General features: G+C 32.6%; 3 protein-coding genes across 5 annotated transcripts; 2 read left to right on the forward strand and 1 right to left on the reverse strand.

Moving 5' to 3' along the window:
• The first annotated feature begins 12,674 nt into the window (after positions 1-12,674).
• LOC127255686 (membrane-bound transcription factor site-2 protease homolog) lies at positions 12,675-31,336 on the forward strand. 3 transcript variants are annotated; one of them, XM_051281356.1, is made up of 10 exons: positions 12,675-12,907; positions 13,008-13,073; positions 13,186-13,252; positions 13,354-13,440; positions 13,866-13,969; positions 27,471-27,618; positions 27,701-27,781; positions 27,871-28,332; positions 29,084-29,398; positions 30,892-31,336. In XM_051281356.1, exons 1-10 carry the CDS (start codon positions 12,816-12,818, stop codon positions 31,051-31,053), a joined length of 1,584 nt encoding a protein of 527 aa, XP_051137313.1. In that variant the 5' UTR covers positions 12,675-12,815; the 3' UTR covers positions 31,054-31,336. The 3 variants fall into 3 exon arrangements, with proteins under 3 accessions (XP_051137313.1, XP_051137314.1, XP_051137315.1); XM_051281357.1 differs by lacking the exon at positions 27,701-27,781; XM_051281358.1 differs by lacking the exons at positions 12,675-12,907; positions 13,008-13,073 and having other exon boundaries at positions 13,873-13,969.
• Positions 31,337-46,015: 14,679 nt separating this feature from the next.
• Positions 46,016-46,588, forward strand: LOC127255756 (uncharacterized). The gene has a single exon (XM_051281475.1). The coding sequence runs from the start codon at positions 46,127-46,129 to the stop codon at positions 46,349-46,351; it is 225 nt and encodes a 74-aa protein (XP_051137432.1). The 5' UTR covers positions 46,016-46,126; the 3' UTR covers positions 46,352-46,588.
• Positions 46,589-58,048: 11,460 nt separating this feature from the next.
• LOC127255846 (uncharacterized mitochondrial protein AtMg00860-like) lies at positions 58,049-58,666 on the reverse strand. The gene has a single exon (XM_051281597.1). The coding sequence runs from the start codon at positions 58,664-58,666 to the stop codon at positions 58,049-58,051; it is 618 nt and encodes a 205-aa protein (XP_051137554.1).
• Positions 58,667-72,089: the final 13,423 nt, after the last annotated feature.

The raw sequence follows: 72,089 nt of genomic DNA on the forward strand, positions 1-72,089 counted from the left end.
TGTCGACTACAGTGAACAACAGTGTCATTGGCAAGACACTCTTCTCCATCTCACGTATCTAATTGGTATAGTTAGAAATATTATTCATGTAACGTATAATTCAGTATAATTTTTGTTGGAATGAATTATGTTAAGTACTTTTTGTGAATGAATGAATCTTGGTGTTTACAAGTACTAAATTTTTTTGTGAATGACATATATTGACAAATACTGATTTTGAGATATTATTGATCATCTGAATTAGTTTTTCTATAAAATATTTAATTATTGAATTATGGTTAGATTATACAGCTGGATGATTTTTATTTTTATTTTTAAAATTTAATTAATCTCATTTCCTTTCACTATCATAGAGATTTTTTTTTTTTCTGCAAAATAGCACACAGGTCTCCTGCTTAAGTCGTACATTACCATAATAATGAAATCTTCATATAATTCTAAATTATGTTCTAGAATTAAATCTTTAGAAACATTAAAATGAAGCCATGTTGTGATCTCGGATTACAACGACAATAAAGTGGTACGTAGAATGTAAAAACAATCAAGTACCAGCAGCACAATACTTTTATCCTGTTACAAAAGTAAAATAGCACCAACATGGTGTGAAAGCGAATGACAAAGATGTACATGAAGATTTAGGCACATTCCTTGGCATTATCATTTTAGATAAACCAAGAAATAAACTTTCTTGTTAGACGGACATCAAATTTTAAAATTTCAAGATCTAATAAAGAATGCAATTACTACTTTCTTCAATCAAAATACCTTTCAAACCATTGCATGACCAAATAAGTTCCATATTATTCCAGGATAGGAGCAATTACCTGTGCACTAAAATATTAAAGGATCCTAATTGGACATCACAATTGCACATTTCCATAGATAGAATTCATGCTAGGACCTATGCCAAGAAATATCTAGCACATATCGAAATGGCCAACCACTATTATATCAAGAATTGATTCCTTCACAAGAAGTATGCATATGTCTCTATAACAATTGGGAGTGTGTTTTTGCAAAAATGATAAAAGTTATACTAACTCAACATATAGACTCACAGAAACTTAATATCTGCTCAGTTTTAGCATAAACTTCATAATGGACATCATTCATTGACAATGCTTTCTTTGTAGTAATGAATGATTGAACCTTAAGATACCAAACAAATTTACTAGAATGTTAAAAACCGATGGCTCTTATAAATTAAGTAGTTAACAAAACCCAAATACTAAAAAACCATCAACCCAAAGGAAATAGGATTGCTACCTTCTTAACAATAAAGGCAAGCTTGAAAGTTAAGTACAATCCAAACATTAAATATGAGAAGAGGCTACCATATTCTTTGTTAAAAAATAAAAAATAAAAAAATACCATACTAGAGCATGCAACAGTGCATGGTAAAGCAACAACAGGTATTCAATCAAAGTTAGCATCTGAACTTGTAAATCAATGTTAGCTTCATCAGATGGTAAGTGCTAGTAGTTCTTCATCTCATTTTCCTACAAAATAGCTAGAAATTTGTAAGAAAGAAATGTATAAGTTATTAAAACTACTATTTGTATGTCTTCAATAATCAATTTTACAAATGATTATAATAAAATCGATACTTTTGATACAAAAATATGAAGGTAACCATCATATTAATGTTAGAAGTCCTAAAGAGATCGTTGCATGGACAAAAATGCTTGCAACCTAAGATTGAGAACATAACAAACAAAAACAATTTTAAAGATTATATACAAAGCTCATATCCTAAACAATAATAACAAACAAAAAACCATACACATAGTCAACAAACTTTTGAATAGGTGCTTTAGGCATCTGTGAATTTTTTTTCAACTAGAGAAATTATTTGGCTTGCCTAATTTGATTTGACAAAAAATTTGTACTTCAGCAGAATATCCAACCTGAAAAACAATTAAAAAAATAAAATAAAAATACATCATGATTCAAATGTAAACAAAACATAAATACATGCTTCTAATCAAAAGAACTTGACAACAATTCAATAAAAATATAAGAAACAAGAAACTATGATAAACTACAAAATATATACCTAACTTTACTAACCAAATTTTCTAAAATAAAATCAAGGATCATTGTTTCCGGATCAAGTTCAACCATTGCAACATCAGAATTTTTTGAGACAAATTATTGTTGCATGACGGCAAATTTTGACTATTTTTGGCCTCTTTAACCACCATTTCTACAATAATAAAAATAACATAAAAAATAATAATAATGAATCAAAATATTGAATACATGTTCGAGTAATAAAGCTTACTGGATGTGCCAACTTTTCATTTTCCTTTCTTACTTTTATCATCCCAATGTCATTTGTGGATATTGACAATTGATCCTCGTCCTCTTTAAAATTGGCGGATTGCGTACAAGAATTCCAGTTTGACTATTGTCTATATTGTCTGAAAAGTTTGCATCAGTCAAATTCATATGTTTAAACCAAACTTCCAGCTTTTCTTCAATGCCCTTTTTACCATCAATCATAATTGATCTAGACTCAACATGAGCTTTGCTTCATATGGCAAGATCATACACCTTCTTTGTTGTGACATTTAGGAATGCCAATTCAGAAAGTGAACCACTACCATTATTTATACTTGAGTCACCAAGTGCTTTTATAAATATCTCAGCTTTTGCATTCTTAGTCTAACGCTTCAAAATATATTTATTAGGTATGCTTATTTGACAAGTATAAGGATACACACTCAAAATATACTTACAAACATACTAGTAGTTTCAAATTTGTGACATGTGTATTGAACTTTAGCTGTTTGACTGTCAATATGAACAATATTACCATTTAAGTCACCGCTAAAAGGTCTCACTTTAAAAATCCTCAAGCAAGAATTTGAATTTTGAGGTTCTTCAATGCATCTAACCGATAATTGTCATGGTATCTCGTTGTCAAAAGTTTTAAAACTTTGATGCGTATACAACATAGTAGCTTGTTTTAGTAATAAATTGTGTGGACTGAAAAGTGGAGGCTTCTTATGACGAGATTCAATATCACCTGTCTTCTCATTTGCGCTCCAATGCTTCAACCTTCACTTCGAGATGTTGTCATAAGTCTGCAGAAACTATATCAACACTAAAAGTTGTTGACCATTTTTGCCTTATTTTATACATCATAGAAAATCAATATTTCTTTCCAACACTATAATCATCCACAAGTATCTTCCTCCATGTTGCTTCAAACTCATCTTCAGATTTAAAAAAATTCATGCATTTTTTTCCCAAAAAAATTGAATTTCACATCACTCTTTCCATTTCCAAAGTGCGAATGTGCATTTTGTCCAATTTGTCATTGATATAATCTATGAAAAACATCAGGAAACTTACAATGTATTGCATTCATCATTACTTAAAAGTAATGACGTCCCAAAGTAAGAATAATCACCTAAACATTGAGAATTTCTAAAAAAAATAATAAGTTTAACATAGTAATTTCATCATCATCTACTTCCATATTCCAATAAAAATTTTGCTATTGAATTGATATTTTCCTATAATATTGAACCACTGAAATTGAATCTTCACCATCAATTTTTTGTCCTTTTTTCTCCTTTCTCGTATAGCTTCATCAATTGCATCTCTTTCAGTGAACCCAAGATATTCTCTCAATGAGCTATGGATTCATTAACTTGTAAGCTTTAGTGGGTTGCATACCGATATTTAATAAAGTACTATACACAAATCTATACTCTTCTGTTAATCCACGTTGTGATCGCAACAAATGAACCTCATTAGGATTATACAAAACATGATTATGCTCCTAATTAAATATTCCAATGCTCAATAAGTTTCCCTCAGTTTGAGAAAATTTTGATTTTGCACTACATCCACATCAAAAACTTATTTTTTCATAATTACTTACTTTTTTTGTGGATATTTTATCGTCCTTTACACCTTCACAATAACAATACACTACAAAAAAATAGTATATCTGTAACGGAATTCTGTTCCTAAAGTTCACGTAGCTAACGTAATTCCATCCCTAATTCCGTCTCTAATATCATTAGTAACGGAAAAAGTTGATTTAAGAACGAAAAAATCTTGTTACAAAATTGATATTTTTTTGTATTGATAGTAATATTTTCTAATTAAAATTGAATTACTTTATGTTATAAACACTTTTTTTTTCCTTTTTCACGTTAAATCATTTTATACGAGCATATTTTGAATATAAAACATACGCTATAATATCATCTTCTACAATTTGTCCAAGAAAGAATATATGATATATTTTTTCAATTGAAAAATATTCTGCTTTTACGTTCTTTATAATGTTAGCATCCATATAATCTAAATCCAACTTAGCATCAGCTTCATTTATAACATCCAAGTTTATATTCATTTATGAAATAAAATGCAATAATCTCGAATCAATTTTAGGCGAGAAGCATAGCCACCCGATTATCACATAATATAATATTGGCTTGTATAGTAAGACCAAATACTTGTCTGGAAGCTTCCTTGCACTGCAAAAAAATTAGGAAAGTAGTGGAATTTTACATTATTTTGAAAATCATACGGAAAATTTCAAAAAAAATAAACAGAAAAAAAAATTAAGAATAATGAATAGATTCTTTATTAACCGATAACTTTTTTTGATAATTTCTTGCGTCATTTCTATCTATGGAAAGGAATACAAATCCACTGAGCCCATGAAGAAATTAAGAACGAGAAATTGAAAAATAAAAAATAAAAAAAATGGATAAAGAATTGCGTGAGATTAGAGCGAAACAAAGTGAGAAAGAAGAAAAGTGAAGGATTTGAGATTTTTTTAACGGATAATTGGTCTGCCCTCCCTACAGGTAGTGTTCAGTTATAATTCAGTCTCCATTTTAAAATAATTGGTCTGCACTCCCTCTTTTACTTATTTAGTTTAATATTAGTCCATCTTTTATATTTTCTCTCGTAAAAATTGAATGTGCATCTAGAATATTTTTAAATGCTTTCAAATTTATTTTATATACTTATAACACATTCGGCTTAAATTTGTCTATGTAGTTTCGAATTTCCGGTTTACTAGTTTTCGAATCGTTTGTTACGGTTTATATATTTGTCAAAGTGCGAACTACTGGTTCAGACTGCTGGTTTACGATTTCAACCGGCATTCGACCATTGTTTTTTTTTTTTAATTTTAAACTTGCACGCCGGTTGCGATCGGTTGATTGACGACTGTAGATTATGGAATGTTAGGGGCGGGCGACGACAGTGAAAAGAAGTAGAAAGAAAGAAGAAAAAAAATTGAAAATGAAAAAAAATGAAAAACAAAAAAAAAAAAACTAAAAATGAGCCTTTGCAACTGCTGAATGTGGAGAGTAGATTTTTAGAACTAAAATTGTATATTACAATATACTTGTAATTAAAATTACTATATATAATTAAATTTTTATAAAAATAAAGAAATATTAATATTAATAAAAATAAATAATTATTAATTATATAATAATAATATACATTATTTTGTATATTTATATTTTAGATTTTGTATTTCTTATCATACAATTATATTTAATTTAAATTATCTTATTATCTAATACACATCAATTTCTTAAAATTTAATTTTTTTATTTTAATTGAAAATTTAATTTAATTTAATCACTTAGTAAATTTATTATTTTAATTACTTTTATATTGTAATAATCTTAGCAATTATTATTTATATGATTTTACATGATAAATAAATAATAAATATATTTGAATAGAATTAAAATAAAAAATAATTATTTTGAATAAATTTTAAATTTAGAAAAATTATACGGTTTGAACCGTTTTGACATATTTGATATAATATAATATTGTTTGTAAATATACAACAACAAAACCACACTTGGATGTATTGTGGTACATGAACACCAACAATGGGTATTTAACAGTCCCCTTTTGTGTATAATAATTCAATTACATACATATCAGAAAACGTAATAGAGGCACACAAATTATCAGTTGGGTCTATAGTTGATCTCCTAAAGCACAATGTCGTAGTATGGTGTTATTGTGCTATCAATGTCAATGAAGTTTCAAAAAATAATAATCGAATTGGTATAAAGTAATCGGAGCTTATTGTGTTATCCATTAGACACATATATAATTGATTGTAAATAATACACTAAGACAAAAGGGAGAATATTCTAACGTATATAGACACGAACAACAAATATGTGATAGTGTTCATTTTTATATGATACTTTAAAGTCATAGGTTTCTAAAAACGTATCAGAACCATAGGAATCATTTTTTAGAGTTTACAATGGATGTATCTAAGCACATGCGCGTGGCAGCGTAGGTTCCAATCTATCAATGTCACTTTTGGTCATATGATAAATCATAACAAGTATTAACATGAGCTATGAAGTTACACAGTTAGAAAACTCTGTCACGAGATTATGATGTTCAGTTACATAAAAGAGTGCAGTAGGTACACAACTAGTAGAATTCCGTACACGAAACCAGGTTGGGGGTACCACATAGCTGCTCTAGAGTACTCACTTGCTTAGCCGAGTCAGACCCTAGCTTAGATGCCCTTGACCAAAAGTTGTTATATGCGCCACGGTGTGAATTAATATGTAATAGATTTAAAGATTTTCAATTTGTGGTAGCTATCATGTAATCTAACAACCAATATAATTCAACTTAGTCACTTATGACTTTGTTAGACATCTACTAGTTGAGGTTGGACTATAATAGTACATATATCATACAACTTATCCAAGTCACTTTTGACTTGGTTAATCATTCATAATAAATATGTGTTGTTTACGTTTTTTGACAATTTGGGGTGTCACATGAAGACTATCATAATGAACGCATCCTTAGTTACCGTCAACAAGTGAATATTTTAAACAAAAAACGATTGTTCTCTAACCACATGTTATCAGAGCATATATACTCTTTACATGCGAGGTATAAATAATGGTTTCTTAGGTATTATTTGTGTATTATCGAGTATCTTCAAGTGTAGTTAATTTCAGTCATTTCCATGGAGATTGGTCAATTCGCGTATTCGGTGAGAACACTTCCCCTCTCAGTCTTTGTGAATTAAATGTTGTTGTGTGTGCTACGGTGTGGATTACTACGCAATATGTCTAGAAAACAATCAATTTGTGAGAATAGTGATGCATGAGTAATAACCAACAAACTTATCAACGTCATTTCTTACTTGTTTAGCCATGTATAGTAAACATGTGTTCTTTTCTTTACTTACATGTCAGGGAGTCGTGAGAACACAATAATGATGAATTTATCTCTGGTTACTAAGAGCAGTTGAATATGTTGAACCAAACACGACCAAACACGAGCAATTGAATTGTATATTTATATTTTAGATTTTGTATTTCTTATCATACAATTATATTTAATTTAAACTATCTTATTATCTAATACACATCAATTTCTTAAAATTTAATTTTGTTTATTTTAATTTAAAATTTAATTTGATTTAATTACTTAGTAAATTTATTATTTTATACTTTTATATTGTAACAATCTTAGCAATTATTATTTATATAATTTTACATAATAAATAAATAATACATATATCTGAATGAAATTAAAATCGAAAATAATAATTTTGAATAAATTTTTAAATTTAAAAAAACTTAAAAAGGAAAAATAAAAATATTAAAAATGAATGTACATAAATCGGCGGTTCAAATCGTAATCGTCAGTTTTTTAAACCACAAACGAAATCGTCATTCAGAAGGTTCGATTTCGGTTTGACATTTTGATTAATCGTAACCAACGGTTTGAACTGTTTTGGTGTACCTGATATAACCAGGTTGGAGGTACAACATAGCTGCTCTAGAATACTCACCTTCTTAGCCGAGTCAGACCCTATGCTTAGATGCCCTTGACCAAAAGTTGTTGCATGCGCTACGGTGTTAATTAATATGTAATAAATCTAAAGATTTTTAATTTGTGATAGCAATCATGTGCTCTAACAACCAATATAATTCAATTTAGTCACTTATGATTTTATTAGACATCTACTAGTTGAGGTTGGACTATAATAGTACATATATCATACAGCCTACCTAAGTAATTTTTTACTTGGTTAACCATTCATAATAAATATGTGTTGTTTACCTTTTCTGACAATTTGAGGTGTCACAGGAAGACTATGATAATGAACGCATCCTTAGTTACCGTTAACAAGTGAATATTTTGAACGAAAAACGATTTTTCTCCAACCACATGTTATTGGAGCATATATACTCTTTACTGAAGCATATGAGACTATTATTATAAGTAGTTAAGATCCGCCCTAGGGTATGTCAATATTTTATGTAGGTACATAAGAATGTGATTTGGGTACAAACACCTACATGCGAGGTATAAATAATGGTTTCTTATGTATTATTTGTATATTATCAGGTATCTTCAAGTGTAGTTAATTTTAGTCATTTTCATAGAGAGGGCCAATTTGTATACTTGGTGAGAACACTTCCTCTCTCAGCCTTGGTGAACTAAATATTGTTGTGTGTGTTACGGTGTGGATTACTACGCAATATGTCTAAGAAATAATCAATTTGTTAGAGTAGTGATGCATGAGTAACAACCAACAAACTTAACAACGTCATTTCTTACTTGTTTGGCCATCTATAGTAAACATGTGTTCTTTTCTTTACTTACATGTCAGGGAGTCGTGAGAACACAATAATGATGAATTTATCTTTGGTTACTAAGAGCAATTGAATATGTTGAACCAAACATTATCAATTTTTCCAACCATATATAACTAGAGCATATATACACTTTAGCGGAGCACATGACTTTATATTGCATGCACATAACAATTACATTAGGTTATATTTTAAGTGCACATATGCAACAATATCCTCGGGGTACAAATATTGGTAGTCAATGTATAATTGGTGGTTATTTAAATATTATATATAGCTGCATGTATTTTAAAATGTAATTGATATCAATCAGTTTTCCAACGAAAAAGACAATTAAAGCACTCCGTGAGATCACTACCTCTATCAGTGGGATATATGCATGAATGTTAAACTGGTATATGCATAAATGTTAAAATGGTATATGCATAAATGTTTAGGATGTGTATTTGAATAATTTATTTTTTATATATTTACTTTTTAGGTGTGTTGTTATAATTAGAATTGTTGAATAAGAAAAAAAAATTGACTCTATTTATTTTTATTGGTTCTTTTAAAAAATTAATTTACTTTTTTTAATAAAATTATATTTATATTTATTATTTTCACATTTTAAAATAAAAAAATAAAAATATTAGTAAAGATTAAAAAAAAATTATACAAAATTGTGACCTGTATATTTAATACTCCCTCCGTCCCAAAAAGAAGTATCAATTTGCTTTTTGCACGTAGTTTTAGAAATATTGGTATTATATTAGGATATAGTATGAATAAAGAAGAAATGACTAAAATAACATTGTTAGTATGTGTGTTATAAAGGTAATGACATTTGTGTAATATATTGTAAGTTGTAAGGGCATTTGTAATGTTAGGTAGATAGTACAGTTACTAAAAAAGGAAATGGATACTTTGTTATGGGACGGACTAAAATAGAAAAATGGATACTTTGTTATGAGACGGAGGGAGTATAAATCTTTGATAGGAAAAATTATTTAATTTTATTTTTTTGTAAATTTTATTTTCTATAGAACAAGGATTTGTTTCTTTTTTGAAAAAAATTCAACATATTTTTCTACAGAAATTAGTATATTTACTCATACTCATGATGTTTATATTATCTATACATTTTTTTTATATTTCACATAAAAAAAAATTCCTTCAAATTAAAACACAAAACAAACAAACCCTAACCTTTATACATAGTAAGTATTTAAAATATATAAAATACTATAAATAAATTTTTATTACTAGTATTAATATTTCAAAAAAATTGTATCTTATATATACAATTTTAAATATTTGATAGAATAATTATATATATAGATAGATATTTATTGTGCTAATATTATATTGACATATAATAAAGTTTATATTATGTATAATATTTTTATAATATTTACGTAATATTTTATACTTCTTCCGTCCCAAAAAAATTGTCTTGTTTTTCCATTTTCGTCCGTCCTAAAACAATTGTCTTGTTCCTTATTTAGTAATCGTAGTCCACACTTTATAACAAAATTATTTCTATTTTTCCAAACTACCCTTAATTATTACTCTAACCTACTTTTTAAAATCCTTAAAAAAGCAAAGGCTTTTGAGTCTTTTACATTCTACTTTATACACCACTTTTAATTAAATACTATTATTCCTTAATTCTTGTGTCAACACCCAATAAGACGTCTCTTTTGGGACGGAGGGAGTATTATATTAAATATAATTATGAATTTTGTACAAAAATAATATAAATTATTAATATCAATTTTTTTCATTTTATAGGTAGAATTAGAAGAGTAAGTAAACTAATATTATAAAATGATGTATATTGTAGACAAAAAAAATTGTGTTATATTTTTATAAACACAAAATCGTACAAATTACATATGATTTAAATATATGCGGGTCCTATTCTCTATTCGGATCCTTTGATTCTCTCTCTGGGTCGATCCATTTTTCCAATTTGAATTTGGGTGGCTTCTTTGATCCGAAGGGATTTTGGTCTTCGGTTTGACTTCGCCGGCTTTTGAAAGACTTTGGTATCCATGTTGGTGATTTTGATCGTCGACTTTGGATTGATGCCTCATTTGGATGATCCGACGGAATTTGATCCTTGAGGGAGGGATTTGGTGCTCCATAACGCTTTTGGCGGCGTGTCCCTTTGACTTTTGGATCGAAGAGGGCATGGTTTGCGCCTTTTATGAAGAACGCGACGAACATCTTGAAGCTTTGGGAGCGACTTTGGAGGCTCTTCCTTGGTTTTGATGGATTCCTCGATGACTTTGAGAGCTTTGATCCTTTCTCCGGCTCGGACATACGACGAAGAACGTTAACTCCATCGGTTCGTCAACCAATATTGAATCATTTGTCCAAATCGGTGACTTTTCGACGAAGAACGCTTCGAAGGACACGAAGAACAATGAAGAACATTGCAGAGAATCTAGAGAGACTTACCCTTGCGCGAGTCTTCAAATGAACTTCGATATATAAATGAATTGGCCAAGGCTCCTATTTATAGGGAGGGTGGCCTTGGCTTCCTTTTCGGATGGTGCCACGTGGATGGAAATATTTTATAATATTTCCTTTTCCATCGGATGCCGTTTTTCATTTTTGACGGATTTAATTATGCACATTCCTTTCTCGCCAAAATCTTTATATCATTGTCTTTTTTGGAAGATATTAATTTATATACTTCATTTATTGACAAGATCTTTATATCATTGCCTTGTTTGGAATATATTAATTTATATACTTCCTTTATTGACAAGATTAATTTATTTTGCTGCCAAATTTATTATGGCTCTATTTATGCACGTAATATTTGTACGATATCTTCCATTTTAAGCAGATTTTTGCATTAATGGTTGATATTTATTGTACAAAAATTAACATATATGCATAATTAAATATCATATATTTATTTTATTGGAATTTTATTTTCTTCCAAAATATATGATATCTAATTGATTTTAGACATATATTTTTAGTGTCTACATATATAATCATTGTTGTATTTAAAATCTATATATTTAATTTTCTATTGCAATTTTTTTTAAAATATAAATTTGTAACTTATATTGATTGAATGAATATATATATACATATATATATATACATATCATGATTTTATTTAAATTCTACGTACCAATTTTGGATTGTATTTCAATAAATTAGTCACATTGTAATTTTTACATTATGTATATTTTATTTTACAATTAGATTTCGATAATACAATAATGTTAGTGCAAATTTAAAAATCTCAATGAATATGAATAAATTTGAGGGGAAATAAGAGCGATCGATTGCATGAAGGAGGAAAAATTTCAATATATTATGGTACATGAACGAGAATGACGGACATAAGATTTTCTTTGAGATATGAGAAGTATGTAGTTGTTTTTTTTTGTTTCATTCCATAATAAAACGTAATTATAATTATTTATTATTATTATTTTTAAATACACATACAAAAGTACACAAAAAATAAATAAAGGTATATCAGTAGAACAATTTAGGTAGAGCGAGACTTAGTATAGATAGGGCGAAATGTGCTATAAGTATATAAAAAAATGTTAAAAGTATTTAAATATATTTTAAAGGTACATCATATTTATATTATACTATTTAATAAAAAAATAAAAAAATAGGAATTAAATTTAAATCAATAGTGAAAAAGAGGGAGTGCAGATCAACTTTTTAATAATAGAGACTGAATGTAAATTCTACACTACTGACATGACATGGATTGCCGACCAAGTTTCCCTTTTTTTTAATTATGAGTTAAATTATTTATTAATATAAAAACAATATATTAAGCCTTATATCATCTAAGTCAGACCAACTCAATATTGACAAACTAATAAAAATATGTGATTTTCTTTTATAGCCAGGGGAGAATTTTGTCTTCAATTTTATTATTTATTCAAATTTTTACTCCTAAAATGATTTAATCAAATATTTTTTATATAATATTAAAAATTAATTTTATTAATATCGTTTACAACGTCACACAAATATTCAAAACCTAAACCAAAGCTCCACACAACATAGGGATTGGCACACTAAACGGTCTCGTTAAACCATCTTACCGTCTTCCGGTTGGGGAAGGGGATGGAGCGGGAGAGGGTTCTTGTTTGTTTAAATTTCAGGCTCTAACCCTTGGTTACGCTCGGGATCATGGCTGGCAGGCGTGGGAGAAGACGATGGAGCCCTCAGACGCTTCTGCCCCTGCGCCGCACCAGACAATTGTCTAACACTGTCTCTTGCTGGTTCGTTGCACTATAAATTGCTTCCATAAATGTTTCCCATGTGTAAAAAATTCATAATTTGGCATTGAAATATCCATAAATGCAATCACGATTCTCGTAGGTATTGCGATTGCAAGTTTTTGGCCCTCAATGAACCGTTGTTTCGTTTTGGTCGCAAGCATGCTAGGTCAGTGTGCTTTCCTTCTTGTTTGGTTTCTCGTATCATCTTGTTTTAAGACAGACGAGGATGGAGAGTGTTTAAACTTGTTCCTATTGTTATTACTTGGATTTTCTTGAAGGTACTTGAGAGGTTGGTTTTCCATGGGGGTAGGGTTCAGTTTGTCTGCCGTGGTTGGACTGATGGTGGTCAGTTGTTTATCAGCATTGTTATTTGTATATACACAACGCAGATAATTTTTTCCTGAATGATGGTTGGTGATATTTTTTTCATTGTTCGCTGTTGTTAGTTTGTTCTTTGTCAATTGGTCCAAGCGGCACTTGTTCATATGGGATATGTGCAACCTGATAGCTCCTTAAGATGGCTCTCCTTTTTGGTCAGTATTCCATCCTCTCCTCTCATCTTTGCTGATCCATAGTTCGATGATCTTTTGCTGTTTGTGTATCCTCCACTTAATAACCATATTTATAGTATTTGCATCCGATGCCAGATGAATCAGTCATTTCTCTTCGGTAAATTATTGCCTTAAATTACATGTGGTACATGTTACAACATCTAGTGAGTATTGAGTGATTATGTTTTGAGACTATTGAACCTCTTAATTATTAGTTTCCTTTTAATATGTCTGCTGCTGTGGTTGTTGATTTTAGACTTACATAAAATTTATATCTACTTGTTTAGATTTACCTGCTCGTACGTTATAACTCACTGAAGATTGCAAGTGGCTATGTTTAAGATGTATCTAGTTTGTGAATTACACTTCTACTTCTTGACAGCTATGAAAGTCTTATACTTCTGCAGAATGCAGGGCTCAACATCTCACCTTCCAGTATTGGATACGTGTGCATATCCACTGTCATAAGTGTAATGGTTCATGAGTTTGGACATGCCCTTGCAGCATCAAGGTTATGATTCTCCCTCTTCTTTTTACAGCTATAGATGCCTAGTAACCTAGAAAGTTTGTACAGGTTCTCAAATTTTCCATTCTCCCTTAGAATAGTATATTTTAGTTTAACTAAGCTCATTCAATTTATGTCTCAAAGTCAACTGGAAGACTTTTCTAGTCATAAAAGATCTTTGTTAAATTGCAACTATAAAACCTTAGGCTTACTATGGAGTTTGTTTGCACTTTGCTCATTTTGTAAACATTTGGTTTATGGGAATTTCGTTTTAAAACTGCAAAATTATCTACTAATCCTCTTTAGTATCCCCTAGTATGCACCATGCTGATACAATACATCCGCATCTGATAATTTGAGATAACATGATGGGGTTGAGTAAGTAAAATAGAAGTCCCGCACTTTAAGGCTTAAGTACCGAGATTTTATTTAAGAGTACTAGCTAATAATGTGCTGAAGGAATGTGGTGCTTTATTGAGTTAGTGGTGGTTGCAGCACAGTGCGGTGTGGTGGTTTGGGATGGAGCAGGACCCCTAAAGACTGTACAGTTTGAGGTCAACTAAACTGTCTCTGTGCATAGACTGCTCAGCAGGATATTATTCAGCTTTTGGTCTAGTGAACAATTTCTTGCAGAGTCTTCATGACATGTTTTCGACTTCAATTTTACTCTAAAAGAGTTAAAAATGTAGGTTTAGACTATGAAATTAAAATAAACAGAACCCTTGCTGGTTCCTTTGCTTGATATTGTTGTCTCTGTCTTTTCTTCCATCCCCCTCTTTTCATTTTTCAACCAGATGTTTTGTGTGCTAATCACCTTCTTTGTTTTGTCGAGAATGAAAAGCTCTAAATGATTCTTCTCATTTTCCCTACTATTTACAGCCTAAAATTTCCTACAATCAATCTTCATTTCTTTCATATTTTCTTCAACTTGAATCAATCACCTTATGCTTTCCCTCTTCACCACTTTATTTTTGTTCTTCCCTTTCCACCATTTCCCTTAAGCCTCTTCTGTTTTCAGCCATCATGTCATTTTTCGACAAAAGTGGCAGTAATGTCATTGTTTCTACTTATGTTATACCTATAGTATTATATCTAATAGACATTCTTGTTATCAAACCACCTTGGTATCTCTTGAGAATATCCCTTGAAAGTACATGCTCGGAAAGGTAATAACCTTAAACTATCTGTGAAGGAGTAGCTGAGCTGTAAATAGCTTATGTTAGGAGAATCAAATTAGTTAGTTAGTTTACTTTTTTCCTCTTTGCAATCTCAATCTCCTATATAACACCGTGTATTATCAATTCAAAGCAATGTGGAAATACATAATCTTCTTTCTCTCATCTCTGATTTCCCACATGGTATTAGAGCTCTAGGAATTTTTTCTAGGGTTTCGTCTTCAAGCAACCTTCATTGCCGTGTTTCTATTCCAATTTTAATTACTTTGAGTTTCTCTTCTTTACCAAGTCAATGTTTGAAACCACCGTCTCCAACAATTCCATCCGTTCCCAAGAATCGAATTCTGTTCAGAAAATTGGAGAATTGCATAATATCCGGGCATCCAATAGGTTCAATAGGGAGAACTATCTCAAATGGTCCTAAATTGTCCGCACATACCAAAAGGGCAAATGGAGGCTTAATCACCTCCTTGGAACCGGACCAGAAAGGAAAGGATCCAGCATTTGAAGCATGGGATGAAGAGGATTCCATGATTATGTCCTGGCTATGGGATTCCATGGACCCAACGATCAGTGACACTTTCATGTTCTTAAATGCTGCACAGGAAATTTGGGACAATATCAACCGCACATAGTTGGAGGGCTGTGATGCTGCCTTTGTGAATGAAATCAAAGAAAAAACCGGAGCCACCAAGCAAGGAGACAAATATGATGCTGCCACTTTGAAGTAGTTCATTGAGAAGGATCGGAAATATGATTTTTTGACCGGATTGAATTCTGAATTTGATCAGGTTAGGATCTAAATCCTCGGCAAGGAAGATACACTGACTGTAGAAGAGACAATCTCATTAATCTGAGTAGAAGAAAGTCATAGGAGTGTTATGCTAGAGCCACATATTGTAACACCCCGGCAGGCTCAAACCGGAGCGTCATCGCCACGCCACACCGGAAGGCTCGTTCATCAACCAACAAGTCCTATGCTGTGGCGCTAAGGCTAAAATAATAAATACCAATAACTAATAGGGACTTAGAATTAAAGCACACCGGTTTATCAATTAAGTAAATAAAGTTCAATTCAAAAGCATAAATTGGAAATAGTTCAAAAGACATTAGTCTTTAAACATGATTAATGACTTTCAAAAGCTTCTTAGAAGGTAAAGTAGTTTTAATTCCCCCAATGGATCATATGACGTGAATGCATCATTTAGGTATGACGGAAGCATGATCACACACATTAGTCTTTTAGCGTCTCCTTTATATCTCTTTTTCATTCTCAAATAATAGTGATGAGCACATTACGAAGAAAACTCCACTAGGCCTTAATCAGGGCCGACTCGACCCGGTTTTCCAACCTTATTACTTCGTATGACACGTCACATAGTTTCACATAACAAACATAGGGTCACAACCCTCAAAGAAAACTCCACAATGTGTGCATAAGGGTTCGAAACCCAAAGTATACGTAAATCAATTTATTATTAGTTTGCGAGGGGCGCCATACGGCCCACAACCCTCTAGTCTCCAATATAACATACCAAGAGGGGATTGTATGCAATCCATCCCTCCATCACAGATGACGGTCTAAAGACCTTTTCATCGTGAATGACGTGCACCTCGGAATCACCCAAAAAGGGAATCCGCCATCTCGATCCCTCGACCTAGCCCATTCGGGATCTAGTTCAAGGTTAGCTAGTTATCCTAAAATACCGGTATACCCTCACGTGTTTGCAAGGCACAGAGGTGGAAGGCTATGCCTTATCATCCAAACAATTGACGAGCTGATCGGACTCGACGGTAGTTTCAATTACCAATTTGACCAAATACTCAACATGCTCTTAGGCAAATTTCAAAAAGAGTGTTTTAAACTCAAAATATTCCAATTGTCAACATTTAACCATGCAAAAGTAGGATATTAGACCCAACAAGTTCGTTATAATCTCACTTTATTTTGCCAAATAAATATTCGAAAAATATGTCAATCACAATAGACATGGTTTAACTCCAAAAATCATAATATTTAAATATAATCGTAAATCTTTTTCCAAAAACCCTAACTAGGTTAGGGCAAAACTAGGGTTTCAAACTCATCCCATAAATTCTACGATTTTCAATTTAAAATCAAATAATAATCTTCACATAAGCCTTAGATGACATTATAATCAACTTTCCAGAAAAAATTGACAAAACCTAACACTTTTAAGGCAAACCCATTTGACAATAATTTTGAAAAATATCAATAGAAGGGTCTAGGATTAGAATATATCATCTATCTAAGATTAATCTCACTTACCTCAACAGAATAGACCAAAAAGAAGAATTTTGGAGAAGAAGAACTCCAAGAAGAAGAAGGGCTGGCGGCGGCGTGCGTGATGGCTGCTGCTGCTGTTCCTTTTTTTTTTTTTTTTAATTTTATTTTATTTTATTCTTTTATTAAACATAAAATACTTAGCCATTTATTAATTATTTTATACTACTTTGGCCTAAACTCAATCTTTACTTCTATTTTAAACCCAACTCTTTAATTTATTACACTAAAAGACCAAAATAAATTATGCCCAAAATGAAATTTGTCCGACTCCGGCAAACTTCCGGCGATTATTTTACGGGCTATTACAAATATTATGGACGGGTCAGCCTTGGCAGCAAAAACAAATCAGGAGTTGTCCAAGAATGATCTGCCGGGTAGAGATAACCAAGGGAAGGAGAATAAAATCAATGTTGTAGTTATTGCAAGAAACCTAGGTGTACAAGGGAGAAGTCTTGGAAGTTGAATGGTAAACCATCAAGCCGAGAATGGGGCAACCGTGGGGCCAGCAACAAAGGCCTCAAGCGCATATGGCAGAGCAGGAAATCCAACAATAGGGGGTTTCAACGATGAAGAAATTGAGACGTTGAGAATTTTGTTGGGGTCACTTGAGAAGCCTTCTGGAGCATGTTCAATGGCGCTTTCAGGTAAACCTGTTTGCATTAATGTCTTAGACAAATTCTATACCAACTTTTGGATCATAGACTTCGGTGCTACAGACCATATGATCTCCACATCTCAACTTTTCCACACCAATACCCCATGTCCAAGTAATACAAAAATTGTCGTGGCCAATGGCTCTTTAGCTACTGTTGCAGGATTGGAGATATTCATATGATAGGCTTATCCTTAAAAACGTTCTCTATGTACTCAAAGTGTCAACGAGCCTTATGTCCATTCAAAAGTTAACTCATGGTCTCAAATGCTATGTTATTTTTTTGCTTTTCTTATTGTGTTTTTTAGGGCCAGGAGGAGGGTTGGACTTGCTAAGGAATGGAATGGTCTTTACCACCTCGAACCATCTAAAAAACACAAGAGTAACTTGTCTTCTTCTTTCGTTAGTTCCTTGAATAAAGATGTCATTGGCTACATCACCTACGTCTTGGTCATCCCTCGTTTAGGGTTTTAAAAATAATGTTTCCTCATTTGTTCTAAGGATAAGATATTTCTGAATTTCATTTTAACATTTGTGAATCGGCAAAACATACTTGTGCATTTTTTCCTATTAGCAATAAAAGTTCTCATGCTTTTCATTTGCTTCATTGTGATATATGGATTCCTTCCATTATACCTAATGATTTTGGGGCTCATTGGTTTGTGTCCTTAATTGATGATTGCACTTGAGTTACATGGATCTTTTTTCTTAACCAACAATATGATGTTAGCATTGTTAATACTTAATTTTCATTCGATGGTTCAAAATTAAATTGGGGTCAAAATAAAAAAGCGTTACGACATACAATGCTAGAGAGTATTTCAATCAGATTTTATCACCTTACTTTCAATCAAAAGGGATTATCAACGATTCACAGCAAAATGGGGTATAGCTAAAAGAAAAAATGGGCATTTACTTAACACCACCCGAGCCTTACTATTTCAATTGAATTTTCTTAAGTCTTATTGAGGAGAAGCTGTTTTTATTGCCATAAATTTGGTAAATAGACTTCCATCCCATGTGTTAGAAAAGAAAAGCAATAGCTTCTACTCTTACTTCACAACCTCAAATGGCCTCATTCCTTGGGTATTTGGGTGAACTGCCTTTGTTCATGTTCGCAAACAACATAGAGGTAAGCTAGACCTTAGAGCCATCAAATGTGTTTTTCTTGGTTACTCATCCACTCAAACGGGATACAAGTGTTACAACCCCTCTACCAGAAAATTTTACATCTACTTTCACATAAAATAAACCTTTTTTTTTTTTTTTTTTCTTTCAATTCCTCTCTTTAGGGGAGATTTCAATGATGGAAGATAGTACTTCTGAGTTCTTCGGACCATTCAAAATCCTTGACCTTTTGCATGTGCCAGCCCGTGTTAACCTGTATCATCAGGGACCTTAGAGCCAAACTCTCATCATGTTCCAACTGACTAAAGCAAGGTTAGTAGCCAAAGGGTACACTCAAACTTATGGGTGGATTATCTAGAAACCTTTGCTCCAGCTACAAAAATAAACATGGTGATTATTTTGTTATTATTGGCTGCTCACTTCAATTATCAATGCCTACAATATGACGTTAAAAATGCATTCCTTCATGGTAACTGAAATGAGGAAATCTACATGAACATTCCACCAAGATTTGAAGAGAACACAATAACAAGGTGTGCAACCTGAAAAAAAAAACCCTTTATGGCTTAAAACAATCTCCTAGAGCAAGGTTTGGCAGATATGTGGAAGTTATGAAGGAATTTGGGTACAAGCAAGGCCAAGGTGACCACACTCTTTTCATTAGGCATTCGCCTGTATAAGGAGTGACTGCTCTTTCAGTCTATGTGGACGACATCATAGTGACTGGAAATGATGAGAAAAAGAAGCATGAATTGAAGATGAGACTAATAAAAGAATTTGAAATAAAGGAACAAGGGAAATTGAAGTACTTCCTCAGCATTGAGGTGGCATATTCCACACAAGGGATCTTCGGGTCTGTTTGTTGTCTTTTAGTTTGAAGACAACTTTGGGAATTGTGTAGATAATATAAAAATAATGAGTGTGTAGTATATTATTTTTTTTTTTTTGGAGAAATGTGATGGTTTGTTTTGAGTAAAAGAAAACACCCTTCATATCTCAGCAAAAGTGTGATTTATTGGCAGAAACATAGAAGATTAGGTGTAAGCCGATATCTACTCCAATAGATTCAAACTATAAGTTGGGAGAAGCTAAAGAAGAACCAGAACCCATTGTGGATAAAAGAATGTACCAGGCATAGCATATTCTATAAGTATAATTAGTCAATTCATGCATGATCCAAGAGAACCTCATCTTTAGGCTGCTTACAGGGTACTGTATTACTTGAAAGACAATCATGGGAAACAAATCTTGTTCAAAACGAATGACACTTGCTTTGGAAGCCTACGCCAACGCTGATTATGCTGGCTCCTTAGTGGATAGAAAATCAACTATAGGGTACTTTTCTTAAGAGGAGCCTAGTGACATGGAAGAGCAAGAAGCAGAATGTAGTGGCAAGGATTCAAATTCATGGCTATTGCTCAAGGATTATGAACTATAAGTTCATCAAAGAGACAATACTACTTAATTTTTTGGCAAGTGTGTCACATCTACTGTGACAACAAGTCTACTATTAATATAGCTCATAATCGTATACAATATGATAAGACAAAGCATATTGAAATTGATAGGCATTTCATCAAAAAATCTGGAGGAAGGGTTAGTTTGTATGTCCTAAGTTCCATTAGAGAGACAATTAGCCGATGTTCTAACAAAATGGCTGAATGGTTCTGAGTTTCCATGTTCTTGTATCCAAGTTGGGACTGGAAGACATCTATTCCTAAGCTTGAGGGGGAGTGTCAATGAGTAGCTAGCTCTGTAAATATGTAGGAGAATCAATTTGTAATCCAAATATTTTAGGAAAATTAGTTTGTTATCCTATCCCTTTGAAGAATATCGCATTTTCCATTGACGTAAAACTGAATAATACAAAATACAACACAAAACCCTATATAATACAACTACCAAAATACATAGAATGTCTATACTATTATAAATACATAAATACTCCTATACATAATATATCTAACACTTCCCCTCAAACTGGAGAATACAAATCGTATGATCCAAGTTTTAGACAGAAATTTAATTCGAGGGCCTCTGAGAGATTTAGTAAGAATGTCTGCAAGTTGATCATTCGAAGCAACACAACATCTTCTCCAGAATAAAATAACAATCAATCTTTATATGTTTAGTCATCTCGTGAAACACCGGATTAGAAGCAATATGCAAAGCAGCTTGATTGTCACGAAAGAGTTCTATTTCTGAAACTTCCATTATCTTAAGTTCATGAAGTTGTTTTATCCAAATAAGTTCACATGTCGCTAATGCCATCACCCGATATTCTGCTTATGTACTTGATCAAGCAACAATATTTTGTTTTTTACTTTTCCATGAGATAAGATTACCTCCCACAAATATGCAATACCCCGAAATAGAGTGTCTGTCAACGGGGATCCTGCCTAATCAGCATTTGAATAGCCAATTGATTCAGTGACCTTGATTAGTGTACAATAATCCTCTACCAGGAGACCTTTTGATGTACTTAAATATTTGAATGACAACATCCAAGTGACTATCGCTTGGAGACTGAAAAAATTGACTCACAACACTCACAGCAAAAGAGATATCAGGTCGAGTGTGAGATAGTTAAGCTTACCAACCATTCTACAATATCTAATGGCTCCTCTAATCCCAGAAGAAGCTTCATATTTGAATCCATGGAAAAGTCTACTGGCTTGCAGTCCGACAAGCCAGTTTCTTCAATAATATCCAATGCGTATTTCCGTTGTGAAAGAACAATACCATCTCGTGATTGAGCAACCTTAATACCAAGAAAGTACTTCAATGGTTCCATATCTTTAGTTTGAAAATGCTTAAATAAACTGAGTAACCTATTCTTGATCATTTCAAGTGATAACAATATCATCAACGTACACAAGAAAGTATAAACACTTACCACGTGATGAGTGCTTATAAAAGACAGAATGATCTAATGCACTTCATATCATACCAAACTCTTGTATCACACTGCTGAATTGACCGAACCAAGCACGCAGAGATTGTTTCAATCTATATAGCGAACGGCGTAGTTTGCAAACAAGACCAGACTCTCCCTGAGCAACAAATCTAGGTGGTTGCTCCATATAAATTTCCTCCTAAGTTCGCCATGAAGAAATGCACTTAATATCATGGAGAGGCCATGTGTACATAGAAAGACGGATCCAAGACATTTTGGCAACAGGCGAGAAGGTTTTTGTATAATCCTCACCAAAGACACGTGTGAATCCCTTAGCCACTAAACGGGCCTTAAGACGAGCAACTTGACCATCCGAACCAACCGTAACTGCATAGACCCAACGGCAAGCTACGGGAGACTTAACTAAAGGCAAAGGCACCAAGTCCCAAGTACCATTAGCATGTAAAGCAGCCATTTCATCTACCATTGCCTGTCACCAACTTGGATAAGAAAGCTTAACGAAGGGATTTAGGAAGGGAGACAAAAGATAAGTTTGACATAAAGGTATAGTATGTGGGAGACAGACGATTAAAACTAAGAAAATTGTAAATGGGATGGATTACGAGAAGAACGAGTACCTCGGCGTAACAGTGCAGGATCCAGCAGGGTAGTAGCCGCAGGAGAAAAAGACGATGGCAAGTCTTGAGAGCCAGGACAGTCAATAGACGCTAGAGGAACAAAAGTGGTAGAACCATCGGAAGGAGACACTAGCGGGCGAGGATGACGACTATACACCGGAAGAGGTGGACGCAAAAGAAAATGAGAATAGACACGTGGTTGACAGATGGGATCGAAGATAACGTAGGAAAATAAGGTATGGACTCAAAAAAGGTAACATCGGCTGAAAAGTAATAACTACGAATATTTGGAGAAAAACACTTATAACCTCTTTTCACCCTAGAATAGCCAAGAAAAACACAGTTCAGCGCCCGTGGGGCTAACTTATCCCGACCCAATAAGTGATCATGAACAAATGCTGTACACCCAAAGACACGGAGGAGTAAATGATATAAAGGATCGTAAGGGAACAAATTTTGATGAGGAATTTTATTATGGAGGACCGAACGGTTAATAAGATAATAGACAATAAGTACATCATCAGCCCCGAACCGGAAATGAACATGATGATGGACAAGCAGAGTACGAGCAGTCTTAATAAGGTGGCGGTTTTTGCGTTCAGCCAACCGATTTTTTTGAGGAGTATAAGCACAAGAGGACTGATGTCAAATACCATGAGATAACATAAACCGAGTCATAGGAGTAGAGAAATATTCAGTGACATTGTTAGTTCGAAGTATTTTAAGTTACACACTAAAAAGATTTTGAATTTCAGCGTAAAATGTTTCAAAGATAGAAAATAGTTTAGAACGAGCTTTCATCAAATAAAGCTAAGTACATCTTTAGAAATCATCAACAAAAGTAACAAAGAACTGAAACCCATAGACATAAGTAGTTCGACATGGACCCTATATATCATAAAAGACTAAAGCAAAAGACATATCAACCCTGTTATTAACCTTCCGGGGAAACAAAACACGAGATTGGTTTTCTAGCTGACAAGATCACAAGACAATGACGATAAACTAGAAAGACGAACAAGCCAACACAACATAGAAAGACTCGGGTGACCCAACCGTTGGTGCAGTAGTTGAGGAGAACTTACGATGGAACATGCAATTGGGAGTAAAGGTGGTGGAGGATGGTTAAGGTGATACAGTCCATGGAGCTCAAGTCCTTTGCCAATCCCTCGTGCTGCGGTCCTAAATAAAGAAGGAATCAGAATCAAATGGTATTGAGCAGTTCAAAGTTTAAACAAGATTAAACGGGCAACGAGGAACAAAAAGAACGGAAGATAAAAGAACACATGGCAATGGTTTAGCATCATCGACAACCTTAACAGAAACACGTGACCCATTAGCTAAAGTAATATCAGGTAATGAGGTAGACTTATAAAATTAGGAAAACAGTTTTGGATTACCAGATAGGTGATGAGAGACACCAAAAATCAAGGACCCATGGTCCAAGAAAGGTACCAGTGTGAAATGACTGCTTTAAAGCTTGGTATGCAAGATACGCCTCATAATCGGAACCAATCAAAGTGATAAAATTGCACGATGAATGAGGAGTTTCAACCCGCGCAACATTAGCCCGAGGTGGTCGGCCATACAGTTGAAAACATTTATCACGAGTATAGCCCCACCTATTGTAATAAATGTAGCGTGGACAAGAGGTCCCACGAGAGCTAGGATCACTTTGCAGAGGCAAAAAAGTGAAGCTAGTAGACAGACTTGTCTCCGGAATTAATAATCGGATGGGCCACGGAGGAGACACTTAATAAGCGAGAATAAACATCATCAAGAGTCGGAATTGTCGAGCTGGAAAGAAGCTGATCGCAAACTTGACTTAGATCTGGACCAAGACCAACTAGTGCACACATCGTATAAAATATATCACGCTGATCAAGCTTCTCTGCAGCTGTTTTCCCCGGAGGCAAAACTGAATTGAGATTAGCCTTGATGGATGAAAATTTACCAAGATATTCAGGAATTGTCAATACGTATTGACGAAGATTAACCAAATTAGATATCACACTATAGAGGCGCTGAATATCATTGGTATATATAGTCTTTGCATGTCTCTAGAGATCATAACAGTTTGTAAAATTGGTAAAAATTGGATGAAGACTTGGATCAATAGACTCCACAAACTGCATAATGAAGCATCAGCCTTCAGCCATGCTGCTTTCTCTGTGCAAAAATCTGAGCGGATGGAGTAACATGATTTGCCAAACCTTGATCTATACACCACATTGGAACAGCTTTAGACCAAGAGCCATTGTTAGAATCTCCAACCAATCGTTCGGTAGCAATAACCGGGGTTAGAGAAAGAACACCCGTAAAAGAAGTAGAAATAGACATGTTTGGGGTAATATTTGAATTGAAGAGAGCTCTAACAATTCAGGATAACAAAAGTGACTTAAATCCTAAACAACAATCCAACAACCCAACCCAGGAGGAAGAACAACCTCAATACTGGACGCAGATCGTAGATGACAGAAGGAAGCAGGCCGCAGATGACAGAATAGCCTCGCAGACCGCAGATGACAGCGCGACAGTGCGGAGGCGGGCGGTGCAACGCGGTCGGTGCAGCAACAGGCGGTGGGTGGGTGACGGGACTAGAGCTACGAGAGTGGCTCTGATACCATGAAGAATATCGCATTTTTCATTGATGTAAAACTCAATAATACAAAATACGACACAAACCTATATAATACAACTAGCAAAATACCTAGAATGCCTTTATACTATTATAAATACAAAAGTACCCCTATTCATAATATATCTAATACCTATAAATGATGAAAAAGAGAAAATGGAGCTAAAATGCATATTACCAAAGGAGTTTGAAATAAAAGAGTTGGAAAAGCTGAAATATTTTCTTGGCATTTAAGTTGCATAGTCATCCCAAGGAATCTTTATATCAAAGCAAAAATATGTCATTGATTTATTGATGGAACCTGTAAGAGGAGGATGCAAGCCCGTCTTTTCTCCATGGACCCGAATCTCAAATTAAGTGAAGCTAAGGAAGACACAGTTCTCTTACTCTAGAAGCTTACACGGATGCAGACTATGCTGGATTTCTAGTGGATAGAAGATCAACTTCCAGGCATTTGCACTTTTCTTGCAGGAAAGTTTGTAACATGGAAAAACATGCTACAAAATGTTGTAGCAAGGTCATCAGAAGAGTCTGAATCAGAGCTATTGGCCAAGGAATATATGAATTACTTTGGCTAGACATAATTTTAGATGACTTGAAAGTTAAACATAAAAGGCCCTATGAAGTTGTACACAGACAACAAGTCTGGTATCAATATTGCTCATAACCAAGTGCAACGTGAGAAGACAAAGCACATTGAAATAGATAGACATTTCATCATAGAAAAGCTGGATGCTGAATTGGTGTGCATGTCTTGCATTCCTTCTGACTTACAGCTTGCAATTCATGAGGCTACTATTCAAGCTGGGAATGGAAGACATTTATTCACCTCAAGCTTGAGGGGGTGTCAAAATACATGGCTTGATTTATGTAATATAATTAATATAGATTTACAAATTTATGTAGTGTAATTAATGTAGATTTACTAATAATTAATTTGAAATCTTAAATCTAGGGATTACGATAGGCTGGTTATTGCCTAGGATTTTGGAATTAGATTAGATTGTCTTTTTTATTTTATTTATTTATTTTTTCTTTTATTTATGTATTCCTATATATGTATCTTGTGGAACAACAAAAATGAGTCATTTTTCCGATTCATTTCTTCACAATACTATCTAACATACGGCATTTTACCAAGGATAAAGTGGTAAATCAACCCAAAATTTAGAAATGAGAGGAGTAGTAAAACTTTGAATTGATTTGATGTGATATAAATAAGTGTTGAATGTGATATTTTAATAAAAAATATCTTGAAGCTAATATTTTAAATTAAAATTGGTGGTTGATGTTATGTTTTCTATAAAAAAATAATAATTAATAAAAAAGGCGATTATAGAGGAATAGTGTTGAAAACAAGAGAAAACACAATCAAACACACTGAGATCTCTCCCATCCCGTACCCAACATCAGAATTATAGTTGAAGTTGAGTATTAATTCTAAAGTATCGTTATATCTCACTAATATTGAGTTGTGAGTGGGTACTAATGCATGCAAGAGTGGTATATGCTAATGGGAGTATAGATGAACAACTGAGTAAAATTACTACAAAAAATTATCCGAAGTGTTGCTTGAGTCTCAAATATAACCTCTAGAAAAATCACCCAAATCTAAATCTTCTCTACTCAAATTCATTGGTGTCCCTGCTAAGGCAATTCCACTTAAGTTCGCCTATATCCTATTCCATTTAACTACTATTTGCTATTCCCATCTCTTTAATTATGATGCTCTTTCTTAACTCCAATCCCACGTAATGCAGTTTCAGCTCACCTGGAACACTGAGCTACTTTCTTTAGGCTATTATGCGCAAATTATCTGATCTTTTACTCTCCGGCCACACCATCTCAAATGGCAGTTTCTTTGCCTTTTCTGACAGACACTACTAAAACTGATCCAGTTAAACCGGGTCCTTTTCACTCAAAAAATTTTCAGGAGCACTTTGCCAATATGTTCTGTTCAGTCCAATGATAAATGGTATCACAACTTCCATATAAACACTAATTTAAGTGTATCACACTCAGAACTGAGAGGAGCAAGTTTTAGACGCTAATATCACTTCTATTGATTGTAGTGAGGGTGTAAAAATGGAGTATCTTGCTATCTTTTTGGCTGGATTATTTCCAGGAGCTTTGGTGGCCTTTAATCACACATCATTACTGGCATTACCGAGGATGGCTTCTCTCCGCATATACTGTGCTGGTGTTTGGCACAATGCCGTTGTAAGTGTCTATACTACTTCCTCCATTAGAAATGCAACCTTATTATGCTGGAAGTGATTTGATTTTCGGTTACTTGTTACAGTTTTGTGCAGTATGCGCTTTGGCTTTGTTCCTTCTTCCCTTCTTGTTGAGTCCATTTTATATCTACGGTGAAACCCCCTTGGTATAAAACAAAGTATTTTATGGTGCTATATCATTCCCCAAAGCTTTGTAGCTGCAGATAAATCTTGGATTATTTGCCCTCTTCCGCAGGTTTTGGATGTGCCCTCTGTCTCACCATTATCAGGTTATCTGTCACCTCATGATATTATACATTCATTGAATAACTTCAGGATCCATAACTCTGAGGAGTGGAAGCAGATAATTAATGACTTGACCAAGCAGACCCTCTCGCATAGCTCTGGCCTATCTAGTGGGTTAGGAACACTGGAGGAAGGCTATTGCATTCCTCATTCTTTAATTGAAGAGAGTACACTCACACACTTTGAAGGGAATCAGACATATTGTCCTAGTGACCTTACAGCATTTACACCTGCTTCCTGTCTTGTTGTGAGTGGGGCCGATGATGTTAGTTATATGAACAAGCAGCAGTCAGCTGACTCAGCTCAAGAAAATGTTCATTGTTTGGATGCTAATAATGTTGTAAAGCTTAGGAGATGCGCCTGTAATCATGAGAAAACTCCACAAAATCAAAGTGGCAGCATCTGTTCGCAGGTAATTTTCCTTTGTCAGGATACTAAGCATGCTAAAATATGATGACTTATGGACTGCTATTATGATCACTTGTGTACTGCTATGTTAGATAGACATTAACTGTATTGGTAAATTATGTCTATAGTATTTGTGGTTTTATGTAAACAAATAAAGGGTGTGTTTGTTTGTTTGAGATATTTATTTGATATGAGGTATAGGAAATTGTGTCAGTAATATAAAGAATAATATTTTGTATTGAATATTGAGTTTTGTAAGAGAATAAAATATATATTTTATATATTGAAAATCGTGTTGGGAGAAATTTGGTTGGGCAATCAAATCTAAAATATCTTATGTAAAAGTTTATTGCATATCAGCCCCCTGTTAACCAAAACAGCGCACAGAATCTCAGATGTTTCTGTTAACGTTCCCATCTTTACATTATGGAATCTATAGAGAAATATTTCTTCTCCCATCACATCCAAAAGTTATTCTGCAGAAAAGTATTTCTTCTCCTTAAAATGAAACACTTCCAAAATCTATTCTTCCATTAGGGAAAATTCAAATTCCGACAATCCAGAGTATTTGCACACAATTCCTAATATAATAAAGATTCTGTACAGATTTTCCCTGACTTGAGATGATTGTGATGTATGTACTAAATTTTATAAACTAAATTTCGTGCATTATGTAAAAACACAAGGAGCATATATTTTACCCGTGAAAATACTGTCTGCTATATGGCCAATGACAGTGACATTTATGGATACAGGTTGAATCATGCATGATGCCAGTGCAGCTTTCTGGTCAAGGATGGGCTGAGATAACATATTCGAGACTAAAATGTCTCTCCCGCGACACTGAAAGTTTATACCCAGATGAAGGAAACTCTAGCAGCAGAGGGAAAGGCTGCCTTCAAACTTTTGTCTTTGTTGGGGATCTGATCTCTATGTCACATTCAATCCATATGACTTCGTATCTCCCTCGGTCAATTCACTTTGCCACATGGATTCCAAATAAATTGGAGAAGATTCTTACGTGTGCCTTCCATGTCTCCTTATTAGTTGCGCTTCTGAACAGCCTTCCGGTATGTCGTAAAACTATTTACTGCTAACCCAATTGATAACTGATTAATATGTGTAACATATGTTTGCTTTTAAATTCTATGAAACTTGCTTGATCTTTTACTGGAAGATATTTGTTAGTGTTTTTCTTATTGTAGAGTTTGAGTGACTCCATATAGAACGTCTTTCTCCTTGACTTCAAACTGTTTCATCTTGCTTTGCTTTCTGATTGGTTTGTCGCTTAATGTCTTACAATCTTTGTTTATTGTTATTTCTATATTTATTTTTAAATATTATAAGATACTATTACTTGGAAGATATATATGTTTCAACAGTTTCCAACATGAACGCATTATGCTTTGTGTTTTTAACATTGTCTAATTGCAGCAGGATTTTGTAGTGTCTTTTTTGCCATTATCTGTAAAGTTGAATGCCTTCAAATTAGGGAAATAGGCAGTTGAAAATTGTCGTATGACCTGACAGCACTTTAATGCTGCATCACCTTTTGTTCATTTTCTTCTAGGATCATAAATTTCGTTGAAGAAGTAAATGTCTTGTATTAACATTAATGCAAAATAAATAGCTTCGATTCTCTATACTTAGATTAAAAACTGCTTAATTTTCAAGTTTTAAAACTTACTGTCAACGCCCTTATTGAACTATTGGAACTTACAATCAAGTTCAACTGCATATTCTCTTACTACATTAGCATTTTGGAGACAGTCAAAGTTTGTTCTTCCATAGGCCTGGTGAAAAGTTATATTTGAAAATTGATATATTTTTAGTACTAGTCTCTGTTAAGTTGGCAAATACTAGTATATTATATTACGGAGAGATAGCATTTCCTGTTAACATATTGTCTGTTCTTTGTGAACGAACCTTTTAACTTACTGTGAACACTTTTAAGCTATTGAATGTTATTGTTTATTACATAACAGTGCAAGGAATCCTTAGTCATGATTTATGATGCTAATTGTGTGCCGCCACTTCAGAAATGTGTTTGTTTAAATTGCATACTTGGTTTTGTCTGCATTTTGTGCAAGGATTCATTGATGGCAGGGAAATTTAATCTTCTTGTATGATTTGTGTCTTTGTGTTCTAATCTTTACTTAGAGGTTTACTTGTAGTTAAATTTGAGTTTCACTGAAATTCTCTTCTTTGCTTTGTACATCTATTCCTTCCGACCTTTTCTATCACGTCATTGTTCTCGATATGAAAAGCTAATGTTGCAAAAGGACATGCGAGTAGGATTTGTTGTGATGGGATTATTGGTTGTTCTAACATGGTTTGATCTGGGTATTAGAATGTAAAGGCTTTCCATTCATTGGTTCACTTTTTTGCTTGCTGTGGTAATTCACTTATTATAAGGGGGGATTTGTGCATTCTATAATTATCTGTTTAACCTATGTAAATTATTTAATTGCCATTTATGCAACTATCTATATCATTTGTGAATTTAAATAACAGGTCAATGTATTATTATCCATTCTTCCTTTAACTTTGTAAGCATTATCAGGTATATTATCTTGACGGTGAATCCATCTTGGAAGCAGCTTTGAACTCGTTTGATTCTATAAGCTCTAGGACAAGGCAATTGGTTCTTCGCAGTTGCCTGCTTGTGGGGACCTTTGTTTCTGCTTGCCGCATCCTGCAGACAGCCTATTTTGCTTTAAGTTAAGTCGTTTCTCATTAAATTATCTTTTGATCAGTTTACTTTCATTTTTACCCTAAACTTATATATTTATGTCATGTATACATATTAGGCTAGATGGTGTGAAATGTTTCTATATGGGGAGTTGAAACTAGAATTTATTATGGAAATGTCTCTAATTTTGTGCACAAGAATGATCCTAAAAGTTGTTCTTGTAACTCATTTGCCAAGCAAATAGAGGGAATGATTGAATGCTTTCTCATTCACAGTTAGGGTTGGGATCAGATAATGATATTTTAACTTTTGGATAGTTCATATTTGAATAGTGTTAGGTTTGAATTTTACTTGAAATATCATTGATTATGATTTAAGTTGAAATAATAAAACAATCATATTGCTGTTTGGCCGTTGGGAAGATTATTATATTTGCTTTTGTCAAATTTGCTATAAAGAATTAAGAGCAAAAATCAAATGTTAGTCCCAATCAAATTACTCTCATTCAAGAATAATTATCAAAATTAGTTTCATAGACAAACAAATAAATAAATGAATGAATGAGCGAATAAATCATCATTGTTGTGCCCATATGGTTGAATGCAATATTATTTTTTATAAGAAAAAAATGAGAGATTGTATATTAGAAAAATTGAAAACAATTGTGAAGTGAACAAAAGCATTGATAGAATTATTACTGTGATTTTAAGTTATGTTTGACTTTATTCGGAAATTGTCAAATTGTCCAAATCACAATTCCTGTTGGAAGTGATGCCTGAAATAAATACATCTGGGCATTTTTCTTTGTTGCAATTGTGATATTGATAGAGTTGTTAGACGAGTGACCAAGTTGAGTATATGATGTTCGAGCTCGACTTAAATATGTTATCGAACAATCTCGATTTAGTTCGCTTATAAGTTCGAGCTCAGCTTGCAAGACTTGAGCTCGACTTGAATTATAAATGTTTTTTTAATATATTTATTTTAATAAAATATTAATATTTTTACCAACGATACAAATTTTTATGAAAAAATAATTACAATAAAACAATGAGTAAAAAAATTATGAATAAACATTTAAATATTTACAATAAAACAATGAGGAAAAAATTTATGAATAAACATTTAAATATTTTAATGTTATAAAAATTTTAAAAGAAATTTGATTCCGCTAGTACCATGAGTGATTATATATAAAATAAAACAAAGCTATTGACAGTGTCTGACCTTCGTATATAAGACTTTTGTAAATTTTTTGAGCACTTCTTATATGTAATAAAAACAGAAACAAAAAAATATATGTTAAAACTTGAATCAATTCATTTATTTAAGTATGATATAATGCATAAATTTTTTATTCAAATTTACGAGTAATGTATTATTGTTGAATCAACACTGATAGTGTATAATTGCATGAATAAAGTGTGATTTTCTAAAGCTGTAAATAATCTAACAAATATATTACATAAATTTTTAATATGAATCAATAAATTTGCCAAATTTCATATAAAAGAACATCCGAAGTTGCATTTGCATTACAAATATATCTACTTTCTTCCAAATAAATATCCAAATCTGATTGTTGTAGATTTTTGTCAATTTCATTCAAAAGCATATGAAACTTTTTTTTACCAGTACCTTGTTGATCAGATTGATAACATGTGACTATTCACATATTCATTATACAATTCATAATTTTTCTTTTGCATTTTCACAAAAAATCATTAGATAAGTATGATTAATAAGAACTATTTTGTACTTTGGATCTAAAATTGCTTCCAGTGATAACAAAATATTGATATCCTTTCAATACTTATCAAACTTTGTAAACGTAATTGTCATTGAACACGATCTTTCTTTTTATTTAGCAACTCTTTAAACCCATACAACTCCACAAGAAAAATGTTAGCCGATGGATATTCATATCCATAAATCATATTACTAATTTTATGAAATATCACTGTAAATTCAGATACTTCTTCCACCTTTTTCTTTGCTAATTCAGATGGATTATAACAAAATCTATGATATATTTTTGCACATTTAGGAAAAACATCATTTAACTCTAAACTTGAAGTCAACATAAAAAATTTGCTATTCCATCTTGTTGAACAATCCAAAATGAGCTTCTTAAATGACAATTGTAATTGCTTTTAAACTTGACAAATTGGATAAGTTAGATTTAGAATTATTAAAATATTTATGACATTTCTAACAACATAAATTATATTACTAAGCTGATCAAGACCATTTTGTACCAAAAGATTAAGTATGTGCACACAACATTGAATATGAAAATTATCAATACTTAATCTTTTTTAAGAGGAAAATCATACTTAAGACTTCTGATGCATACATCATTATATAAAAGCATTATTTACAATAATACTTGTAACTTTATTCTCAATTCCCTTATCAATATAACATTTGGTTAAACATCAACTGTAATAATTCCTGTGTGGGGAGGAGAGACATTAAAATAATTTAGCACTCGCTTTTGAAGCACCAATTGGAATCAATAAAGTGTGCAGTCAAAATCATATATTGAATTTTTTGACAGATTTCCATATATAAATAGTAATACTAATCCCACTTGCACCATTCAACAACAATTTCAATTTTTTTGTTATTTCATAAGTACCAAGTACTAATACAGTCTTTCTTAACCATTTATTGGAAGATTTTTTTTTTTAATAAAATGGAGACATAGCTTTAAAAACAATATAATCCATCATAGAAAATAAACACTAATGAGTGAGCACCATATGAGATACAAGTTCTCGAACCTTTGGCATGACCATAACAAAAGTTAGTAATAATCATACCATTAGTTGATTATTCAGTGAACAACAATATTTTTTGTACTATTAGAAAAAATGACATTTTCAATGATTATAGATTATATTGCACTTTGTTTTCCTATCTTCGAGTGATTTTATTCCAAACTAAATTTTTTTTCTTTGTTTTTACTTAAAAGGAACAACTTTATTATCTATATTTTTATCTTTTGAATTATTCTTATCTTTCGAAATTTCCAACTGTTCTTGACTCATTTCATCATTCATTTCTTAAATCAAATTAAAGTGTTTCATATGTTCATTGTTTTGTTTCATTGTAGGAGTTGATGATGACCTATAGAATGAAAAATTGTGCATACTTTAAAAAGAAAATAATAAATAAAAATTAAATTTTAATTAATCATAAATAAATATATAGAGCCAATAGTAATATATAAAAAATACAAATATAAAATATATTTTCAATGGTCAACAAAATTATATGTTTCTGAGTTGAAAATATAACAAATAATAAAAAATTCTTAAATTTGTATGGATATGCCACAATTTAATTGAAAAATATCATATGCCATGAAAATTTAATTAAAATTTTTGAAAATAATAAAAATATATAAATATTATCTTTATTATTTCTAATTATGATACCGTATATAACCAAATAAATATTCAATAAAATACTTCTAAATTATCATTTATTTTAAGTATTAAACTACTTTTTTAAATCCATTCCTAATAAAGCATTATATATCTAAATATAGATAATAACTTTAATTAGAAAATAAAAAAGACTCCATAACAAAACAAAACAAATAAAAAAGATCATACTAACTAAATCACCTATTTTATAGAAGATAAACAATAGAGTAGAAAAATAATTAGAAAAACCTAAACAAACTGCAAATATATTAATATAGATAAATATATACACGAATAATAATAATAATAATAATAATAATAATAATAATAATAATAATAATAATAATAAATCTATCAATAAATAAAAAGGGTAAGAACTAAAAAGTAATACCAATATAAGATTTATTAAGTAGTTTGTGGTCTCTGGTGTTTTGGTTCAACCTCCTTTAAAAATAGAACTAAAAAATTATATTTGTGAAAGTTTCAAATATGGTGGAAGAATTTTAGAAAATTACGAAAGAAAACTATTTTGACGTCGGTGATGGCTTCATGAAAATTGAGGAAGAAAAAAAAAGAAAAAAAATAAGGGTTAGCACTATCCATATGAATTAGGATGTGGTGGGAAGTTAGAGTACCGGAAAACTAAAATTTTAGAAATGAAAATTAAAAAAGTTAAAAATAAAATTAATATATGAAATGACAAAAATATCCCATTACTAATAAGCTTACTTAACTATTCGCAAGCTGAGCTCGAGCTCGTTTAAAAAATTAAGAATTTGAGAACTTGAACTCAGCTTGTTTATCTCTATAAATAACTTGAGTTGAGTCATAAACAAATTGAGTCGAGCTTGGCTCACAAGCTACTCGGTCCATTTAACAACTCTAGATATTAATAATTACTAGAGAAAAAATACCAGTAAAATATTTATGAGACTTTTTTATTCTTTTGTTTATGAACCACGGAGTAATCTTATGTTGTATAGTATCTTATTGAGCAATATTGTTTCGATATGGTTTTTGAGCAATCTTTGTGCGTTGAAAATAACAAATTGAATTGAAATCAATTTTTAATTTGATATAAACAAAGATTTATTGTAATACTTTGAAGAAAATATAAAATTTTAATATAATATTTAAAATAAAAATACGGCAGTCGTGTTGATTAAATAAAGCACATCATTTACATTACTTCATTTGTTGATCTTTCGGTTCATTTGATCGGAAAGAAATAACTCAAAGCTTATAGCTATTAAGTTTTCTTGTAACAAGGCTATTTGAAAGTTAAAAATCACCTGGAGTTGCTCTATACTTCTAGTAAACTTGATATGAATAATTGAAAGGGCAATTTACGTATGTCACATGGGTGGGTTAAGACAGGTAGTGTGGTTTTGACTACCATGGAAATCTGGTCATCGGCTTCTAAAATAGGATTGGCACTTGCACGAACACTTTTGCCAACCTCCATGCCATTCTTCATGATATTACATTGGCCACCAATTAAAAAAGATTGCACGACATCTTCTTTAAAAATATTGGAGTTTACAATGTTTATTCACTAAAACTAAGGTGGCTTCTGGTCACATCAAAAAGAAAATTTCCTAAATTTGTTGTAAACACAATAGGGTTGTGGAATGTCTTGCCAACCAAACATGCAACATGGACGTTTCATGCATATTAAAGCTTATATTCTGGGACATTTCAATGGTATGATAGGTATCGACACCGTGGAACTCCCCAACTTCAAATTTAAGTAATTAGATTTTGACATTGATAGAAGATGTTGGTTTTTGGTTATTATTAGTACAAGGTATTTCATTTTGTCAATTTTGTTGTTGGACTAACATTTTTTTGTTGGTCATTTTGTACATAACTTTTATTAATTATATATATATATAAATAGGGGGTCTTGCCTCAATCCCCAACTTTAGATATTTTATTATTAGATGATCATGTGAAGACGAGGGTTTATGCTAATCTATTTTTAGCCCTAATAAATACCCTATGGTGCGGCCAAATTAAATAGGCAAAGAGTGTTTTTTCTGGCTATAATGATAGAAATTCATAAAAGAACTTCAAAGAATCATATTTGGGAAACTTTTCATATGGCATGTGACATCAATGGATTGAATAGTACTTACATTAGACCTACTCGGCGACCCAAAAAAATATCTGAAGAAGTTAGAGAGTGGATTAGCTAGGCTTGGGGAGCCCCAAGCCCTTGTCATGATCTAAAAAGTAGAGAATGCAACGCCAATGCTGAAGAAAAAATACTGGAACATAAGGCTTTACATAAAAAATCATACACTTGATGGAATCATGGACCTATGAAATTAGCAAAAAGGAACCTAGCTATGAAACAAACTAAATATTTACATGGAATGGAGGGCTAAGAGTCAATTCTCTAGAGTTGAGTCTTCCAACCTCTAGAGATTTGACTCTTAGCCCTCATTTCCTCCAAGGTGACATAATAATATATGACTTTAGCCCTATGGTATGGACGAATGGAGCATAAATTCAGCTTGAAAAGAAGGTGAAGAAGATGATGTTTCAGTAACCTCCTTAAGAGAGCACTCAACATTTAGAAACTCTCATTTTTATTGTATTATAGTATGGACGGACAATAGGAAATGTCCTCATTGATGAAGGTGTGCTTTAGTGAACATTATACCTAATTTACTTTATGGAAGATTGGGATGATAAGGAATTATTTTATCCGGATGGCCATGAAGGCCATTAACTTAATGAAAAATGTCTATAATTGATAAAATTGTGGTAGCTGATGTCAAAATGGAAACTCGAAAGGATTAGGTGGCTTCTTTGTTTATTCTTCTTCTGTTTTTTTTTTTTTTTTTTTTTTTAAGGAAAACCTACCTTTGTGGCTTGGGAAAATTTTAGATCTATTCCAATATGGACAAATGGAAATAATGAAAGTTGGAGAGGATCCATTAATGGAGATACATGCTTTATAATCCATTGATTATTCTCCCATTATATTTTGGAAAAATTGCAAAAAATAGCCTGTATGTAGATCTAATTATCAATTTCGAACATTTTTTTTTCACTTTCGCAATTTAAAAAATTATGTGTACTCCGGGCATTATTTTTGCGCTCCGATGCCAGGAAAACGCATGTGACCGTCATGTGTGCCTTCGTGGCATGGCCGGCGCATACATGGACATCATCGTTGTTGTGTTGTCGTCCGCGTGGTCGTCGGACATATGACATTGAATTATTTTATTTTTTTCACTTTTGCAATTTAGGACATTATGTGTATTTCAAGTATTATTTTTGCCCTCTGGTTCCGAAAAAGTAATTTGTTCTAGGATCATCAGACATGTAACATGAAATTATTTATTTATTTAAAAAAATATATTTTTTAAAAATTTTAATGGCCCAATTGGACTAAATTACAAATAACATATTTGCAATTTGGTCTAATTGGACCAAATTGAAACAAAAGAAAAAACCAAGAACAAATTGTTTTTCCGGCGCCGAAAGACAAAAATAATACCTGAAGTACATATAATGTCCTAAATTGCGAAAATGAAAAAAAAAATTCCATGTCACCTGCCCAACAACCATGCGGACAATAGCACAATGACGACATCCACATATGCGCCGACCATGCCACGAAGGCCCACGTGACGATCACGTGCGTTTTTCCAGTGCCGGAGGACAAAAATGATGCCCGGAGTACATAATGTCCAAAATTGCGAAAGTGAAAAAAAAAATGTTCAAAAATGATAATTGAACCTATATATAGTGCATTTTTTGAAAATTTCCCTTATATTTATATTATATTTATTTTGTTATTTTTCTAGTTCTCTTCATTTTTTTTTTCAATTGAGTTTTTCTTTATCTATTGCAATTTTTTATCCTCTCAATATGTTCCAAAATTCAAACACGAGAGCTCGTCTAGGATAGGATCTTCATAATCCTCAAGCTCGTCATTCTCGATTAAGAGCATATACTCCGTGAATAAATACCTAATGTATGGTTATCTATCCTGGATAGACCTTCTCACTGAACTTTTTAGCATATCTATAGAACTCTCAGAATAATCCAGACCAACATCAACATCATCAATGGCATCATGGTCTACAACTATATTTTCATCAACATCTACTTTTGGTGTCAGAACGTGATCTAAATGAATCAATTTCTCATTGTGAACCTTTAAGCTTATGGGCTATGTCACTATTCTCAATTGTTTGATTTTCCATGAATACAACATCACAAATTCTAACAAGCTTTTTCAAACGGGATCATAACATCTAAGCCAAATTCATCATCACATTGTCTCGTCTTGGCATGGATTGCTCATCCTTAGGTACATGAACAAAGTATTTGCATTCGAAAACTCTGAGATAATCATAATTTTATAATATGAAACTGAAATTTTTTATTTCAATCATAAGAATATGTATATATTTATAGTGATATACAAATCATCTAAATAAGACGAGAATCCTACGAATCTCTTAAATAAGACAACTATCATAAATATAATATATTGCTTCTAAATATATTTTAACACCCCTCCTCAAACTCAAGATATGATCGAACAAACTTGAGTTTGTCAGAAGTGACCGAAAAAGATATAGTCGAGATCTTCCATGTACGAATTTGAATTCACTAAGACTGACGGAAGGTGATGTAGCCGTCCACTTGATCAAAGTCAGAAGCAAAACTCTCAACACTTTTAGAGTTGGAAATAGGACTCGCTCGCTCACAACGTAACTAGAGCCGAAAACAAGGCTCGCTCACTCTATGGAGCTAGAGTCGGAAACAGGACTCGCTTACTCACAACAGAGCTAGAGTCGGAAACAGGACTCCCTCGCTCTCGATAGAGTTAGAGTAAAAAACAGGACTCTCAACGACGTTAGAGTCAAAAGTAGAATATGTCAGTGGAGTAGTAGAGACGGAGACGACATGAAAATAACAGCATGATCGTGGATAGAAGCAAATATATTAATAACATATAAAAATATATACGGGATATAACGGGTCATGGAGGTACCCGGAGAGAATTTTGGCTCTGATACTATGTTAGAATATGAAACTGAAATTTTCTATTCAATCATAAGAATACATATATATTTATAGTGATATACAAATCGTCTGAATAAGACGATAATCCTACAAATCTCTTAAATAAGACAACTACCATAAATATAATATATTGCTTCTAAATATATTTTAACACATAAGAAACTTCTTTTTCCATACCAAACTCTATTAGGAACATCCATTTGTAATGCCACTATAGGAGTCAATTTAATAATACGAGCAACTGCATATAGAGCATCACCCCAAAAGTGTTGAGGTAGTTTCACATCTGAAAGTAAGCATCTAACTCTCTTTATAGAATTCTAATTCCTTTCTGCAATGTCATTTAATTGTGGAGTCTTAGGAGACAACTTCTAATGTCGAATATTATGCTTTCGACAATAGCCATCAAACAGTCCACGATATTCACCACCATTATTTGTTCTGATGCACTTCAACTTTTTCCTTGTTTCTTTCTCAACTGAAATATGAAACTCAAGAAAAATATCAAGAACTTAATCATTCTATTTCAACACTCGAACTCATAATTTTCTAGAGTGATCATCAATAAATGTCACAAAATAAGATGCACCTTCAAACAATTTTACGATCTCATTTCCTCATAGGAGAGTGATGAACAAAAGAAACTCATTTTTGCTTTCCAGCAAGGAAATATGCATACTTGTCAAGCTTCACACATCTAACACTAGGGAGTAAATTCTTCTTTGCCAGAGTATCGAGTCATTTCTTACTAATATGACTCAATCTCATGTGTCAAGGCTCGAAGAACTTCCATTTTGAACTACACTAACACTATTTGCATAAATAATAGCATGAAACCAATATAAATTATAGTTGTTCTTACCCTGAGCTATCACCATAGAACCTTTGGTAATATTCCATTTACCAACACCAAAGTGGAAAAAATGTCAATCGTAGTCCAACTTGCTAGTTGAAACACGATGCAATTGAATATCAGAAACATGCCTCACATCCTTCGACACTAGTGTGTGTCCACTATTGGTATCTAAACACATTGTCCTTGTGCCACTACTTTTTCCAAGCTATCATTCTCATCTTCAAAATTCTAAAGTCTCCTGGAGTATATAATGTAAAGAACTCCTTGTTGGCAGTCACAAAAAATACTGCTCCACTATCCACAACTCAATTGGTCTTATTTTGGATATGATTGATTCCATCTTTTTCATACACAATGACGAGATCATTTGGAGTTGTTGTATTTGGACTATCATTGATTTTATCATCATTTTTTTGCTCATACTTGGTGTCATATAATTTTTTCTTCATTTCAACTTGAAACAATACATTTTGACGTTTTCCAATTTTCCACAATGATGACATTTCAAGATCTTTGTACTTTGGTCTTGATTGACTTCTTCCTCAGCTCTTTCCCTATTCTTATTATCTCGTCCTATATTTCGGCTTCTCTCTTACTATCCGTAAGTAAGATATCAAAATGAGAAAATGAAATGCCATGTGTCTTTCTCCCCACATCTTCATTCAAAACAATATTTTTTTTTTTTTATAAATTTTGAAGTGATCTTTTCATCAGAGGCTGAATTAAGTAAGGAGACTTTACAATATTTTTTATGAACCTTGTCACGAAGCAAAAAGAGTATTAAGTAACCATAGACCAAGTACCTCGTAATCAAACTTAACACGCATGTTTGAAAATTGATCAAAGCATCCTTGAAACTCATTTATGTGGTTTGAAATGGGTTTGCTCTTATGATAACTCAAGTGCATACCTTGCTTGAGTAAAAATAGTTTATTGTTGTCAGCCTTTGAAGAGAATATACTACTTAGTCTTGGTCATTGTCAGATGTTGAATGACCTTCTCACCTAAAAGTTCGAATTATTAAGGAAACTCAACCATTATTCATATATCCGCAAACATGAATCCTAACAGTCATATTGGCAAAAAAATTCTGCAGGGGTTGTGCATGATCACGCCTAATCAAGGTATTTTGTGCTGTCCCATCAAAACTTCTTCACCAAATTCAAGTATTCCTTTCACCAAATTGACGAGAGATGATAAACGACAATAAACAACAAAAATAACAATACGAGATATAAAAAAAATTAACATAGAAAACTTCTTCAATATAAAGGATAAAATCACGAGGCCTATCACCCGACCTAAGGTAAAAATCCACTATATCAAAAGTGTCTGTACAATCAAAGGTAACCACAACCAAAACCTATCAAAACCACATCCAATTACAAGAATCAAACTTCAATAGCAAAATATCTCCCAACCATAAAATAACTCATTCCAAAACACCAACCAACATGATTAGTACTCTACTGTTGAGTTAGCAACCAGATAGAAAATCCAAGATGATGAAATAGTTGATCGAAACCGAATTGAAGAAATCATTTCTTATTGGTCGATTCTCTTGTATACATTGATGATGATTGTGTCTTTCTTAATTTCACTTATCTACAAAGTCCACCCCAAATTGAAACTAAGACCCACTAATTTTGAGATATGAGCTCCAACAAATTTGAGCTCAAAATAAATTGACAAACTATTGTAATTTAATTTTTTTTTAATATAAAAGTATATTATATAATCTTACAAAATATCGTATTCAAATTAGGGGTAATTCTCTTAATACCCATAGTTTTAAACATATAGTTTTATACTATTTTCGTCTCACAACTATAGTATTAGTTGTATTTGGCACAAGATTTAAAAATATTGATAATTGATAAAATGTATGAGTAAAAGATTTTTTTGTCCTTATAAGTGTATTAGTGTAAAAAATGGTGACATTTGAGCAATGATAGTAAAAAAATAAAAATAGTTTTATGATGATATGATTATTTACGAAAATGGGTTATTGTTTTGATTGAGACGAATGAAGTATTATATTAATAAATTAATTATATATTCAAAATATTATATCAATATTTATTTATATCATATAATAATATAATATAATTAAAAAAATTCCTTTTATTACATTTTTCCAAAACCTATCACATTACACATTTCATTTTCATTTTATATACTCCCTCCGTCTATTTACAGGTTACATTTACTTTTGGCGCGATGTTTAAAAAATAATAATATTTTAATTATAGTGAGTAGTTAAAAGTAGTGTAATGACATTTTTGCCCTTACTTTTTTTTGTAAAAGTAATTATGTGATGTAAAGTAAGAGTATTTGTGAAAAAAAATAGGGTATTTAATGAAATGTAAACTTTGTAATTGGACGTCCCAAAATAGAAACATGTAAACTTTGTAAGCGGACGGAGGGAGTATTATGTAATTAAAAAAATTCTTTTTATTACGTTTTTTTCCAAAACCTATCACATTACACATTTCATTTTCATTTTATATATTATGTAGAATGGGTTGTGTTTGTTCACGGGATTTTCTAATATAATGTGTTTGTTTGGGAGTTTGAATTTTGGATTGGGTTTTGAATAGTAAAAAATTTGAATAGTTGTATGATGTGATATAAATATGTATTAATGTAATATTTTGAATGTAAAATAGATTTTTAGTATAATATAAAAAATAAAAAATAAGTGTTTAATTTGATATTTTTGAAGAAAAAATTTGTTTGAATACTAGAAATCCACACAATCCTTCAAACAAACACATAGAAAAAAAAAATTATTAAAAATATTACTCTATCTATCATTTAAATTTATTTTTAATTTTTTTTTGTTGTCACGAAAATTTATTCTTTTTTTTCTCTTTTATTAAAAAATAACAACTTTTTTATTTTTTTTACCCTAAAAAGTAAAAAAAATTCTTTTTACCTATTTTTCTTATAAAACAACTTGTACACGATCAAATGAGTACACAATTGCATGATGGGAGGAATAATTTTAAATACATAGTTTTATTAAAACTACTATATCAATATCTATTTATATCATATTAAATAATTAACTATTATTTAAAGTTATTTATTTTTATTAAATATATTTTTTCAAAAAATACTACTCCATATTATATTTATATTTATTTGAACTATCATATAAGTATTTATTTATTAGTATCAAAACATACCAAAAAACCATAACACAAAAATATATACATAACAAAACAAAAAATACTCCTTATATCTCGCGTTAATGTATATATTTTTTTATTTTTGCATATCTTGCGTTAACGTATATATTTTTTTTATTTTTGCATGTCTCGCATTAACGTATATATTTTATTAGAAACTATGAATCCTATATATTTTTTTAAAATAGTTTTATTTTACTGTCTCAATATTAATTTTATATTAAAAAATAAGAGTAAAATAATTTTTACTTTATTTTTTATTACTTAATACAATTAAAATATTACTATCTCCGTTGTGGATACGGTATTTTAGGAGGGATGTAATTAGTAGATAATTAAGAATGTATTAGTGAAAATAATTATTCTATAATATAAATAATTATAAATTAAGATTAAAATAACTAATTAGTTTAATTAAAATTTTAAAAAAAATTAAAAAGTTTAAAATGAAATTAAAGTATGTAATCATTTTTCAAAAAAGAAAAATGACATAGTACGTGGGACGGACAGAAACGACAACGTGGACATGGTATATGGGACGAAGGGAGTATCAGTTATAAGTTATTATATTAATAATTATTCTTATATACCATAATTAAATATAAAATATATATAGTGGCGGGGTCTATCTATTTTGGAAAAGAAAATCAAAATCTAGAAATGAATTCTCACAAAGTGGATCCGTTCATGTAAAATTATATATATACACACAACTTTCAAGAACATCCGATATCAATAATAAAAAGTACAAAATATAAGCAAAATAATAGTTTAGGACTTCGAACACTTGCATTTTTGCAACTCAATACAATAAAACTAAACAATAAATAAATGAAAAAAAAGGTACAAAAGTCATATGATGTAGGCATTCGTACAACTACTCGTATGTATGAATTTGATATATATATATATATATACACGATTGTATGTAGGACAGGCTTTTTAGGGAAATAGGATTTGTTTCATAGTAAATGCTAGAATAGTATAGTGATGGACGCAGCAGCCATACAGAGTATTAGGAAGTGCATTAACATTATTTATTTGTCTTCACAATCGCATCATTGCGCATAAAGCCGGTTTTCCAAGATAAGACCAACTCAGTACTATTATTTAATCAAATGCTGTTCTACTAAAGAAAAATATAATATCTTTACAAGAGTGGGCCAGACCTGAGGACACGTGGAGGCCCTGAATCAGCCCACGGATTTCACCCTGGCAGCCCCTCCGCCGTTGGATTAGGATAAGCCAAAAAACAACGGCCAATTTTTGGTCGCCACTACCTCGCCCTTTGTTTTTATGGGTCCCATCCATCATGGGCAATTTTTGCTTTTATTTTTAGTTTTAATATATTAAATAAAATTATTATTGTTTGGAAAGGAAATTAAATAATTATTTAATATAAATTACATAAAAAATATTGAATTAAATATATTTTTAAGAAAATTAACTACGAGATTTCAGTTAAAATTTTACTATTTTGAATTTTTTTTTTAATAAATATCAAATTAAATATTTATTTTTTATTTATTATATTACACTATAATTTAATTTTATATTAAAAATATCGCATCAATACATATTTAGTGGTATAATTATATATTCATTAAAATTTAGTGGATAATTTGGCAACGTGGAAATAAATTCCTGACCGTATTAATTTATAAATTTTCTAAATTTCTTTGAGAAACCAAATTGAGAAACTAAATAAAACAAATATTTAATATTATAAATTAACATGCGACTAGTTTATATCAACTTTAATAGTAATACATAAGCTGGTTTCAAAGAAAATCATATATATATAACAATTTTAGTAGCAAACCAAGCACAACACACTAAACAAAATACATTTATCTTAAAAAATATTAAAAAAATATATATTCATTCTTTTATCTAAATTTGGGTTCTTCAATGAAAAATTCTTTCATCTTTATTTAATAAAAATCATACTAACACCTTTTATATAAAAATTAAGAAGTAACAAAAAATGTACATTTAAATTAAAATTTATACTTAAAAATTTAGAGAATTAGAAAATAATAAATAGCTTATCGGGTATATAAAAAGTTTATTCGCTTAATATTTTTAAATAAATTTATTTTTATATCAAGTATAAAGAGATGTGTATATATATTAATTTTTAAATAATATTATCTCCGTTCGATTCTGAGAATTTCATTTATATTTTTTCTTTTATAATATTAACAGAAGAATATTTATATAAAAAATATATAAATATAAAAATATTTTTAATATTAAATATAATAGTGTAAAAGGTAAATATGATCTTCAGCGGAACTATGAGAATCGTTAAATTATAGCCTAATCACAGTGTGGAAACTTCCAATCAAACCCACAGTTTCTGGCAGCTTCTTCATCCATTTATATATTTTTTTTATTTATTGAACGAATAATATTTTATGAATATTTCTCACCTATTAATATTATTATTATTCTAATTATAATTCCGCCATTGAATATAAGAGCAATAACTTCCGGTGCGGTGAGGCGAGTTCAGTTCCCAATTCCCTCTCTCTCTGAGACTGAGTAAGGTTTGAAGCAGCGGAGACATGTTCCTTGTGGCCATAGTGGCGGAGCTGCTGGAGGAGTACACGGTGGTGGTCACGCGCGTGCTGGAGCACATCCTGCACGACGCGCCGCTCCCCTTCCCCCGCCGGGTGCGTTTCCTTATTCTACGAAATCTCCCCTTCGCTTCTCCTCCTTCCCTTCATTCTTCGCACCGCCTCCCCACTATTAATAATTCCTCCGCCGATCGTCTCCTTCAGCCGCTGTGAATGTAATATGAATCTGTACATTCCTGACCTGTGTACTCTCGGTTTGGTTTTTTTTTTTTTTTTTTTGAATTCTAATACGATGTTGTTGATTGGGATGAGATTCGGATAAATCTGATTTTTGTAAATTGAGATAGATTGGCAGTGTATCCTGTTAGTACTTTCTGTAGTTGTGAGTAATCAATCTGTAGAGTTATGGATCCAAATTTTGATTTACCCTTGCTTGTTTGTTGCTGCGAATTGGTGAATTGGAACCTACTTTGTTTGTCCGTCTTCTTAATTTGCCGATTGAATTTATCTTCTGAATGCTCTCATAACAAAATTGAGATTTTCATTAATTGGTTAGAAGTGGATCAAATGAAAGTTGAAACTATACAGCTTTGCTGATAATTTCGAAGATTTTTGTTTCTCTTTTGTTCGTTATTTTCAAGTGATAACTATGAATTTTTGTTGGTAAACATATGCGTACGGACTTATCATTCCATTGCTGCACTATATACAATCTTAGGAATATTTTGATATTTTTATTTAAAATAGCGGTTTAAGGTCATTATATATATATAATATACATTAAATATAATTCTGAGAATATTTTTTTATTTTTAAAATAAATAATTATTTGTAAAATATTTTTAAAAAATAGATGTCGGGCATAGATTTAAAAGAAAAATAATAGTAATTAAAATACAAATTTTAAAAATAAAAATAAAATATGTAAAATATATGTGTTTTTGTTTACATCTTGATTTCTACGTATAAAAGCATCTCTATACTCACTCGCGCATATATATATATATATATGTATATATATATTATTTACATACACGTATCATACACATAAATATATATATATAGTTATACTTATTTAAAAAATATATATATAAATAGTATATTCAACGATTATACTTAAACTTATTTTTAAATTAATATTATCCAAAACTACACGCTTACATGTTATATAATACTCTATTTATTTGATCACTAAATGTATATATTTTTATTTTGAATTGGTCAATTATAAAGTAATTATTTAAAAAATATTTTACGTTTTTAACAAATATTATTATTTTAATATTATATTATTATTTTTACACCAAAAATAAAAATAAAATTATTTTTATATTATTTTTAACTATATATTATAATTAAATATTATTATTTCTTAAATTCTATCCAAAAATAAAGTAAATGTATACTTATTAGTTAGACGGAGAGAATATATTTTATATACTTACAAATTATTATTCTCACACGTGTTTATAAATAAAATTAATAATTTAATACTCATTCCAATTCAATTAAAAATATATTTTTTTACTATTCTTTTATATCTTATTCAAAAGTATTTTTTTATTTTAGTAGAGGTAACTATACAATATCAAAATACCTTTACTATTTAATTAAATTATATATATATATATAATTACACATCTAAAAGTCAAAAGTCAAAAATAAAATATCTTATACATTTTTACTAACTAATAAAATACTATTTCCTTTGTTCCGTATATGATGTCTCTTTTAGTGTAGATAAGGAATTTAAAAGATGTATAATTAGTAAATAATTAAAAATATATAAGTAAAAATAATAATTATTTAATAAAAATAATTTTAAATTAAAATCAAGATAACTAATTAGTATAATTAAAATTAAAAGAATTATAAATTAAAAATTTTAAAATGAAATTAAAGTGTATAATATTTTTCAAAAAAAAAAAGTGACAAAATAAGTGCGACAAACGAAAATGAAAAGATTAACACCGTAAATGGGACGAAAAAAGTATTATTTTTTTATTTACTACAAAATTCTAAAGAGGTATATTGAAAAGAGATGGAGAGAGTATAAATATTATTGGTATTGGATATAATAAAAAGAATACTTTAAATATTAAAATATTGAACATACTCAAATATGATATCTGCATATAATCTGTATATAACAATTATATTCGATAAAGATTGTGTTTACTTGTTAATAATAATTTTAACTTTAATTTTTAAAACAAAAAAATATGTATGTATACACAATAAAATTATTAAAAGAATGATTTTAATATTTTTAAGAAAATATTTATTAATACAATATGTATTAAATAAGAAATAAGTTATGTATATATATATATATATACATTTCTAGAATCTAATAATTCATTAAAATTTATTTAGAATGTTTTTAAATTCAAAATATCTAAGAAATAAAATCAAATGGACACTTATAATCAAAATGACTTGCTAATGAAATCATGTACACTTGTAATCAAAATGACTTGCTAATGAAATCATGGATATTTTATTATTATTAGTGTCGTTGTCGATTGTAAGACATAAATTTTATCCAGATGAAGCAAGTAGTCAATCACAAATTAGCATGAGAGAGGAATAAACAAAATCGATATGTATACAAGTAACAAAGACATAAAACTTTTTGTTTGTTTATGTTAATAAAATTCCTCATATTAATTGTTTTGACATATACTACAAAAATAAAATAAAATAAAATAAAATAAAATAAGAAAATAAAAATAGTCACCATTTTTTATTGTTAGCGTTAAAAAAAAATAGATATTGAGTGCAAAATGTACATTGTGCAGCGGATGGTAAATGACATATTTTGTTTCATTCCGTTTCAGTTTAGAAATTACAAAAAAAAAATAAAAATAGTCAATTTGTCTGATATATATGAAAAATATTATATGACTATTTCAGTGTAAAAAGTTTTACTATGAAATTCGTAATCAACTTAGAGGACAAAATATCAATCATGTATACAGCACGGAGTGATAGATAAAATTGTGAGAGACACTACCAAAAACAGGTCTTTTGTAACGGTCAAATATTCGTAACTAAAACTCATTTTTCGTGCAAAATAGCTTTTTGTGTCGTCTTTGTTACGGATTTTGATCGCTACGAAAAATCGCGGTACAAAAAGTCCGTGTTGCAACAAAATCCGTAACAAATATTTGGTGGTTAACTCTCAAAATAAGCACGTGTTAATTATATTTGCTACATTTTTTGGTATGTAACAAAAACATCAATCATGTTTTTGAATCGACAAATATCCGACACAAATAATGCGGAACAAAAGTTGAATAATGTCAGAGAAATAATTGTTACGACATATGTCCTAATAAAAAAATGCGTTAGAAATGTCTAATCTTGTCAGAAAACTTCTTGTTGCAAGATTTTTCCGTAACAACAATACATTACAAAAGGATTGCCCCCTAACAAATAAGTTGTTTGTTACAAAATTAGTCCGCAACAAAAAGTCATGACAAAAGAAAAGCAACCATACATTACCATTTGTACCGGCCACTGTCCGTAACTAAAAAGACGAGTGTGGCATAGTAGTTTTGTCGCCATAAATAAATTCCATTTGTCCGTATGATTAATAATAATTTAAAACTTAATCTTATCATAATTGTTTCCAAATCCATGGTAATACTACACATGGTCATCGATACAACGATGTTCATAGTCCAACCAAAAATAAAATATTAGTCGTCAACGGTGCTAACAAAACATCCCAATAAAATACCAATCCGTACACCAACATAACCTACTAAATAACGATAAGCAAAACAAAAAAGTAATACGTAAATAGATAAATCTGATATCATACGTAAGTACAATCTTAAGGGCAACTCATAAATACAACTATGAATGACCCAGCTCGTCGAGTGCAGAATCATGGAGTATGCAATCACGGGCGGTGAACCAACTGCAATGTGTTTTTAATAATATATAAGAATTTAATATAAAAATTGAAGTAATTTAATTTCCAAATGAATAAAGTAAATAAAAAAAATGCGTACATCCTGGTAACAAATACAAGTATAGTAACAAATAAACTCGAAAAGCACTAATAAAATAGGCTGACCCTGAATATGCTACTTTGCAACACATTAATCAAAATGAATGATAAAAAAATGCTTCACTTGCTACAACAATGTTGTATCTCAAAAAGCATCAGTGCATTTTGATATCTTCATTTTGCTTCACACATAGTCAAACAAATGGAGAACCTCGATTGTTATATAATACCATCAAACAGATCCTCTAAATTCTCAACATCATTCAGAGCTAAAAGCTACTCAGAAATTCATCATTAGCAATAGAAATAATCTTCAGGTTGTTCCCAAGGATAAATTATCCGACCAAAGGAATAATGATTTAAAAATGATAAAATCACGAAACACGCTTCCATAAGTGTGGACATGACTCCCACCTTCTATTCAATGCTGATGAGAATATCTGATTCATTAGAACTTCACAATGAAGTACAAACCTACTAGTAAATAACAATTATATTAAACATCGACAAAAATTGAATCCAAGCTTAATTAACAAGTTCTACACCTAAACAACTAAATAAACACAAAACTAACTTAGATTTACAACCATACCAATCTAAGTTAATTAAAGGAGCAACCCATCTTAGCCAAGGAAATTCAAGAAACAGAACATAAATTATCCTACTGCAACAACAAGGTTAAGGAACTAGATAGAAATTAAACAACCTAAACAAATCTAATCTAACCTACAACAATCAATACATATACAAACAAACAATCAAGAAGCAAACTTATATATTATCAACATTCAAAACCAAGAAAAACTTCCTTGATTGCAGAATTTTTCGTGGTGCAGAATTTTGGAGGGGGCTGAGGGGAGAGGCTAATCTACTAAATCCTCATACTTGCATATTTTTTTGCCTTTGAACAATTGCGGTTGACACTGAGGAGGAGCTACAATTAACAGAGAGAAAAAAAATCAGCCATAAGGCTATTTAACAGAGAAAAAAAATCAGCACATGGGTAGAGCTAAAGCTAATTCCAACATCAACCAAAGTAAGACACATGTCATTTGTTAGGGCTAGCACAGTCTACTCTTAATTGCCAATATATAGTTCAAGGCATATAAAAAAAATGAATTTATCAAGCATTGCAAATTTTCAGCCGCATTAACTCAGATGCAACTCCTATCACATTAATGTAATCTAAACCGAAATTCAAGAATATAAAGAAAATATACAACACAGACAAAAAAATATTACATTGATGTACCTTTGAAAATAATGGTAAAGCATCTAAGGCAATTTTATCAAGATTCGTCTCTTTTTGGAATTATCAAGGGCCAAGACTCCATTAGTAACTTTCTTTTGCTTAAAGCAAAAGTGTCAAGAGTACTTTATCAGAGTGAATCATGGGGGACATAGAAAGTTTTTTCCCCATTATTTACATTCAACACTCACCAGTTTCTTTTGGGAACTTCCGAATAGCCTGAGACAAGCCAAAACAAAGTTGTTCATTGCTCATCAACTCATCCTCCAATTAACTTTCACCAAGGATTAATGCAACCATTATTGTATATCAACAAAAATTTTAAAACTAAATTGATAAGATGAACAACCGTGCCAGAGCATGTTATCCAATTCAACTCTATTTAGCTAGCGATGGTAGAAACTAAAGCATACTCAAGTACAGAAAATCCTAACATAATTACAAATGCATTCTAACAACTAACAATAGCAACTTAACTATTTAAAACATCATATCGTTCATAAGAGCAATTCTCCGGGGTGTAGTACAATTTTGTTGGCATTTATGGTTTCAATGTCTTTAAGTGGCTATAAAAGATTCGCCTGCAATAATCTAGTCCCACAGTGATTTATTAATATACGATACATTATTTGAAAAAACATGGTATCATATTATAATATTAACAAGGATAAATAATTCCATTTAGAAGTAGTGAAGACTTCAAGGTGAGGCATGGTGAGATCGGCACAACTCCAATGACTCTTTTATTCCATATATTTACATACGCGAATCAATCGCAGAAAATTATAATGCAAGTATATGTTACTTACGGGACCAACTACATTTCTGCAGTGTTTAATGTTATTCTCCTGGAAATGACTCAAATGTTAATGCTTAGATTGTCATACAAAATCCTCATCTCAGAGTTTTCTCCACAAATATCCCACATCACACAACCATATGAGTGTGATTGGATCTTGGAATTCAGCTCAACTAACAAAATTTTTTCAATTTCCAATTTTAAGCTATAACATATCTTTTGCACAAAATTAGAATAACCCAAAGCAGCAACACAACATATAATTAAATAATTTTCAAAAACAAGAGATTTGTAACTAGATATCAACAAAGCATTTGTTGCTACTCCAAGGAAGTAGAACACAAAAGGAAACAAAATCAAGAACACGGTAAGAACAACTTATCCTTCTTTCTTTCGCCGGAAAGCTCCTATTGGTGACAATGGTGTCTTCGGTTTTCATCTCCGACATCAATCAGCGATCACGAACGAAACAGGCGGACAACGGCTGCTCTAGAGAAGAAGAAAATGAAACAAAGAAGAAGAAGTAAACGAAGAAAGAAAGGAAATGAGGAAGAAGAAGCGGAAGAAGAAAACAAAGAAGAGGAGGATGAAGAAGGATAAACAAGAAAAAATGGAAACGAAGAAGAAAAAGTAAGAGGAAGAAGAAGGCGAGAGGCGGCTAGGGTTTGATGTTTATATCAGGTTTGGTTTTATTTTATTTTTATCTTTAATTTAAATTATTATATATTAATAGAAAAATAATCAATAATTAGAAGAAATTGAAGATATTTTAATTATTTTTATGAATTAATTTATAATTAGCAATGAAAATATAAAGCATAATAAATTAATTAGTTTCAGTTATAAAATTAAATTTTGTAGTTAAATAATAAATTTGAAGTAATTGTATATAATTATTTTTTATAATTATAATATTAAAATTTTTGCTACCGATTGAATTTGCAAAAAAAATATATATATTACAACATCTTACCTTATATGTAATTGCTACTGATATATTATCGAAATAAATATTTTTTTAATTTTAAAATAATTTTATATTGATTTTTTTTATTTAAATAGAAAATTTTAATATTAACTTATTTGTTACGGCTTGAAATGCATAACAAATATGTATATGATAACATCTCGTCCAAAATGTGTAATTGTTACGAATAAATTACTGAAATAAATAAGTTTTTTTAAAATTTTAAAATAATTCTATATAGATTTTATATATATATATAGAAATTTTCAACATTTAGATATTTGTTACGGCTTGAATTGCGTAACAAATTTATATAGGACGACATCCCGTCGAAAATGTATTTATTACGGATAAATTATCGAAATAAATACAAAAAAAAGGTTGACCAACCATTAAACTTTTTATTCCGATAAATTTCGTAACAAAAGCCACTTTTTGTAGCAGACTTATTTTGACGGACAAAATACTCGCTACAAAAAATCAATTTTTTGGTAGTGAGAATTGTTGTGAGGAAAAATTATTAAAAATACTCACGAACATGGTAGTCTAATTCTCCATGGTTTTGAAGATGTTTTATAACTTTAAAGATGACCGGAACTTAATCCAAAGAAAAAGAAACTAGAGATCCAATTAGGGATGATATCAATTTGGAGGCACTTTTACTCTCAATTAAATTGGTTATCTGTTGGTATTATTGTTGTAATGTAACAATTGATTACGCATGTTTATGCAAGGTGAATTTAGTACTAACTGTTTTGAATGTTGTGATTTTAGTCCTTACAAATTTGGTGAAAGGTGGTAGTGAGCTAACTCTTAAATTGATATCCTTAAAGGTAGGTTTTTATAATTCAGTTTGATTATCAAACTTATCGCGTTATTCATTCCTTTGTGGTCAGTCGTGCAGTATTAGGCAAAGTGAATCAATTGGCCCACCAAAGAAAAAATAATAATACTAATTATTACTAAACTTAAAAATATATAATTAAGTCAATTTATTAATTTTATACTTATTTTACGAATAAATGACAGTTGCATGTTAGACAAGACTCACAATAATAAATAACAAAAATAAAAGTACTTAATTATCACTAAAATTACAAATCTATCCTCAAATCAATTTATTAGTTTTATATTTAGTTCATTTATTCATCTTCTTCCTATCCCACTGACACGGCCACACTTACATTACACTACTAACACCAATTCAAATATAAGTAAACGATAAATATGCTATAATCCCTCTTAATTATTTACATATATAACAACCTGTTAACCTGCTATATTTTTTTTTTCTCAGCAAAACATAACATAACTCAACAGTAACCTGTTAACATTCACCAAAAGGATCTCAAACCATATCAAAAACTACACAATCGACATACTATTTATAAAAACACCATACAACTTCTAAAACAGACGTAATATAGAACAATAGAAACAAAACAAGCTACGATCCTGCCCGCAGGTCATCATCTATGTACACGGTAACTCAAAATGCCTGTAAAAGCGCTACGGCTACTCCAGTCTGACCATCAAGTCATATATCATCAGGATTACCTACAATGTATAAACTGAGTTAGATTTATAAATCTCCGTAAGTAGAAATTATGCATGATGTGAAGTTTATCTCAAAATTCTCACTATGCAGAATGTGCTCTCGTTTGAAATCACCAATTTATTTATGAAATACTCTCCAAGGCCCCTAGACACACTGCTATACACCGGAAAGAGTTCAATATCCACATATTCAAATCAAACGATGGCCTACACCAGGTAGCCTACACAGGGTTTCTACGCAAGGTTTCCCTGGGTCGCTTCTTCCCAGGTCACCTCTTCCAAATGCATTGTTTATGCATTGTATGTAAAGTCACAATAGACGGTGGCCTACACCAGGTAGCCTACACCAGGTTTCCCCAGGTAGCTTCTCTCCAGGTCGCCTCTCCCGCCAACGGTGTATAATCCGCGGTCTAACATAATAAAACCATCTTATTCCACTTCAATGCATGATATGCATGCTTAATGAAAATGCAATGCAACATATTTCGAAATATACAGATATTATTGAACTCACTGGTTCAAACCACATCAATTTTGGAGCTCAAAGACTCCTTCAACATCAAATATAGAGTTCACAGGCTCAATCATATCACATACAGAGCTCACAGGCTGAAACCAATTTATATACGGAGCTCGCAGGCTCAAACCACATAATCACATAATATTAATCACATATTACAGTTTTCTGATATTCACATATTATCAATCAAACATAAATAACTCAAAAAATAATATATTTATGCATTGTAGTTGCAAATGAATTTCTACTTACCTGAAATTCGCCAAAAACGTCAATAACCCTAACTCTTAAAGCCCTTTTCACGATTCCAGTATCGTATCTAACAACAATTAATCAAAAATATTACCCAAATTTACTAAATAATTATTTTTACTCAAAACCTCCTTTACTTAGTAAAAATAACAATAATTCGTGAACACGGAAAAATACCTGAACTAGTCTTTTAACGAATTCGGCGTAATTTTTTTTTTCTTTTTCTTCGCGTATCCTTACCTTTCTCCCTCTCTTCGGCAATTGTTACGGAAGATGATTTGATTGAGGTGGGGGGTGGGGATTATTACCCCGCCCCACCGCCTTAATTTTATTTATTTATTTATTATTTTTATTTTATTTATTTAATTATTCTATTTATTTTACTTTTTATGTAACTACTATAATAAATTTTTAAGTGATCTATATTTAAGTTACATCACTAATATCCAAATAATTTACCCAACCTATTTGTATCATACTAGAATCTCAGATAAATTATGATAATATTTTCTTATTAATAAAAAGGTAAAACATATACCAAATTATAAACAATTTAACATTCAATAGTAAAATAAATAACCTAACATCACCAGTGACATATAAATAATATAAAGTGCACTCAAAACATGAATTATTCTGAACTGATTATAAATTAACATATACATAATATAAACAAAACATATAATTAAACAATTGATACTCAAGTAAACTAATGTATGCAACTCATGAAATATATTTAAACTACCATAAATTAACATATAAGTAATTTACCAGCATCTAAAATATGAAATATATATTGACCAATAAGTAGTGAGAAACTCGGGTATCATATCCTCCCTTTCTTATAAAAATTTCGTCCTCGAAATTTTACTTACCTGAAGAGTTCTGGGTACTTAGATCTCATTTCATCCTCTCTTCCCCAAGTAGCTTCTTCTAGTGATTGATTTCTCCATAGTACTTTGACTAATGAAATCTCTTTGTTTCTAAGTTGTTTCATTTCTCTCATTAGAATTTCTACTGGAACTTCTTCATAACTTAGAGTTGATTTTAGCTCTCTAGGTTCACTTTTCAAAACATGTGATGGATCTGCTATGTATTTTCTTAATTCTGATACATGAAACACATTGTGTATTTGAGACATGGATGTAGGCAAATCAAGTCTGTAGGCCACTTCACCAATTCTTTCAGTAATGGAGAATGGACCCACGTATCTTGGACTAAGCTTTTCTTTCTTTCTGAACCGCATTACCCCTTTCATTGGGGAAACTTTTAGAAATACCTGATCACCCACTTCAAACTCTAGCTTTCTTCTTCTTTTATCAGCATAACTCTTTTGTCGGCTTTGAGCAGCTTTCATTCTTTCCCGAATTTGCACTACAGTTTCACTCATTTCTCGAATCAAATCTGGACCCAAAATTTTTCGTTCCTCAACTTCATCCCAGTGTACTGGAGATCGACACTTTCTACCATACAGTGCTTCATATGGTGCCATTGCGATAGTAGACTGATAACTGTTATTGTAAGAAAACTCAATCAAAGGCAATAATTTGCTCCACTAACCTTGGAAATCTAACACACAAGCTCTGAACATATCTTCCAAAATTTGTATCGTTCTGTCTGACTGTCCATCTGTTTGTGGATGGTATGCAGTGCTGAAAGATAACAGAGTCCATAATGCTTTATGCAAACTCCTCCATAAATTAGATAAAAATCTGGAGTCTCTTTCTGAAATGATAGTGAGGGGTACACCGTGAAGTTTAACAATTTCTTGTATATATATCTGAGCATAACGGTCCATAGAATATGTAGTGTAGATCGGTAGAAAATGAGCTGATTTAGTCAATCTATCAACAATTACCCAGACTGCATCATAACCTTTGACTGTCTTGGGAAACCCTGTAACAAAATCCATGGTAATATTCTCCCATTTCCACTCTGGAATAAACAAGGGCTGTAAAGTTCTTGCTGGTCTCTAATGTTCTGCTTTGATCTGTTGACAAGTCAAACATTGTTCTACATATCGAGCAATGTCCCTTTTCATACCTGGCCACCAATAATGCAATTTCAAGTCCCTATACATTTTAGTGGCTCATTGATGTACAAAATAAGGTGTCAAATGTGCTTCAACTATCACATATTCACGAATTTTATCAGTATCTGGGATATATAACCAGTTTCTGTATCGGAGTACGTCATTCTCTGTCAACTGGAAATCAGAGGGTTCACCTAAAGTGATATCTTTCTTCACCTTAGCAGAATACTCGTCATGTTGTTGTCCTGTGTGAACTCGATCTAGCAATGTCGGTCTGAATGTTAAAGCTGCAAGTTTTGCTGTTACAAGTCCAGGTTCAATAAGTTCGATGTTCATCTTCTGTAGGTCAAGGAGTTCAGGTTTCTGATTTAAAGTCATAGCTGCTACTCTTTCTACTGATTTTCAACTCAATGCGTCTGCCACAACATTAGCTTTACCAGGATGATAGTTGATCACACAGTCATAATCTTTCACAAGTTCTAACCATTTTCGTTGTCTCATATTCAATTCTTTCTAGGTGAAGAAATATTTCAAACTCTTGTGATCGGTATAGATCTCGCAACATTCACCGTACAAGTAATGTCTCCAGATCTTGAGCGCAAACTCCACGGCTACTAACTTCAGATCATGTGTAGGGTATTTCTTTTCGTACTCTTTCAACTGTTGAGAGGCATAAGCGATCACTTTATCGTTCTGCATCAATACACACCCGAGACCATTCTTCGAAACATCACTGTAAACTTTAAAACCTCCAGTCCCGGTTGGGATTGCTAAGATAAGAGATGATGTCAATCGTCTCTTCAATTCTTGAAAGCTTTGTTCATATGATTCTGTCCATTTATATGTCACATTCTTCCTGGTCAATTGTGTCAAATAAGAAGCAATTTTAGAGAAGCCTTCCACAAATCTACGGTAATATCTTGCCAGTTCGAGAAAACTACGCACTTCTGATGGATTTGTAGGTTGTGGCCAGTTATTAATGGCTTCAAATTTGCTTGGGTCAACTGAATGTCCTACTCCCGATATCACATGTCCCAAGAATACAACTCGATCTAGCCAGAATTCGCATTTCTTGAACTTTGCATACAACTGTTTCTCTTTTAGAACTTCTAACACATTCTTCAGATGCATCGCATGCTCTTCTTCAGTTTTAGAACAATCAAGCATTGAGAAGATTGTATGATTTCAAAAATAAAAAATCTTTCAGTTGTATTTGTTTTTTTCTAAACAATTTGAGCAATTAGTAAGTGTTTATCGTTTGCGATTTTAAGCTTCAATTGAATATTTGAAATGGATTATGTTTCGAAGATTTGTTTTTCGTGATCATGATGAGAGTGAAAGATCAATGAATAAAGGTAAATTTTTAGAAATTTTACATATACTTTCGGTGTATAATTCTAATTACGAAAAAGTGGTTTTGAAAAATGCTCCTGAGAATTTTCAAGTGATTGATCCTTCAATTCAAGAGAATATAATTAGTGCTTGTGCAAAAGAGGCAACTAAAGAAATTATTGAGGAACTTAATGGTGGTTTTTTTTCAATTCTTGTTGATGGGTCTGCAGACATTGCTGATAAGGAGCAAATGACTCTTTGCTTGCGATATGTTAATAAAAGAGGATAAGTGCAAGAGAGATTTCTTGGTATTGTGCATGTCGGTAATACTACTTCTTTGATTCTAGATGATACAATAGAGTCATTTCTAATGAGACACTCTTTAAGTCTATTTAGTCTTCGAGGCCAAGGATATGATGGTGCTAGTAACATGCGATGGTCAATTAATGGTTTGTAAACTTTAATTTTGAAAGAATCTTCAATCTCCAGTTATGTTCAATGTTTTGTCCATTAACTTCAATTGACATTTGGTGTTACTTCTCAAAAGAATAGAGATGTTAGTTGACTATTTAATGATGTTCTTGTACATTTGTTGAATTTTATGAGGGGTTCACTCAAAAGAAAAGAATTTTTTTAATAAAAACAAGCTGAAATTGCTGCGCAAGCATTGTCTTTAGGGGAAATAGAATTAGTAAAAGGTTTAAAACAATAGCTTCAATAGCTTGTATTAAATAAACCTAGAGATACTCATTGGTGATCAAATTTTATAACAATTGTAAATGTAATTCATTTGTTTCCCCAGATTCTTGAATCACTTGATGCCATTGGAGATGTTTCTGACATGAAAGACAAGAATAAAGTTTAGTCACTTATGCACTTATGTTGTTTTTTGATTTTAGTTTTGGAGCGCACTTGATGTTGTCTATATTTGGAATTACCAATAAACTAAATTTGGCCTTGCAGAAAAAAAAAAAAAATATTGTAAATGCGATGTCCATGGTTGATGTAACTAAGAGAAATCTTCAAGATTTGAGAGAGAATGAATGATAAAATTTCATGGAAAAAGTTATATAATTTATGGTTAAGTATGAGGTGGATATTCTTGAATGAAGGAAAAATATGGTTTTATTTCGGATGATGTATTATCGTGGAAATAAGTCTTCAAAAGTAAAAAACTCCATCATTTTCAAGTTGAATTATTCTTTAATTTGATTGACCTACAATTTCAAGAACTTGAAAACCGATTCAATGAGGTAAGTAAAGAATTACTTATGTGTATGTCTTGCTTTCTTCTCTCTAACCGATTTTCTTCTTTTGATAAAAAAATATTGCAATGACTTGTAGAATTTTATCCTACAGAATTTTTAGAAGCAGAATTGATGGTTTTTGAATATTCATTGAGTAATTTCATTATTGATATTCAATGTGATAAAAGATTTGGGATATGAGGAATCTAAATGAATTTTCTATGAAACTTGTTGAGATAAAGAAGAATGAAACACATTCAAATGTCTACTTGCTATTGAAATTAGTGTTGCTTCTTTATAATAGTAACTGCAACCATAGAAAAATCATATCAATTATGACTATCATCAAGAACAAATTATGGAATAGCATGATAGATCAGTTATTAAATGATTATTTAGTTACTTTTCTAGAAAGATATATGTTTACGAAAGTTAATATAGATGCTATTTTCAATCGATACCAAAATATGAGATCTCATCGTGAACATTTGTAGCTATTTTTATGTATTAGTGATTGTTAATTTGAAGTTCCATAATTTTTAATGTAATTTTTTGTTGATGTACTTAATTATTTTTAATTTAAATTTAATAATACTAATTATCGATCAAACAAATTCAAAATTCTAGATCCACCACTATATGTTGTATCAGCATTCACTATACTAACATTGATTTGTTATTACAGTAAGTTTACTACATGTTAACAGTTGTGTTTTTTCACTTATGGTTCAAAACTCCGTTATACATTACTTGGAAGAGTTGCCTTTTCATTGATGGTTTGAGTGGATTTCAGAGGCGCATTATTTTTCAACATTTGGTATCAAGTCGGTGCTAACCTCCTAAGTAGATTAACTTGTGGTACAAAATGAGTAGAAAAGACAGTTCCACGACTCGGTCTTTCTTGTTCGATGGAAAAATTTATCTATACTAGAAGAGAAAAATGGTAGGTTTTTAATATGTCATAAGACAATGATGCTTGGGATGCTATCGAGTATGGATACTCCCCTCCTACAAAAATCATTCTAGGTGAAGGCATTGGTCTCCTAAACCGGTGATTTAGAATTCTTCTCAGACCTAAAGTGATCACCCTCAAAACATTCAAGATAATGTCGTAGAGAGTTCAAACTTGGCCGTCTTATTCTTCATGGTTTTGAAGATGTTCTAAATATGCCTAGGTGATAGAGATCAATTTGAAGAAGGATAACCAAAAATCTAATAAGATGTGATAATCAACTCGGAGACACTCTTACTCTCAGCTAAAGAGGTTATCTATTAGTGTTATTATTGCGATGTGACAACCAATTACCTATGCATGATTATGCAATGTGAGCTATAGGAGAGAGTAGTTCTACTGAATGTTTGTTGGTTACTTTAGTCCTTGGTGATAGTGGACTAATTCCTAAATTGATATATCTCAGAAGTAGGTTTATATAATCTAATTGAGTTATAAACTCATTGTGTCATTTATTGTTTTCTTGAATCTACACTCACTGCATTGAGTTGTTATTATTGCAAATTTACCACATATTAACAATTATACATAACCCTTATGTACATTACTCGGAGGACTTAGTCTCTTTATTGACGGCTCGAGTGGATTTCAAATATCCATTATTTTCTAACAATGTAGTTTTGTTTTTCATTTTAAATTTTGATATTTTTATGATAAAATAGTAATTTAAGGTAAATTTATATAGAAAATAAGTATAAAATATCATTATAAGAATATTATGTTATTTTTAAAATAAATAGTTATTTATATAATATTATATATAAAAATAGATGCCTAGTATAGATTTAAATGAAAAATATGTAGAATTTAAATTTAAAGAAGAAAAATAAAATAAGTAAACTACATGTGTTTGTGTTTTCATCGTGATTTCTATATCTAAGGCATCTGTGTACTCACTCGCTTATATATGCATATATATGTATATTTGCATACACGTATCATACATATAAATATATATAAATATTGTGTTCACCAAATCAACTTGAATAGCATATAAACTATTAATTTTAGTGCAAGATTGAGAAGAGTTACGGTGTTAAGTAGCAAGTAATTGATTAATTTTAATCCGTTGGATTATAAATTAATCTAAATATTATAATATTAATTAGGATAAAAATTATCATTTGATCTCTCTCCGTCGTAATTCAGTGTTGCTCTTGATTGTCCAAATCAAAATTTTAATTAATTGTTTATATCATTACTCTACTCATTTTCTTGATTTTCACTTTTCTATATTATGTTTTATATGATTATGTAGATTGATGAAGATGAAGATGAAGATGAAGATGTTTAGGATTTATGAATCAGATTTAAAACAACGGAAGAAGATTAGATTTGGACACACACAAAAAATTTAAGTAACATATATTTTATTATAAGAACAATTAACAAAGTTAAAACTAAAACAATTTTGAAGACAAAGAAGAACATAGTTAACATGTATTCAACACATTAATAAAATATATTGTGATTTTATATTCTGAATCTTTTTGATTTATTCGAACAATAGCTTGTACAAATATACGTCTGAATTAGCGAAAGCAAATAATCAAATAAACCAAAATCAATATAATACCGAATGAAATTAAAATAAACACATATTAAGACTGTTGATGTATTTTTTTCAACAATAAAAAAGTAAAATCCGAAAATAGGAAATTATCTTCGAATTTGATATATTTAGCGCCTAAGATTAGAAATCTCTAAACACTGTACGGTACATAAAATTAATTGGAAATTAAAATACTGGAAATCTAAATGATGATCCCCGAGACTCTTGAATTTGATGTCGTTTGAAGATGATTGAAGATTCTCCGTCAGTTGCAAGTCCCAATCCTTAAATACCCTTCCGAAACGGTATTGAAAACCGTCGCCCGAACGGTTACAACGCATTTTTTTCAACCTTCTGCTGACTCTTCTTCTGCTGACACGTGCCCTCAGCCGACCAAACTATTACTCTCACTCGCTCTCAACAATATCCGACTTCCATACCAACCGATCTGCCTATCCAACCACGAATCTGCCGACTTTTTGAACCGACTGCAGACCTTCCGCCTTTTTGGCCCGACCGCAGCTCTTCCGCCTTGTTAGTCCGACCGCAAACCTTCCGCCCTTTTTGGACCGACCGCAGACCTTCCGCCTTTTTGGCCCGATCGCAGCTCTTCCGCCTTGTTAGTCCGACCGCAAACCTTCCGTCCTTTTTGGACCGACCGCAGACCTTCCGCCTTGTTGGTCCGACCGCAAACCTTCAGACTTATTGGTCCAGCCGCAAACCTCCCGACTTATAAACCATCCGACTTACTGGTCCAGCCGCAAACCTTCCGACTTACATACCATCCGACTTGCTAGTCCAGCCGCAAACTTCCCGACTTACAGACCATCCGACTTGCTGGTCCAGCCGCAAACCTTCTGACTTATAGACCATCCGAACCGCAAACTATTTGACCCACCCGTGGACCTTCCTATCTGTGGACCTTTCGACCTGCGGACCTTCGAACTTGAGGACCTTCCGACCTGAGGACCTTCCGACCTGCTATTCCTTTTAGAAATACGTCTATTTCACCTGATTTTCTCGCAACGCCCCTTGATCAGTCCAACAAACCCAATCGTGGGCCCATTTTTTCCTTTTAACTTGGGCTTTTTAACCTAATATAAATTTCATACGTAACAACTTGCCCGCCGCCATTGGACTTTCAAACGCCATTCCTCAATCGCCGTTTGGAAGTTCGTAAATCACAACCTTACCAAGGAACTGTCTCTGCAACTGCAACTAGTTATTGCAATATATTTTGTGCCACAAAACTCTCCCTTCTTCAATATTGGCCTTTGTCAATCTCAATCTCTGCGACCCCAAACCATGGCAAATCAATACATTCCTGCACTTCCTTTCGACGGATCAATCCCTGAAATGACTTTTGTGGCGACGAAAATGCTCACTCCAACCATTCGCCCATACTGCACTACTCATGAAGACTCCAATCGAATGAGAGAAGTCCTGGAGGCAAAGAATCTACTGGCTATCAATAATCCCAACTACAATACTACCCGTCTCCATGATAACATCAAAACTCATCTGACAGACCCCAAAGATCCCTACCGCACCTGGTACAAAAAGGTAGCAGAACATTTCCAGGATCAATGGAAAAATCAACAAATTGACCAGGCCATATTTCTGTCTACACTCCCATGTCATCTACATGAAAAGGTTCTTTTAGCAATGGCAGCATTCTGGCACCCTGAGGTATGCGCCTTCTTTCTTCCAACAGCCCTTATCAGCCCGACACTCATGGATGTGACCATGATCGCACATCTGCCCATTGTGGGAGAAGACCCTGTAATGGGTGCCCTAGATGGGCAAGAGCCCAATGCGGACCATTTGGGCTGGTCGCTGGCTGGCGTTAAGGAATGGGGCTGGACTAAATTTTTAAACAACCAGCAAGAAGCAGACGGGACCCCTTTGACCGACCGAGAGCATACAGCCTTCCTGCTCTTTTGGCTCTGTAAGTATATTGTAGTTTCCTCTTCGAAATGTGTTCTCCCTTCTCACCTTGATCTAGCCATACATATAGCTTCGGGTCGTTTCTTTTCATTGGGCACCCTCTTCCTTGCCAATCTTTTTGAAGGACTGTCCAGGGTTAACACCCGTCTTACAGATAAGGATGGTAAAAAACTAGGTACTGCTGCATCAGGCCCTTTTTGGTTTTTAGCACCCGTTTCAATTCGGCCACCCTCTAAATTTTTAGCACCCGTTTCAATTCGGCCACCCTCCTGTTGCGCCACCACCTGACAAATCTCTAGGAATAGCCCTTAACCGACTTTGTTTAGGTCGCAACAACCTCCAAGCGTCCGACCCTATCATAACTGCCATTCTTGACGATGATCGTAATAACTCCCATTTTTACATACATAGAAGGTATATTGGTTATGCATCTGGCATGTTTTGGCCATTCCCTGTATCTTCACCTTTGTCCGAACCAGACCCACTTTCTCATCCCACTTACTCCTTCTCCTGAGATGCTGCTCTTAAGCCCAGGTCCTTATTTGTCAGTAAGAAAATCAATAAGAAGGGTCACAAAGCGTTTTATACCTTCAGCTATCAACCTCAGTTTTTGGCACGCCAATTCGGATGCCAACAAGGCTTGCCTGGTCCCATTGCCCATCCACATTTAATAATTCAAAATCTGGATGGAAGAGTTATTCCTGAATTGATCGCTCCTTATGTATCCCAACTTGCCAGTTATATAACTTCCAACTCTTACATTCCTTTCCGGACCTCTCCAGCTTCAGCCGAATCATTTCGCGAATGTTGGTCAGTTACTTAGGCCTTAATTGCCCCTGACAAAGATCCCTTGCTGGACATTCTCCTTCCCCCACCTGCGTTGACATTAGGGACGACTCCACTAACTAATATCCGAAGTAAATTAATTACTTAGGGCACTGGGTCGGGCACTCCACAGAGGAAAAGAAGAGCCTCTCAAACTCAAGCTATTCTCCTCTCTGGAGATGATCAACCGACCTTAATAAACCCCCCATTAGGTCGGGCCCCTATAAAGACCCGACCTCGTCCAGGAATAATCTCATATTCTCAACTTAACTTGATCATTTCCTTACCATGGTATTAATCCTTATTTTTATATTCAGGTCTGACTTCAGCCAGGGCGACCGCCCAACCTGCTTCCAACTCAAATAAAGCAGCAGAGCCCCCAACCGACCAACTACACGAACCTGAACCCCCGCCCAAACGCCGGGCCTCGAAGAAAACGCCTTCATCCGCTGAACGTGTAACAACAAGGGTCTCTTCCAAATCGTAAGTTAATGTTTACATGATCCTTAAATCACTATATCTACATCATTCAGGGACCCAAATCCATACCACAACGTCCATTTGAAGCAGCCGACGAGTCGGCCATTGCAGTACCAGTCGCTCATCCTTCCAGACCTATGGCTATTCTGGCACCTTCAGTGACCACAATCCGTCCAGAGGTAAGTACAACCTTCACAATTGATCCTTGATATTGGTACCTCATGTGATCTGAAATAAACCTTCATTCTTTTAGGGATCTAGCCATGATTTAGCCCTTTTGTCGGCTGTCCCCATTCCGACGGACGTCCGAGCTATAATTGCGCAGGCTGTTGACCAATCTTTCCCCGACCTGGGATCAGACTTGCTTGACAGCCTCCTTCAAGCCATTAGTGGTCTTTTGTTTCAAATGTCTTCAGAGTCGGCTGCTACCTCCATTCTTCACCAGTTGATGGAGCGACTATCTGAACTCCGAAATGAAGTTTTGTTTGCTCAGCTCTTGACAACTGCTACACCCTTGCCCGACCAAGATCGAATAAATCTGGAGGCTTCCTTGACCAAAACCAAGGAATCCATTCAACAAGCGATTGGCCGACTAAAAGGCCTCAACAATGCCAAGGCACAAATAGAGAGATCAATCCAACAAAAAGAAGCAGAACTGAGGGCGCTTCATCAAGAAAAGTCCGTCCTGGAAGGCCACATAAATGATGAGCAGCCGCCTGGACCAGGAGTTAAAGATTCACGCCCGATCCCAACTTATAAGGCAGTACCAGTCGGCTGCCACTAACAGACGACTCTCCAGAACAGAAGATAAATGGTCCCAGATTAAACTTGTGTTAGGATCTCTTTTGTAAAATTTTGGAAACCTTGACTTAGTAAATAAATTTTTCTCATTTTATTAAGGATCGCTTTCCAAAATTCCTATTCTCCAGGGAACAAAATCAACATCATCTCTTATTTAAACGCTTGCAGTCCCTTGCAAAACAACAAACAGACGCTTAGCCACAAACTGAAATTTGAGCACGCTTGTAGATCTCCAAAATGCCACACGATCGCCCTCATGTTCCTGTAAACAACTAGCAAGGTGTTATTCAACCCTTATTTGTGGGTAACCATCCAGTTGGAGGTCATGTCAAAGACCTGCTATGCATACTCAAACAATTAGATTTCAAATTCAGATTTTCCAAACGCGGCAGAAAACCATTCATCGCGTTATACGCTTGATGGAAAATGTGCTAGAAGGATATGAGACCCTTCGAGATATACAAAGTCACCTTCCCGACATTGATCATCACATGGAGTTGATTGAACACCATGTGACAGCCATACTCCCATACCTTGGCTGGGATCATACATTCTTTAATCAGCGTGCAGTCTTTTCAAGGTTACGCACTCTTGTTGTTCGCGAACGTCAAGCCGTGACAGACATGAAAGCTCGCACCGACTATGACCTTGGGAAGATGCAAGACCAATGGGAAAAGTACCGACCTAGCTTAGAGGACCTTATTGATGAGGAACCATAACTAATCCCCAATCACTGGAATGAAGATTCTGACTCAGAAGAAAGTAATCCCCTGCACGACTCAACATCTAATGAGTGAACCCTTTTTGGGTCCGGACCCTTTGAGGTCGGGTTCTGATTAAAATTATTGTTTCATGCTTTCTTGTTATCTGAAAAGGCAGGAAAATACCCTTTTATCTTCTTGATTTATAATAATAAAGGCACCATTTCCGATCTCCTTTTGAATTATGAATGGTCCCTCCCAATTCGGGGACCACTTTCCTAATTGATCAATCTTCTTATATGTTGGAAGAATAGTCTTCTAGACCAGGTCTCCTTCTTTGAATGTTCTGTAAGAGATATTCTTTTCATAAGTCTTAGCCCTGATCTCATTCTGCTTTACAATTTGATCAATTGCTTGAAGTCGGTTGACATCCAAACTTTCCAATTGCTGCAACATCATTTGTTGATATTCCTCAGTAAGTTCATCATTAGTAAAGCTTGTACTTCCAGATGAAACTTGAACTTCAGCTGGCAACACAGCATCTTGCCTAAAGGTGAGTTGGTATGGTGAAAACCCTGTGGCAGAATTTCTGTTATTCCTATGCGCCCACAAGGCTCGGGACAACAACAAGTGCCATTTTCTTGGGTTCCCTTCAATCGTTTTCTGTATAATCCCAATAATAATCTTGTTAGTTGCTTCTGCCTGCCCATTAGCTTGGGGATAATAAGGCGAAGAATGATTCAGACGAATACCAAACTCTGCCAAGAAACTTAAAAACTTCTCCCCAGTAAAGACCAGACCTTGGTCGGTTGTTACTGAATGAGGTATACCATACCTATATGTGATCTGATTCAGCACAAAATCGATCACCTCCTTCTGATCCATATTTTTCAAAGCAACCGCCTCCACCCATTTGGTGAAATAATCTGTTGCAACCAGAATAAAACAATGATTCTTGGACGAGGGATGATGAATTTTACCAATGATATCCATAGCCCAAGATTTAAAGGGCCATGGTTTTACCATAGTCTATAATTCTGTGACGGGCAGGTGATTCAATTGCCCATGCCTTTGACATTCTTGGCAACCCTTGACAAATTGTATGCAGTCTTCAAAAATCTTTGGCCAAAAGAAACCTAAATGATGGATAGCCCATCTCATATTCAGACCTGCCCGATGAGCTTCACAAATTCCACTGTGCACTTCTGTCATGACCTCCAAAGCCTGCTTGGGCCCCAAACATTTCAAGAGTAATCCTTCGAATGTCCTTTTATATAGCACTCCTTCTACCAATTGAAATCGCAAAGCTTTCAATCGAATTCCAATCGGTACATTTGGTCCTGGGTCTTGTAGATACATGACAAGTTCCGTCCTCCAGTCGGTTCCAGCATCTGTCTCTGGACCGACCTCTGCACAAATATCTTATGGGATTCCCTTGCTAGCTTTTTGAGCTAAGTCGTCTGCAAATTGATTTTCCTTTCTAGGGATGAACTCAATTATTACTTCGGCGATCTTTGATAGCAACCGACCTACCAAATCCCTGTACCTGCGTAGGTGGGGAAATTGCAAACATACTGTTTGTTTACCTGGTTAATCACCAACTGAGAATCCCCTTTTATAATAACCGACTGAACTTTTCTGGCTATCAAAGCCTCCAATCCCAAGATTAAAGCTTCATATTATGCTGAATTATGGGTCATGGCTTCTAATGCAACTGCAAACTGACCCTTTGGCCGTCTGGTCCTTCCAACAAGACACATGCGCCCGATCTATTTCTTGAGGTAGAACCATAAAAAAACATTAACCAATTTCGGGTGCTTACATAAGATATACACCCAGTCGGTTGCTGCTCACGACCTGCAAAGTCTGCCAAAAAATCTGCTATTGGTTGGCCTTTGACCGCCCTCAGAGGGGAATGATACAAATTGAAATGTGTTAATTTAATGGCCCACTTCATAAGTCTACCCTGCATCGTAGGTCTTTGCAAAATTAACTTGATGAGATCAATCTTTGAAATAACCTCAACTCTTCTGGGCAACATATAATGTTCAAGTTTTGTGCATGCAAACACCAATGAATAACACATTTTCTCTGGCATTGTATAATTTAATTATGGTCCTGTGAGAGTCTTGCTCAAATAATAAATTGCTCTTTCCTTTCCATCATCTCCATCTTGAGCTAGTAAGGAACTGACCACTTCATAGGTATTTGCCAAATAAAGTTTGAGGGGCCGACCTTCCTTGGGAGGCATCAGCACAGGTGGTTGAGCCAATGCTTGCTTTATAGCCTCTAAAGCTGTCTGTTGGTCTGGTCCCCACTCAAAGGCGCTTCTTCCTGCCTTCAATAATTTAGTGATTGGTCCGACCTTGCCAACAACATTGGAAATGAACCGTCTGAGATAATTTACCTTCCCCAAAATACTTTGAATTTCCTTAACCGTCTTGGGTGATCGGCTGGCAAGGATTGACTTGACTTTATTAGCATCAATCTCGATTCCCCTTTCATGAACCAAAAAACCCAAAAAACTCCCGGTTGATATACCGAAAGCACACTTGGTTGGGTTCATCTTCAATTTGTATTTCTTCATCCGGCTGAAAGCATCCTCAAGATCTTTCAAATGTTCCTCAAAACTAGAAGATTTGACAATAACATCATCAATATATGCCTCCATAGACTTACCAATGAGATCATAAAAAATTGAGTTCATGGCTCTCTGATAAGTTGCCCCAGCATTCTTCAAATCAAAAGGCATAACCGTCCATTAATAAATACCTAACACTCCTGGACATCTAAATGCTGCCTTGTGAATGTCTTCTTCTGTCAAAAAGATTTGGTTATATCCTGCATAACCATCCATCAAACAGAGAATTTTGTGTCCTGCTGCCGAGTCAATTAACATGTCGGCCATAGGCATCACATACTCATCTTTAGGAGTGGCCATATTTAAGATCTCTAAAATCGATGTATATCCTGATCTTACCATTCTTTTTAACTACTGGCACAATATTGGCCAACCAATCCGCATAACGGCAAGGTCGGATGAAACCTACTTTAAGAAGCTTCTGAATTTCTTCTTTGATCTGAGGCATCAAATCAGGACTCATACGTCTTGGAGATTGCTTGCAAGGCTTGAAATCATTTTTAATGGGCAATCGATGTTCTATCAGACTTCGCTCTAAACCGGGCATTTCTGAATAATCCCAAGCTAAACAATCAATATTGTTTCTTATAACCTCGAGCATCAATTTTTGTTGCTCTTCAGACAAGTAACCACTCATCCTGATTATTTTTGGAACCAAGTCGGTTCCTAAGTTAAATTCCAACAAAGGATCTTGTGCTGCGAAAGTTGGCTTTGTTTTCTCTAACAAATCAGGCCAACGAAATTGCTCATCTTCTTGGAAATGAAAATCACATTTTTTTATTTTTTCTATTTTTTTTAATAGCTGGTCTAAATAATATTGATTAATAAGTACACTACAATCTTGTAAATCTGCACCTTCCATAAGAAATATATTATAAAAAGTAGGTTTGGTTTTCCCAAGAGCCATACAGTACAACTGTTCTTTTTTAAAAGAACATTGAATTCTGGAAAATGAATTTAAAATCCTTCTTTGGGTATTCATTAACCATAAAAAACTGAGACATTGGAGGTACATGACCAGAATAAAAAACTGATTCTTCAACTTGTTCTGATGCTCCAAACGGGTTGTCATTCGCTTCCATTTTGAAGACCTGATTGCCTTCCCAAAACATTAATTGTTGATGTAGTGTTGATGGCACGCATTTAGATGCATGAATCCAGTCTCGTCCAAGTAGGATTGAATATGTAGTGTCTGCATCCACCATAAAGAAAACAGAAGAAATCTTTTTTGAACCGACTTCAATTGAGGCGACCATCATGCCTTCCGGTCTGGTCGGCTGCCCTGTAAAGCTAGTCATCTCAAAATCCACAGGAGATGGATCGTGAATTCCCTTTCCTAACTTTTTTAGAGTGTTTATTGGCATTACATTGAAGACGGCCCCGTTATCTATAAAAACCTTTGTGATTTGTTTCCCACAAATATGAGCATTAACGTACAGAGGCTTTAAATGAGACGCCTTGCCTTCTGGAATGGGAGGGAAGACTATTGGAGGAACCTTTGATTGAAAATCAGGATCTGAAATCTTTGCCCATTCTGGCTCTTCCATAAACCCATCCACCAGACTTGTCCATAAAGGTTCTTTTTCAACCCAGTTAATTTCTGTCATTCGGCAGGGGATACGTGGCCCTAATCGAGATTTGACAAACCTTGAAACGGTTTCTGGAATTTCGTCTTTGATTTCAACTTCAGGTTGAATTGTCAGAGATTTCAAACGAAATTCCTCAAGAGATGGGTTAATGTTAATCTTCTCGCAATATTGACACCTGAAACCTTCAACTCTTTCATCTGACAAGCCTTTACCCTTCTTTTGCATGGACCGACCTCCCTCATTATAGTCAGAAGTATCTCATATGCTGGTCGGCTGCTTTGACGAGGTGACCCCTGTGAGCCGACCTCCTTCTGCCTCATTCGGATGCTAAAACGAGACGACCCTGATGGACCGACCTCTTTCAGTATACTTAGCAGCGCCTCGGGTGTCGTTCGGTTGCTTGATGAGGCGACCCGTATGTACCGAC

The sequence above is a fragment of the Andrographis paniculata genome, unplaced genomic scaffold (genome assembly GCF_009805555.1).
Source record: "Andrographis paniculata isolate CXL003 unplaced genomic scaffold, ASM980555v1 Contig54END, whole genome shotgun sequence".
Taxonomy (NCBI): Eukaryota; Viridiplantae; Streptophyta; class Magnoliopsida; order Lamiales; family Acanthaceae; genus Andrographis; species Andrographis paniculata.

Bases quoted from the DNA above. Each gene is read 5' to 3' on its own strand.
- LOC127255846 (XM_051281597.1), bottom strand. From the start codon at position 58,666: ATGCATCTGAAGAATGTGTTAGAAGTTCTAAAAGAGAAACAGTTGTAT.
- LOC127255686 (XM_051281356.1), top strand. From the start codon at position 12,816: ATGGCTGGCAGGCGTGGGAGAAGACGATGGAGCCCTCAGACGCTTCTG. The intron at 12,908-13,007 runs GTTCGTTGCACT...CGATTCTCGTAG, and splicing joins TCTAACACTGTCTCTTGCTG to GTATTGCGATTGCAAGTTTT. The intron at 13,074-13,185 runs GTCAGTGTGCTT...ATTTTCTTGAAG, and splicing joins TTTGGTCGCAAGCATGCTAG to GTACTTGAGAGGTTGGTTTT.
- LOC127255756 (XM_051281475.1), top strand. From the start codon at position 46,127: ATGTTCCTTGTGGCCATAGTGGCGGAGCTGCTGGAGGAGTACACGGTG.